This window comes from Phyllostomus hastatus, unplaced genomic scaffold (genome assembly GCF_019186645.2).
Source record: "Phyllostomus hastatus isolate PE091 unplaced genomic scaffold, TTU_PhHast_1.1 phas_contig_86, whole genome shotgun sequence".
In the NCBI taxonomy this organism is placed as follows: Eukaryota; Metazoa; Chordata; class Mammalia; order Chiroptera; family Phyllostomidae; genus Phyllostomus; species Phyllostomus hastatus.
Window position 1 is genome coordinate 80,602,028 of NW_025333977.1, and position 55,720 is coordinate 80,657,747.

At 36.0% G+C, this 55,720-nt stretch overlaps 2 protein-coding genes across 2 annotated transcripts; one reads left to right on the top strand and one right to left on the bottom strand.

The window, feature by feature from the left end:
* Nucleotides 1–446: 446 nt before the first annotated feature.
* ATG3 (autophagy related 3) lies at nucleotides 447–30,536 on the bottom strand. The gene is made up of 12 exons (XM_045850916.1): nucleotides 30,100–30,536; nucleotides 27,412–27,453; nucleotides 22,664–22,713; nucleotides 19,911–19,981; nucleotides 18,093–18,200; nucleotides 13,706–13,755; nucleotides 11,123–11,204; nucleotides 6,159–6,193; nucleotides 5,757–5,912; nucleotides 4,845–4,972; nucleotides 2,340–2,408; nucleotides 447–713 (listed from the first exon to the last, which is right to left on the bottom strand). Exons 1-12 carry the CDS (start codon nucleotides 30,169–30,171, stop codon nucleotides 632–634), a joined length of 945 nt encoding a protein of 314 aa, XP_045706872.1. The 5' UTR covers nucleotides 30,172–30,536; the 3' UTR covers nucleotides 447–631.
* Nucleotides 30,537–30,652: 116 nt separating this feature from the next.
* On the top strand, nucleotides 30,653–49,734 carry SLC35A5 (solute carrier family 35 member A5). Its single transcript, XM_045850915.1, has 7 exons — nucleotides 30,653–30,900; nucleotides 31,658–31,806; nucleotides 35,590–35,688; nucleotides 37,048–37,178; nucleotides 39,697–39,764; nucleotides 45,754–46,534; nucleotides 47,857–49,734. The coding sequence occupies exons 2-7, from the start codon at nucleotides 31,677–31,679 to the stop codon at nucleotides 47,923–47,925; spliced, it is 1,278 nt and encodes a 425-aa protein (XP_045706871.1). The 5' UTR covers nucleotides 30,653–30,900; nucleotides 31,658–31,676; the 3' UTR covers nucleotides 47,926–49,734.
* The last annotated feature ends 5,986 nt before the right edge of the window (nucleotides 49,735–55,720 follow it).

The window sequence follows — 55,720 nt, forward strand, 5'->3', positions numbered from 1 at the left end:
TAAGGGGTGCCATCAAGGACCATGTATGAAGGACACATGGACAAAGCCAAAGGGAGTGGGTTTGAGGGTGGGAGGCGGGGATGAGTCAGGCGGGGGGGGACATGATAGGGTGAAAATGGAGACAGCTGTACTTGAACAACAATAAAAAAAGAAAATAAATAGAACATATCATCAACTGAAAAAATAAATACTAACTACTAGCAGATAGGAGTCTTGGGGAGAGCGTAAGACAGGAGGAACAAAGAGGAAGAGAAAGAAGGGACGATAAGGCTAGCATGCAGTATTTTCTAGGCCTTGTTCCTGCATTATCACACATTTAAATACCTTCTTCATAAATGTGAACCAAAAATATTTTTATCATCCTTCTGTATGAGATTTCTTCACTTAAAGAGTTGATAGTTAAGAGAAATACTGTATCACTTTTTGTTAAGAAGCCAGAAAAATGATTTCTTTATACTCATTTTTATTAAACAAATAAGGCTGGTAGTGGAACTTTTTTTATTTAATGCATAAACATATAAGTCCTTTTATTAGAGAAATTGTACATATTGGTGAATATGGTCAATGGTCACATCTATGGATTAATTCTTTACGAATCAGAACCAGTAATTAGGATAGATTGCTCTCCTCGTTACATCGTGAAGTGTCTTGTGTAGTCATATTCTATTGTTGGAATGACAGCTTGTACAAATTTCAAGAAAATTAGAAGATACCTAAAGGGCTTTGGCTAAGGAAAATAGGTTGGTAAATAGCTCTATGGTTTAAGCTAACATTGTAATTATTTATTTTATTAAGCAATAATTTATCAGAAGAAACACTTAAGGTAAAATCTTAAATCAAGTATGTTTTAAAATTTCACTCATGCAAGTTTGTGTCTATTCCACATGAGGTTCTCTCTGATTTCCCATTCCCATTTAATACTTGAATGTAAAAATTCCTGACAAGTAAGAGTTCACACAAGCCCAATTATTTTGATATAAAAATAAAGACAAGGTGTCCATGTTTAAATGACTAGATAATGGCTCTTTTACTGCCTATAAATTTGCTTGAGTATGTAAGAAAATGAGACAGGGTAAAGAATATAAAAGCACTGACGCAGAAAAGAAAAAAACAATTAAGTGGAAACTCTCCCTAAGAACTGATTCTAGATTAGTGTATTTGTACTTACATAGAATCTGCTAAATGAGACTATGTTTAATAAAATCCTGAAATTTTTCCTATGTTCCATTATTACTTGGAAACATTTAGAGCTTAATTTTTACTGGGGGAACTCATGGCTCAAGTTTAAATTATATAGAGAGTCTTCAAAGTTGCTACCTAGCCTCTAACATAGAGATGAATGCTCACATTACGCACACTAATATTTCAGAAATAAATCTGGTTGGGACAAAAAACTCTTGGTTTGTTTCAATATCAAATCAGTTCAATGTACCTGAGGGACGCACTGTATTTGCAATGTTTAGGTAATCTGTAATTCCAAGACAGGAAGGAACACTTAGTCGACATCTAACGCTGAGGGGCATGAACCAGCACATCTAATATCAATCTAGCACCAAACTAATTCAAGCTATTTTGCATCAAGATCATTGACTTTGGCTAATTTTGATGAATCCAGGCTATGGATACACACATTTCAGGACTCAGCAGTTTAAATGATTCATCTTGATAACTCCAGAGAACTGAGTTAACCCCAAAAGACAAACATAATAAGATACAGGAAGGTTGCTCTTCCTATAGAAAAATGAAAATGGGGGGAAATGAAAATACTGTATTTTAAGAATATCTAAAATATGTTAAGAATATCTAGTATCAAACAAATATGTGCTTTACTTTTTAACCTATTTAAGTTGAATTCTTTGCTTCAGGGAGACCTCAGATTGCCACAACTCTTTTACCTGAAGGGAAAGCACATTTTTGGTAATATGTTAAATTGGAAATATACTTAGAGAAAAAGACACTTTGTTATTCTCTAAATTAAGATTACTCATCTTTCATCAATAAATTAAGTCCACTGGATTTCTTTTTCATCAAGAGCAATGGTTTTACATTCACATACGCTTGGCCATTGTCTCTTTAATGAACAAAAGCATTTGGCAAACTTGTTTCAGTTCCTGTAACAAGGCAGAGCTCACTAATACACACAGGGACTGTGCTAATCAACTGAACAAAGCAGAACGAACACAACGTATTCCAAATAATTAAAGAGTCCTATTAAAACTTCCTGATATGAGAGGCTATAACAAATTATAGGTACTGTGCCATTAAGGTTACACTAACCGCCCCTCCACCCCCCAAAGTAGCAGCCAATTTGCTGCTAATCACATAACAGGTAAGGATACATATGAACACCAAGTTCTCCCCCTCCTTCTGCAACAGTCTCAATGATTTTCTTCATCACCTCAGCATGCCTAAAAGCGAAAGTATAAATCTTATTAATACAGATTAATCAGAACACCAAATAAGAGACATTTTTATAAAGAAATCTACCTTATTGTCAGTGAATTAGTTTTAATATATAATAGTTGCGTTGTAAGATATTTTCTCTACCTCCAAACAAGTCAGACTATTGAGTCATGCAGACAGATTTCTTGGAGGAGGGGATAATTTTAAAAGGCTCTGGTGGTTACAAACACACACAATGGCACCAATTAGCTTTACTCTAATGGAAGTGGAAAAGTTGGGGGTGGAAAGTGGGGCCTTGGGGAGGGCAGGGGTAAGAAACCCAGAGAAAGGGAAATGATGCCAGGGCAGAATTGCAAAACAAGGGGCTGTCTGCTGAAAAACAAAAAAGAATCAGACCAAGCAAATTCAAAAAAGCTATATGGTAACAGTTAAGAAAAAAAAGAAAAGGAAGATATTTATAATGCTGTCGTTTTGACTACTTAAATATTTAGGTGAGAATAAGCCAGCCAAACTGAATTAATGAAAAGCTGATTGATCAGTCAAGAAGTTTAATTTTTTATTTGTCTTCATTTGCACTATAAAATTTATCTGACTCTATTACAAATATTTCTGGATTTATATAGAGAATGGTATTTATCTAACATTTTTGTCCTATCCACAAATTTTTTCATAGTCAACTGGTGTTTCTTCTGTGCAATACAAAAGAATGATATCAAAATAATTGTCTGGGCACATAAACTGAGAAAAGGGCAATGCACAAAAGTAATGAATGATCTTTTATATACACCCTGGCATAAAAAAATGCTGCTTCAATTTTTATGATTATAACCTTCATGACAGAGGCACTCAACTTAGAAGACAAGAGTATAAATGTATTTATTAACCCTGGGGCTATGAAGGCATAATCTGAGGTGACCAATAGCAAGGCCTAAACTGTTCATAAAGCCTCATTTTACAGGCCCCCAGCTTTTTTTGTTTTTGCCACACTTGCATTATAATCCATAATATAGTCATTTATTAAAATGTTTAACATTAATTTCCAGTTTAATTGCTTACTTCTTTTACCAACTGAGTAAAATTTACACCTCAGAAAAATACACATCTCAGTTTAATAAGCACCATCCTAAAGCCTCAAACCAAAAGAGGAATCAACTAAATAAAACTCAAAAATGAAAACCTTTTAGATAATTCAAAATTAAAACACTTCTTGACATCCATTAGAAAAATGAACTAGACTTTCTATGGGATAAAGTTTGAGAATAAAGAGTTTGTAAAAAATAAGAAGAAAATATTAAACAATTTTTGAAATCTAGAATGTTGCATCAAATTAGTCGATGGAATGAATACCAGAGTTTTCATCTGAAAAAATATTGTTACAAGAATTTCTCAATGATTTTGTGAAAGTTACCAATTTGAAACAACTAACAAAGAAAATTAGCATGTAACACTTTTTTTCTTTTTAAAGAAACTTTTGAACCAATCACATGCATAGGTTCAGCTTCACTTATTTGGCCCTGTAAAAACACACTCATACAAATTATAAAATGTACTTAATTTGGTAGGGCTGAAAACTTCTTAACTGAAGAACAGTGTGGTGACTGTGGGTGTGGGTGGGGGACAGGGGTGGGTGAAGGTGGAAGAGTATGGGGGAAGGATAAATGGTAATGGAAAACATACAATAAAAAAAGAAAAAAATTAATTTTAAAAAAGAGTAAAGAAGAATAGAAACTCTACATATACAGTTTCCTTCTACCTATACAGGAAGTAAATAGGTCACCTAAAAAAAGCACAAGTTTAACTGTTTACTCCATATTAACAGAAAGATACACCACAGTTCAGCAAACCATGTCTAAATGAGTATTTTTTAATATAAAAACGATCATCCAACTATTCTTGGCACTAAAAACAGGAGTAAAATCACAAAGATCTAAACCATAACTAAACATATATGAAGAACAAAGAAAAAAATTTTTTTGATCCTCACCTGAGGACATTTTTTCTTTGCTTTTAGAGAGACGGGAAGGGGGAGAGAAAAACATTGATGTAAAGGAAAGGCATCGATGGGTTGCCTCCCATATGTGCCCCAACTGGGGATGGAACCTACAACCTAGGTCTGTGCCCTGATCGGGAATTGAACCCAAAACCTTTCTGTGTATGGGATGACACTCCAACCAACTGAGCCACACTGGCCAGGGCCAAAAAATATTCTTAATGAATTAAATTTAAAATAAATTTGTGAAGTTTTTCCTTTTTTCTTATATATTAAACTAAGCATAAGAACATTTCTAAGGAAAACTAAAGAAATTTATTTGCTTCTTTAGTAAAATTTTTGTTAGGGTACTACATTTATAAACTCCCCAAGTAATAAATCCATGAAGTACACACACAAACATACACACATATATATATGGATATATATATGGATATATATATACACAGACCTGCATGGGTGAACTGAACACATAGGAGGTGGTGGGAGATGAGGGTGATTTTCAATGGTCACTGTTTTCTTCACATGATCTTGACTGATATCTTCATACATGTGCTCAACTGTTAAAGGCTGCCGTTGCTGAAACCATAAAAAATGCTTTGAAATTACTGTTTAAAAACTTCTAGGCCTAAACTTCAATGTTTATATTTGTCCCTACCTCACACATCACATGCAATTCAGAATTCTAGACTATTGAGAATTACCAGATTATCTGGGGGAAAGCTTATACCAAGGAAGGAGGGGGAATATGTCTGTCCATCAGGCTATGTGACATCAACCACCACCCAATGTAGTAAAGATCCTACATAAAGGCAGTTCATAGTCATCCAAATATTTTATGACTATAACTCATCTTTTAGGCCTATTTTGATTTTCTTGTTTCCCATTTATAGTCATTGTAATGACAGATTAAACAAGTTAATTTTATTTTAGTTATCTTTCAATTCAATTAAGTGGATGGCCTTCTCAAAAAAACTTTTCTGTCTTAAGAAAAAAAACACACACACACACATGTGACATGATCATTCTGTAAAAGCCTGGCTGTCCAATATGTGTAATCCCAAACAAATTTAATCAACAAACCAGGTTCAATATCCCTGACATTTTGAAGAATAAGCTCAGAGACCAAGCAATAAATATGTAACAGATTATTTAGGTTTAATTCTTAGTAGTGATGTTGTCGTATTTAATAATTCATAGTTTCTTCAAAATAAGAATCAAATGCAATATGAACCATAAAATTGCAAAATGAAAGATTTCCAAAATTTAAGAGGCCACAATATATATCTATAGACCTAATATAGAAACTAAACTTCACAATTTAAAATGTGTACATTAAAATAAGTTTTTCTTTATTTTTTACCTCATCATAGCCAAACAACCATAGCCGTGGAGTCTGGTAGTATTTATCATAAGTGATGTAAAGGTCGTAAGTTCTGGTTTGCAAAATAACATCTTCACCTCCAGCATCAGTTTTAGTTTTACAGGCTTCCACTATTTTCCTTGTGTCTAAGGTAGCCTTGCAATAAGGGAGAAAAATTTACAATCATTAGAATCAGTATGAATGTGACATTTTAGAAAATTTACTTTTCCTACCCTATGTATTTCTTTCTCAAAAGCAGATATAACTTAAAACTCAAAATGTTATATGCTATAACCAATGTATACATATAAAAACCTATTTGATAGATCAAGATATTAACGAAAACATTAATCCTCAAGTTTATTCACTAAAAATTAACTAAAGAAAACACAATTTACAAACCTCATCTGTTTCCAACAATCCACTCTCTTCATATTCTGTTATAAAAAGCAACAAAAGGTTAATCAAATTCAAAATAATTTCCTAAACTAAATTATATATTACTTCAGAGCAGCAATGAAAAACTGGGTTTTTGTTTTTGTTTCTAACCAAAGATAATGAATAAATATAAGTGAGCTAATTCTATACACATTTCTAAAGCAGCAGATATTTTACATGACAGAGAGCCAGATCAGAGAAAGTTAGCATATATAGGCTTGGTCAGTGCTACAGTCTATTATTAATACCACTGGCATAATAAAACAATGAAGTCCTCCAAGACTCCATAGCACAGCAAGGTGATTTATATATTTGTATAAAACATGCTCATTAAAGTCATCAGTCACTTCTACTCTGATGAATCTAGTGCTAAAGTCCCAGTTTTCCTCCTAATTGACCTCCCTCAGCTTTTAAGATCCTAATTGTTTAATTCATGGCTCCAGTTGTTTAATTCATGGCTCCAATGACTGACTAAGGGCATCACAAATATCTTATGTCCAAAACCAAGCTCCCAACTTCCCTCCACAGCTACTCAGGACCTAAAAGTTTCCTTATTTTAGTGAATGACATTGTTCCAGGTAGGTCAAAACCCTTGAGTCACACTTGATTATTCTCTCTCTCACACCACATCCATTCCAGCAGCAAATTCTTTTGTCGCTACCCTCAAATATGTCCAAAATTCTGTTTCTCATCATTTCCAATGTTACCACTTGAGTCCAAGCTACCATCATGTTTTGCCTAGTTATCAAAACAGCCTCCTAACTAACTGCTACCCTATTCCTCTTCAGTCTCTTCTTAACACTGCAGTCACTGTGGTTCTGTTAAAATGTTAAATCTCATGCTAAGTCACTCCTCTGCTTAGAAAAGCCCTCCAATGGCTTCTCATCTTACTTATGACTTAAAGCCATGAGTAGGGCCCTACATGATCTGCCCCAAGGTTACCTCTCTGACTGTATGGCTTACTACTCTCCCCTCACTCCTCTCTGAACACAGGATTCTCCTCACAGTATTTTATAAGCCACACACGCTCCTGCTTCAGAGCCTCTGCACTCCTCAGATATCCAAATAGCTTGTCTACTCACTTCCTACCAGGCTTTACTGAAATGGCATTTCCTCAATGAGGTTTTTCTTGACAAATCTATTTAAAAACTACAACACTCATCCCACCCGAAAGCTCCCTTTATCCTTCCTTTTCTCCCTAAAATTTATGACCATGTAGTACAGTGTTTTGTCTGTATTTTTTGTTTACCACTGCTCCTAAGGATCTGATACAGAGATACAGCACTGCTCAATAAATATTTGTTGAATAACGAATGAAATTAACATATGAGATACCATCAGCACTTTTAAGCAAAATTCCATACATGGAAATTATTTCTTTACCTTTACTTCATGGTAAGTGTAACAAACATACTAAAAGGCTGTAAGATATTTGAGGCAGTCCCACAGCTTACACTCTAAAAACAGTGCTTTACTCATAGGGTCCTTCCTACACCCCACCACAGCTTGGACAACTGCATGCCAATCAGAGACAGATGGAATCCTGAAGAATATTTGTGCAAGAAGGTGGTTCTGACAATCATGAGTCATCCAGGTGGAAATGGAACTAAATAAGAGGATACAAAGTTCAGGAGATCTGGGCTAGAGGTTCAGATATGAAAGTCATGATCACAGAGATGGTATCTGAGGTTGCTGCGAGCAATTCTGGTTACAAGTAATTCATTTATATTTCTTCAAAGAATGGGAGTTAACCATGGAAACAAGAACAAGACTGACTAGAATTTAGGAAAAGATTATGGCTAGGTTTCATGTGACCCAAAGTAATTTAGAAAATAACACTGAAAGGCTGCTCTGTGGCTTAGGCTATGCTGTCACCTCATCATCAAACACCACTTGCCATGCCTGTGCTTCAACTCTACTTGGCACCATCTTCGACTTCTGCATGCTCCAAAACATCTCTTCCTCACAATAAATTCTATGTATTTTTGGATCCAGCCACCTTACAGTCTCCAAGATGCCTACCCTCTGTATTTTTTCACATTCTCTTCCTTTCTCTAACTGCTAACTCTCTCTATATATATACATAGATTAACATTTAAACTCTCACAGAAAATCTAATGTCATTTATATACCACTTTCCCTGTTGCACAAATTTCCATGCCAGACCTTGTTATGCTATTACAAAAGCCTAAAAAGTAGATAAAAATTGATCTGTGAGTGTAGGAAAAAGAAAAAAAAAAGAAACCCCATGAAAAAATAACATTTAATAGCTAGGTAGAAGTCAAAGAACCCCAGAACACCTAGAAGAAATAGTCAACAGTCAAAGAAGGAGGAGGAAAACCTAGTATCATAAAAAACAAGGAGGACTTCCAGACAAGATGGAGATGTAGGCAGAGATATACACTGTGTTTCCTCCCACAATCAAAAGAAGGACAATAAATTTTAAAAACAAAAAACAACCACAACTGACAGAAAGTCAAACTATACATAACTCCAACCAAAGAGTTAAACAATAAACATTCATTCATATGAGTAGGAGGGGCAGAGATGGGCAGCAGGGGCGGAGAGGACTCGAGGCAAGGTGGCAGCTGGAGGTTCAGGGTGGGTGGCAGCTGGCAGAGCAGGTGTCCCACATTTCTGAGCAGAAAAACAGGGAGGAACAACTGGGAAGCGAGACAGACCACGCAACCAAGGGTTCCCATGCAGGGAAACAAAGCCTCAAAGACTCTGACTGAAAAAAACCTGTGGGGGTTGAGGTGGCAGTGGTAGAAACTGCCACAAACCCACTAACCTGAGAATCAGCACCAGAAGGGCCCAATTTGCTTGTGGGTAGTGGGAGAAGTGACTGAAAGCTGGCTGAGAGCTAAGCAAGCAGCACTGTTCCCTCTCTGACTCCTCCCCTACACACAAGGCCACATGTTGCCCCACCCTGGCAATACCTAAGGCTCTGCCCATTACTACATGTAAAAGGTACACTGAGACAAAAAATGGCCCAAATGAAAGAACAGATCAAAGCTCCAGAAAAAAATACAACTAAGCGATAAAGAGATAGCCAATCTATCAGATGCAGAGTTCAAAGCACTGGTAATCAGGATGCTCACAGAGATGGTTCACTATGGTTGCAAAATAGAGGAAAAAGTGAAATAAAGGAAAATGCACAGGGAACCAAAAGTGACCAGAAGGAAACCGGATACAAGTCAACAGTTTCGACCAGAAGGAAGAAAGAAACATTTAACCAGAGCACAATGAAGAAACAAGAATTCAAAACAATGAGAGGATTAGGAACCTCTGAGACAACTTTAATTGTTCCAACGTCCAAATCATAGGGGTGACAGAAGGAGAAGAGGAAGACCAAGAAACTGAAGACTTATTTGAACAAATAATGAAGAACTTCCCCAATCTGCCAAAGGAAACAGACTTCCAGGAAGCCCTGAGAATCTCAAATAAATTGGACCCAAAGAAACACACACCAAGGCATATCATAATTAAATTAGTGAAAATTAAAGAGAAGGAGAGAATCTTAAAAGCAGCAAGAGAAAAGGAAACTGTTACCTACAAAGGAGTTCCCATAAGAATATCAGCTGATTTCTCAAAAGAAACCTTGCAGACAAGAAGGGGCTGGAAAGAAGTATTTGAAGTCAAGAAAGGCAAGGACCTGCATCCAAGATTACTCTATCCAGCAAAGCTTTCATTTAGAATGGAAGGGCAGATAAAGTGCTTCCCAGATAAGGTCAAGTTAAAGGAGTTCATCATCACCAAACCCTTATATGAAATGTTAAAGAGAGTTAAAAAAGATGATCAAAATATGAACAGTGAAATGACCACAAACTCACAATTATCCAAACCTAAAAAAAAACAAAAAAAAAAAAACACTAAGCAAACTAGAACAGAAACAGAATCACAGAAATGGAGATCATGTGGAGGATTATCAGTGGGGAGGGGGAGTGGGAGGGGAAAGAATGGGGGAAAAGGTACAGGAAATAAGAAGCATAAATGGTGGGTACAAAATAGACAGGGGGGTTAAGAATAGTATAAGAAATGTGGAAGTCAAAGAACTTATGTAGGACCCATGGACATGAACTAAGGTGAGGGAATGCTGGTGGGGGTGGTGCAGGGTGGAGGGGAAAAGTGGCAAAAAATAGGACAACTGTAATAGTATAATCAATAAAATATATTTACAAGAAAAAAATAAAAACCATTTTCCTATGGAAAAAAAACAAGGGAGAAAATGGCTAAATAAAATAAAATAATACAGGGGAAAATGTATAACAAAGACAGATTGAATTTAACAGAGAGGTTGCTCTGGTGACAGCAATTTTTCATCTATTTTTAAATATCTGAGGTTTCACATGTATTAAAGATTATCATGCTAACGGAATATGAAACTTAGAATAGCTATGTATTTTTAGACCTCTATTACTCTATTCTATTAGTACAGAGGGTTTTGATCTCTTGTAACGATGATTAATGAATGCAGTGATTCTCAATTGGAAACCCTTGGAAGGCATTTCAGAATATCAGGGAATATTGAGGGAATTCGGTGTAGTTCAAAAGGCCCCCTTAAAAGTCACTATTGTAAGGTTTTCACAGTACAATGTTATCAAAAAAGAAGAAGAAAATACAAAGGCATAACCAAATGTTGTTTGGCTCTGAAAGAGTTTTAAAAGTTAGCTTTAAGAATCTGTACCTTACAGCAATACCCAGTATTAAAGACTTATGACTAATATTTATCCCAGTAGAAATAATGCTGTCAAGGCTATGCTCCACGTAAAGTAGAAGAGTCCAAGATCAAAGTAAGTTCTGCACTGATTAAAGTTAAACTAAACAAAATCTTCTCTGGGCTATTAAATGTTAAAATTTAACATGAATTACAAATATTCCCAAATCAATATTCTAGTGTGATTAAAGCAAATCTGGAACACAGATACCTTCCATATCTGCAGCTTCTCCTTCCTCTTCCTCTTCCGCCTCCTCACCTAATGCTGAACGATCTTGGAGTTTTATACTGTCCTTTGAAATCAATATTTAAAGTAACTTAAATATGTTCGTTATTTCAAATACTGAACATCCACATGCCAGCAAAGTTCTAACTAGTTAAAAAAAGAGTGCTAAGACAACCCTTATGCTCAAGAAACCCCTACTCCAGTGAAATGACAAACCCCAGAAACAATCATTAAAAATGCTGTGACTGAAAAATATAAAAAGTTGCCCTGGTGAGGTAGCTCAGTTGGTTAGAGCATGGCCCAAAAATGTCAAGGTTGCAGGTTCAATCCCATCGGGCACATATAATAAGCAATCAATGAATGCATAAATAAGTGGGACAACAAATCAAATCCATGTTGTTCTTTTTCTTTCTCTCTCTCTCCTCCCCCTTCCCTTTCCTCCCTCCCTCTCCACCTCCTTCCCTCCCTCACCCTTCTTGCCTCTCTAAAATTAATCAATAAAAAAAAGAAAAATATAAAAAGCAGTATAGAAACACCAATAGTCATCTAAGCTAACCATTTAAAAATAGTAACCAATAAAACAATATTTTTAGTTAACCAATTCATTGGTATTAAATTAGTTAAAAGTTATATTAACTTGAACACATAATTTAAGACAAAAAGGCATGTATTTATAAATCACAATATACTTACATGTTAAATGTATCATTATAAACCAAACAACATATACAAATTTATGAAAATACTGGCTGAATTAAGGAATTACAATTCTTACAACACATGAGATTTCAGTTCAATTTCTTAACTATATTAGCACTAGAATGAAAGAATAATGCTAACCAAAGATAAGCCTAATATATTAATATATTTATCATTTTCACAAAATATTCTAAAAATTTGAGGTCAATGTAATAAGTCAAAAATTGGATACCTAGTTTCATCTAATTTGCAACTGACAATTTTAATTAGGGATAATTTTACTTATCACTAGAAACTTAAATCATATGTGCCACTATTACACCCAAAATATAAAGCAATAGAAAAAAGTATCTGGGTAATTGTTCAATGAGCCAATATCTGACAAACTAATCATTAAGGGAAATTCTAATCACACTGGATATTCATACTTGATATAATAAGATACAGTGGAAATCAACAACAAAGATTAATACTTGAGGTCTGGATGACAAGTATTCTAAGTACTAAGTGATAAAAAATAATGTAAATTTTATATTAACTAGGAAATGACAGGAAAGATACATTCCAGTTGCAAATTATTCTAAGTATTCATCCTTTGGCAGAACATAACGATGTTAAGTGGGAGACCAAGCACCATATTAACCACTATTGCATTTATTAAAAATTCTTGAAAGAATTCCCCTAAACCTATCAAAATAATGTTATCTAAACTACTCTACCATTTATCATCCCCAAAACCTGAAGCATATATACTAAAGGCTAGAGTAAACAAATCTTTTGAAGCAGCAAGGCCATTTAATTTCTTCTTAGTCATTCAAATTCTCCAAAAAGTATAATTTCAAAAGGATAGTCAGACTGATGAACTGCATTTAGGCAAACATAAAGTAAATTTCTAACAAGCATAAAATTGTACACTGGAAAAATAAACTTGTTTTAATTTCTAACATTGTCTGTTAAGCCCAGTTACAAATCCCAAAAGATCCAAAAAACAAAAACAAAGAATATCTTAAACTAGTAATTGTTGTGGCTGAATGTTTCATAAGGAAAAAAGAAACACAATTATTCTGTCTAAATACTCTGTTCCCTAAGAGACTTGACTGTTAACAAAATAATTAAGAAAAAATGTGTAAAGATATTTTATATTATTTTTTCACATAATTTCAAAAAAATATGTAAAAATATAAAGACAAGTACAATCATTCTCTTTAGAAATGAAAAGCTGATATAGTCTGAATTAACTGAAAACTTTCAAGTAGGAAAATTCCACCCAATTATATATTTTACCTTCCCCCCAAATCATACAATACAACCTAACTTATTTAGCTTTCACTCATGATTCAAAATGTCATGATTCTGAATGATGCTGAAATTTACCTTAAGTTTTCAAAAAAAAACACAAAAAAACAAAACTTCATAATAGCAGTAAATTAAGAAATAAGGCATAATGAGTAAATTGCTTAAGAAAATGTTTAAACTACAAAATTTTAACTATATCATTACCATCTACTACTCAGCAAGTAGGCAGAACTACTTCAAAAGTCTCCACTTACAGAACATTTGGTACTTAAAAATAAAAAGCTATTTCTGTTACGTCAGACTAGAAGCCCTCTCAATTAGTAAAAATTAGAAGATTTTATCAGTTACAATCTCAAAAAATGTTTTTCTTAACCTATGACAGATGAAGGAAAAGAAGAGAAGCAGTGGGAAACAGAAGTGTTTTGATATGTTGATATACAAAAATGAGAGGGGAAAAAAGCTAGAATATAAAAATGCTTGATAACAGATAATCAGTTTGAGTAAAAATAATGAGTAATCTTAAAATATATATATATGGAAATAACTTTGGAAACATATCCAATAAACCAGTACCTTGCTTTCCAGTGTGATCTCCTTAGCTGCTTCGGTTATTCCTGTAACACCTGTTTAAAATTGTGCAAAACAGAGTAACCTGAAGTTGTAAACATTCTTCTGATTCAAGCAATATAAAAACACTTAAATTTATCTAAATTCTCACAACTGCTCAGAAATGAGGAGGCAATGCTAGCAGCATTTTCACAAATGAACTCTAATAGGATAAATAATCCCAAAGGTATTGCTCAAATTAAAAAAATACCAATTCAATATTTTACCATGAATTATACTATTCTATCATTCATCATTTACTTTCCTTGTAAAAGCCTCTATCAAAATACATATTTATTCTCATAAATAAACAAATTAAGAGACTATAGGAGTCATATTTACATTCTATTTAAATTTTCATCAAAATATTCTCAACAAGGTATTAGTTATATTAATATGCCACTTGCTTCAGAAATCTAGGACACCCAGAGGTACTAATATCATATCAATTTATGTGGAGCTACTTTACTGTTTCCACATCTTATTTAATCCTTACAAACAGTATCTGTGAGGTGGTTAGGTAATAATTTCTCCCTACAGAAAAAGAAAATCTCCTGAGAAGTAAAATAACTTGAGAGTCACAGCCAGTCTAGTGAGATACTGGGATTCAAATCCACATGTTCTGACTATTGTTGGTTCAATGTTCTAACCACTACCTAAGCAACTACCTGAGGACTTACTTTCCTCGATGAAGGTGACATTATGCATACAGCAGCACAACAAATCAGCTAGACAGTATTTCTCATCCAAAATATATGTCAGTGATGGGATGAAAATACCACAGAAAACAACCCTACACACAAAATATGCTTTGCTCCCTTGTTAATCTTCTAAAATCTTGATAGATTTTAAAATGAAAATGCCACAATTCACAACTCTAGCATAAAGCTTTTACTTCACAGTAATTTTTCTAAAAATTACTCTGTGATAGGTATGATTACTTCATAACACTAAAGGCCAAATCTTAACATACTGTATTGGTATTATAAAACAATTATCTGAATCCACTATATAGAAACAAAGAAAATAAACCTCTTCGATTTGTCTAAATATGCATTAAACCAGACTCTTCTAAAAGCAGTACACACTGGCAAAAAAGGAAAGAAGGAGGGAGGGAGGGAGGGAGGGAGGGAGGGAGGGAGGGAGGGAGGGGGGGAGGGGAGGGGAGAAGTTTAAATGACTCTAATGAGGATAATACTTTCAAGGGCTATGATGGTTCATTTTACATCAACTTGGGTAGGTTACTGTTTCCAGATATTTGGTCAAACACTAGTCTAGATGTAGCTGTGCAGGTATTTTTTAGATGTTATTAATATTTACATCAGTATACTTTGAATAAAACAGACTACTGTCCATCATGTGGGTGGGTCTCACCCAATGAAGTGTTGGGGACCGCTCTGCCTGGTCTCAGGAAGCTGTAAACCCCCGTGATTTAGGCTGAGTGAGAGACCTCTGGACCAGGAGCCACTAAGGAGACAAAACTTATTTCCCTGGCACAAATGCTGTCTGTTCTGTGCCTGGCCTCCTAAGCTTGATCAGTTAGCCAATGACGGGTAAGATTTCCCATGGAGGGAATCGCCTAAGACACGCATGATCATGAGGATGCCTCAGGAAAGAGACTCGGGGCTGTGGAAATGAAGGGGAGATGGACATCAACCCCTGCCCCCTCAGCTTTGTCAAAGCCTGAGTCCTTGTTCTTAGAGGTGAGAAATCCAAGTCTCCTGGCTGCCTTTGTCTCCTCTGTTGACTCAGGCCTGCGGAAATAACAGGGGCGGTGCAGCCCAGACCAGAGACAGCAGATCCCAGGGGTAATCAGGCCAGGGACATAGAATATGCAAGATCCTGTGAGATCTGTTTGCTAGAAGATGTTATTAATTTAGAATTTGAAGGCAGAGACAGGAAACCAAAACTATCCCTTTGAGCCCTGTTAGTCCTTTCAAATGTTAAAACTCCAATCCCTGCCCAGAATCACAGCGGGGGTTCTGTCTACATCTTTGAAAGTCACCTACTTCTTTTGATCTTTTCTGCCAGACTGTGAATCCACAAACTAAGTCTGTATTCTTAATAAAAACCTGCTTGGGAATGGAAACGGGGCACTCTCCACTAGAGAGAGTGGCCGTTCCGTCCCTACTTCCCCACAGGACCTGGTTGTCTCTGTGTGTTTTTCTCGTGTTTCAACGAGCCATCATCGAATGAGCGCGTTCCACTCTCACTGCAGGTGGGTGAGCACGCGTCAATGAAGGCCTTAAGAGAAAAAGACTTGAGGTCCTCAGAAAGAAGGAATTCTGCCTTTAGAAGACAGCTGCAGCAATCAACCCTTACCTGGGTCTTCAGCCTGCTGGCAAGCCGGCCCTATAAACCAGACTTCCCAAGATCCCGCAATCACACAAGCCAATTCCTCAAAATAAATCTATACCTGTATCTATATCTGCAATCTATTATCACTATATCCTCATTCTGTTAATTATATTTCTCTGGAGAACCATGACTAATATAAGGGCTAAAAGAAATCAAAGGAATCTGAAAGGAGTAAAGCAGAGACGAAGCAAAAAACCCCCAAAAACCTGAGGTGACAAGGAACCAGGTATGTGACCTTGTGAGTCAGTAGAAGCATTGTTTTAATCAAATCAGGATATAATTTAAACCTGAAATTCTAAGGTTATCTCACATAAACATTAGTTATAATTTATTATGTGTATCAAATTAACTGCAGTAGAATACTAAGTTGTTTTCCACATATGAAAATGTTACTTGTCCCCATTAGCAGGGCAACCATTTGTTTTAGTTGTCAATGTTCTGTAATAGACCTTTGTCAATACTATCATACTGACACCTACTTATCTGTGTAATGAATGCTTTTATAAATATGCACCTGAATTCTGGGATAGTACGTAATTATAGAATAAAATACAACTAGACAACAGAGTAACTCATTAACTTTACATCAGAAACCTAGCATAATCAATGGCTCTAGTCATTCAATAATTTCCTACAGATGTGGTGGCCAAACTTCTAGTCATGGGAAAACTAAAGCAGAATAGTTAAATACTTTTAGAAATGATGGAAAATAAAAAAAGTCAGGGAAAAGAGGATGATTTTTTAAATTAGTTTAAAAAGTTATTCAATCTGCTATATTCTTTAGGCCTTGACATAACATTGACCTCATTAAGAATAACAAGTGAGTTTCCCATCAAGGAGACCAAGCTCTAAACCTGCACCTTTTATCACTATAAACAAACAGATGGCAGCCAGTGTCCCTTACCCAGAGTAGAAGGGAAACTGACATAACAAGGTACTTCTTCCTGAGCCAATTACTTAACCTGTGTGTATTGTAGTAGGTCTCAATTAAGGGCAGAGATTTTTGCCCCTCTTGGAATATTTGGCAATGCCTGAAGGTATTTTTGGTTGTCACAACTGGCAGAATGTACTGACATCCAGTGGGTAGAGTTCAGAGACACTGCTAAATATTCTGTATTGTACAGAAAATACTGTAACAAAGAACTAACCAGCCCAAAATGTTAATAGTGCTAAAGTTGAGAAACCTGTTTCTACCACTACTTTTGATATACCTCCTACTTTCTAGGGCTTAGAGGGAGAAAACTTATTTTCAGTATCTTACATTTAAACTCAAACATACTTATTCATTAAAATTAAGTCATAAATTATAGTTAACTATAGCAGCACATAGTAATATGCATTTACATAGTTAATATAAAAGATAGTAGGAAAATAGGTTTTCAGAACTTGGAATTTTAAAAAATCATTTTCAGAGATCCAACTAACTTATGTAAATATACCCTTATGAATGGCTTAAGTTTAGGTAAATCCTTTAACAAAAATTTGTTTAACAACTTCTGTATCAGATACTATATAGATACTGAGGATTCAACAATGAACCTATACTTTTATAATCCTTACAAACCTCTTAGTAGTCATTCAAGAAATAGTTATTACGTAATTTTAAATGCCACGTCTTTGAGTAAAGAGAATGAAAGTAGAGTATGGTTTCTGTCCTAAAGCTCATCATCCAACAATTGAATGTCGTAAGAATATGGGATTCAAAGCAAAGTAGTATGCACGTTCAGTTATTTCTAATTGACTTTCTTCCTTTCCTTAGACATAAAGAAAACGACATGCATATTTTCAAACTGCTACTGAAGTAGCAGTACTGTAGAAATATGGTATACTCCAAGAGTGTTTCTTTCCAATTTGTCCTCCTGCTTCTTTTCTGGTAAGTCCACTGTGCCTTATGTACGCTCTTTTTGTTTTGTTTTAAATCAAAGCTATTATAAAAGATTATAAAATAGTTTAAAACAATTTAAACCAAATATATGCCATTCTATTCTCCTCTTACCAGTGTTATGATAAGTATCTACCCATCCTCCATCGCCATCATCTTCTTCAATGATAGCTTCCAACTCATCTGAATATTCCATCTGCTTGCACCGCTTGTAGCACGGAACTATAAAAAATAGCAAATACAGTTAACAACAAATAATCTGCTTCCTATAAATCCATTTTTAAGAACAGAAAGTTTATATCATAAAATATATTTTACCACCAAAATATTAGTGATTATTACAGTTCACTTCTAATAAAAGTGATTAAAGAGCTACATGCAGCCCACAGACACAATTATTTGACCACATTTATCTTTCCCTAAATAGCTTATTTTTATTTATTTATTTAAATTGTATTTTTAATAAGATTTTATTTATTTATTTTAGACAGAGGAGAAGGGAGAAAGAGAGGGAGAGAAACATCAGTGTGTGGTCGCTTTAAGTGCGTCCCCTACTGGGGACCTGACCTGGCCTGCTACCCAGGCATGTGCCCTGACTGGGAATAGAACTAGCAACCCTTTGGTTTGCAGGCCAGAGCTCAATCCACTAAGCCACACCAGCCAGGGGTAAATAGTTTATTTTTAGAAGATAAGCAGAAAGGCTCTATTGGGAGTGTTCTATAAATTCTTTACCCTGATGGTCTGTGAAAACTGCAAGCTGAAGCAAGAGATGACATTGTTCAACTTCAGGCTAATGAATAATACCTTATTCTACCAGCATTACTCTCAGAACATGGAGGCACCACCTGTTATTCTCAGAGGTGGTAGAGGTGACCTCAAGCTATTCATAATGGACAAACCAGTGTAAATTCCACTGCTAAATTTTATTCTATTACATGATATTGGTATTGGGTTTTTCATATAGCAGATGTGTCAATTAACAGGTATTATTATTCACATGAGCCTAAAATTGAACAATTATAGTGAAAAAACATTATGATATATGGTCAACAAATTGCTAAGAATACCCTAATTTTTTAAAACAAGCAAGATATTAATGATTTATATTAACAAAAAAACACACATGTTATTTTGTATATATGTTCCTTTCCCTATAATAGGTAAATTAGAACAGAAATCAGCATACTGTTACATGATTAGATAGGGACTATAACTTTTTTGTGTTTTCAAATTAACTTCATAAATAAAATGTTTCAGAAACATTTTTTAAACCTATAGACAATTTTTCAATGACATATAGATAATAAAATCTTTAGCTTTGAGCTTTTAGACGTCAAAGTGTCAATTTCATTTGCCATGAAAAATTTAAATCTCAAGGAGATGAAAATCAAATAGCTAAAAAGATTATTAAGTCAACTTAAAAATAATCCTATTAGAAGTCCAACTCTGCTTAGGGGCCCTTTTCCAAAATATCTTAAAACTAGACATTTCTGGCAAAAAGAAATAACAAAAAGAAAGGAGGTGAATATCAAGTAAGAAAATAAAACACCTTTAGCAATAGAAAACCCAGAGCTTTATTAAATTTTCAAATTTGTCTGAAAGCAGCTATTAGCACAGCTTTAAGCACTAATTAAGATCAGTAAGTGCAGCCCTGGCTGGCATAGCTCAGTGGATTGAGCCCGGGCTGCAAACCAAAGTGTCACAGGTTCAATTCCCAGTCAGGGTACATGCCTGGGTTGCAGGCCATGACCCCCAGCAACCGCACACTGATGTTTCTCTCTCTCTCTCTCTATCTCCCTCCCTTCCCTCTCTAAAAATAAATAAATAAAATCTTTAAAAAAAAAATATCAGCAAGTGCTAAGGTTTTTTTTTTTTAAGAAAATATGTAATTCTTCGTGCAAAACTGAATAATATATGCAACATAATTCTTACCATTTTTGGTGACCAAAAACTGTTTGCCTGTTGGAAGGTATGCCTTCACTTTCAATTCTTCCCCTGTAGCCCTTTAAAAGAGTGAAAAGCACAAAAATACAAAAAAATTTTTTTGTTTAAGGCAAAGACAAAACACATTTAAATCTCAAAACTGCACAATCTACAACCCTGAGTAAACTGTTTTGGGACTGGTTTGGGAAGGATACCATTAAGTGATGTATTTCAGGGAATCAAAAAACAAAGCAAAGCAATATTGTAAGTGAGATGTACTAAGAGATGCAGACAGACCTAAGAGAATTTGGGTTAATATTAGACAAAAAATATAGAATAATAAAGAGTGATTACTATATTTGGCTCTAAACAAAAAGGGCATGCTGTTCTCTAGTGAGTATAATCTCATTTAGATTTTTAATCCTATCCCTTCATCTTGAGACCAAGAGGAGGCTGAAAAATAGCCACATGACATTACATAACAAAGTAGGTGTTAGCAAGATCTCTGTTCCTACCACTCTTAAATTGGAACTAAAATATAAAAAAAGATGCTTTGAAACACAAGATGGTAATGTTGAGAATAAATGAAAGCAAACAAAAAAATAGTGCTTTTTAAGTATAGGATTTAGATCTCTAACATGTATTATTTTTATTTAATCTTCAGAACCCTAAGAGGTGGATTACATTAATATCCCCCTTTTTATAGGTAAATAAATGAGATTAAAGAAGATTGCCCACAGTCAGAAAGCCAGAAGGTGGAAGACCCAGAATTATGCCAAGTGAGTCCAGGGCTCCTGCTTTTAAACACAACTCTCTCTGATTTTTCAGTGCTACTCTGGAACAACTTATTAATAATTTGTTTGAAGAATCTTCTGTGGGTCACCTACTGGAACTGGCCAGAGCTGGTGTAGAATATGATGTCTGTCTCAAACACATGAACATTTGGAATCCTATGGCCTTTTCAAGGTTCAGTATAAAGTTCAAATCCTCTATTTGAGCACAAAATAAAGCCAGGTAGCCTTCTAGATGTCCTTGGACCTTTCCCAAATGTCAAATTCAACAATGTTATGGCAATGCCTGAAGTTCTGAGGGGAGAAGATATAATAAGGTCCTGGTGGCATATACAGATATGAAAGCATAGCATGGAAATATTCTGTGTCAAGCATTGATTTAAAATGAATTGTTCCTTCGGTCTCAGGGATTCAGCCAGAAGTGTGGACACTGGAGTGAGGTATAATTGAGTTCTCAGTTACAATGAAATTATTTCAACCATCACAATTCATAAAGTAGAACCATAAACTACCACCTGCTAAAAGATCCAGTCCATATGTATAATCCCTATAACAATACTATATATTGTATACATAAATTAGACAATTAAAGATTATGAAAAATAAATCTGAAAGAGAATATGTATCATATTGAAGAAAAACCTAAATTAGTTGTTTTCAAAATATTATGTTAAATTTTATATACATATTTGACTTAAAATATGTGTGAAATATAGAGCAGACCTACCTAAATACAGTTTTAACTTAATGCAGGATGGAAAAAAAAAGTCAACCACTCTTACTAAATCAGATAGTTTCTATAACATTAACTAAGTTTTAAAATATGGAACAAAAACACATGTAGGAAAGACAAGGACATAAAAATAAATCTGACATTTTGGCCTTGATACATAAGAAATAATGCTCTGAAAGATAAAGAACAATCGATAAATAGCAGTAACAACTGTTTTAGATATTTGTTAAATGTAAATATTAAGGAGAAAAGGCCACAGATGAAAGAGAGTTCCAACTCTGGTTTAAAATATTTTGATTCTTTAAGCTCTTTAGATATTAAGGAAAACATCAATTAGAGCCTGGGTTAATTCTAGAAACCCTCCTCCCAAATCAAAATCGTGCCTTTCAACTATAATTAAAAAACTGTTCTTGAGGGACACAAGGGACATAATAAGTTGAACTTATATCCAAACAAGATGATAATTCCAAAATATTCTAGAACAATTAAAATAGTTCTGCCAGTATTGAGATCACTTTTTCAGCATATGTCTGGTGGTTTTACCATAAGTACTTAGAAGTAATGAAACTGCACTTTTTCATAACATTCTATTATTATTCAGAATATTTAAAATATATAATGAGATCAGCTAAGTTGCTTAAATTACTTTTATAATTAAAAGAAAAATAAAGAAAATAAAACATTCTTTTAAATCTATTACTGGCAGATTTCCCACGAAGACCTTAAGAGAAAAAAGTTATCATGAAACTTTTCAACTTTAAACTTTTGAGTATATTCCTAAAAAGAGAGCACACTTTTGAATTTTAATAAAAGGTTTTACAAAGAACATAAGACTCTACAAAATCTCCACATTAATTAACATTATAAAAATATTCACTAAATACTTGTTAATTTGAAAGAATGAACTGATCAAATTTATAATTTCTTGAATGCTATTTTTAAAAGACAATATAAAGAAAAAGAATACTAGTAAAGAAAGTGAAGGCATTTATCTCAAATATGCCCATCTTTTGTATCAACAGAGCAAAAAACAAAACAGGTGTAATACCCAATTTTTCTTCCTTTATTTTTATACTTTGAATATCACTGGGGAGCTGCTTAATAGAAATATCCCTGGGGAACTGAAGAGGATTAGATTGATCATTCTCATTTATATGCCCTAACCTATTTTTCAAACTACCATAATTATGAAGTCATACCTTTTATTAATTTTCTATTCTTCACCCAAGATTACTTACCATTGCCATGTTGGACAGTGGTGAACTAAGTGATCTCCAGCTGCCACAAACTATTAAGGATGTAGAAGGAATATGAAAAGGTAGAAAGAAAAATTGAACATTACTGAATGTAAGGTGGCAAAATACCAAAAGTGATCATCTTGTGTACCGATATTCAACAACCAGTTTAAACGCAAATGGCACCAAATCTTCTCTATCAGCCTGAAGATTGTTGATTACTAATAAAACTACAAAATCTTTAACATCCATAGAAGTTTAAATTAATTTTAGAAGAAAAAACATTAAGTACTATTTTTAATTCAATTTTTATCATTGGATTAAATGTCAAAAGCATACATACACATCATGAAATGTATAAAGTTGACATTACAGGATTTAAGATGTCAAAAATCATTTTATAGATAAATGTAGAGCGATTCTTGCTAGTGGCTGAAAACTCAAGAACTTCGGAAAAAATTACTAAATAGATACATGGCTGATGTAAGAATAGTTCATCACATTACATTTCTTCCTTTTTAAAAAAAAATTTTTAAAAATTGGTAACAGCCAATTTGAAAGTTTTTTCACACTCTTAAAGAAATATTAACAAGAGTGAGAAATGTAGGGCCAAACAATGGAAAAAAGGTTAGAAGTTTTGGGATTGACTTGGATGACAGCAGGACAAAAAAGAAACTGAATGCTCCAACCCCCTCGCTGGGTGGCTGAGGGGGTTGGAGCATCTTCATGCACGCCAAAAGGCTGTGGGTTTGATTCCCAGTCAGGGCATCTATTAGAGGCAACCAATCAATATTTCTCTCTCTCCCGCCCCCACCCCCCCTCTCCCTTCCTCTCTCTCTAGTATCAATTAACATATTCTCCAATGAGGTTTTTTTTTTTTAAAAACTGCACCTTCTAACAAACCTTGAACTTTGTAAACAGATTGAACATTATATAAATTTTTGTTTATTGGGATTTTTCCCCCAAAATAAATAACAGACTCAGGAAGAAATAGTCTAACTTTTTGAGAATTTCCATTATACATGAACATGAACTGATTTAACTGCAAGACAGAAATCCTGCTTATTCTTGAGAGCAGAAAAATGAAAGTCTGTTAGGCATAACTGCACTGTCCCAACTCAAGCAATATGCACACATACTTTCCCAATTACTATTCCACAACAGCTCTAACTTAAAATCATGTGTTGTTCATGGGTTTATTACACAGCAAAAAGTTACAATATGTTTCATTTTCTAATGTCTTTCTGTGAAAAGCCCACCTACATGTAAGATCCTATTTTACTTTGAGAGAGTAATGCTATATAAGATTCTGAGAGTAACTTTCCAAAAAAACATTAAACAAGATTTAGCATTGTATTCCCAACAGCAAGTGTTTCTGTTCTCTTATTTCAAGAATCTTTTTTTACTATTCAAAGTGGTCACGTAAAGACAAAAATCCAAATTAAAACAATATTCTCACCCCTAGGTCTTAAGCATTTTGGCTCATTGTGACCAGATGCTGCCATTAACTGTGGTTACCAGGAGCTAATTTATCACCACCAAAGAGTATTCATTTAACAAAATGAAAGCAAAACAATTAAAAATTTAAGAAACTATTTTAACGATAGTGCCTTGATGTCACAAGACACTAATATTTTAGTCCATGGTACCTCTTGTGGCATCTATTAAAAAAAAAAAACACTAGAAGGTAAAGAAAACTATAAAAGAACATAAAATTGTACTGATAGTTAATACATATGTACATTTGCTCTCACTAGCAATGGCCATTATAACATGCTTCATAATGTCCAAGTAAAATAAAATGTAAAACAAAAACTTAAAATTCTAAATTTTTAGTTTTTGCAGTAGCTTCCTCTTAGCAATTAAATATTATATAATAATGAATAACTTCAATAAGATAGACTCAATATTAACATTTTGGTAAGCAACTTTATTTCTGAAGCTACCTTCTATTTCCAGTATTCAATCAAGCCATACACATATTGTACATTTAGTCAGCAATCTCAGTCAGGTAATACCATATTGGATAATGCCTGACACCCTTTTTAAACCCAAGACTTTCACACCACTCAATGAACACAAAAAAGATATCTGAAGGCTGATAGCCAGAAGCCTAGAAACAGTAAAACAAAAAAATTCAGTACAGCATTTATCTAAAGCAAATTATGTCTTCTCATTTTCCTCCTCTAGACTGATTCTAATCTAACGTAATCCTGCCACTGCACTCTATACCGGCTGTACCCAAACTTTTTGGTGCCAGGGACTGATTTTGTGAAAGACAAACTTTCCATGGATGAGGGGTGGGGGAGTGAGTGAGTCTTTATAGACTGCTAACAGATGCAGCTTAATTATCACTTGTCACTCATTGATAGGGTTTTGATAAAAATCTGTAAGCAATTGACTTATTATGGTTTCTGTGCAGTCACACCTCTCTGCTAATGATAATCTGTAGTTGCAGCCACTCCCCAGCACTAGCATCACTGCCTCAGCTCCACCTCAGATCATCAGGCACTAGATTCTCATAAGGCACACATGGCAAACACAAGGCCCTTGGGCTGAATCCAGCCCTACACCTTGTTTTATCTGGCCCGACACCTTGTTTCTACCCAGGAGCAGTACCCGAGCTCTTGATTAACTGTTAAGGATAGTTATATTTACAAAGTCCTAAAATTACATTTGGCCCTTGACAGGCAACCACGAAGCTGATGTGGCCCCCAGAGAAAATGAGTTTGACACCCATCATAAGGAGCGTGCAACCTCGATCCCTCGCGTGCACAGTTCTTGGTAGAGCTCGTGCTCCTATGAGAGTCTAATGCCACAACTGATGACAGGAGGCAGAGCTCAGGTGGTAATGGGAGTGATGGGAAGCACCTGAAAATACAGATGAAACTTTCCCTGCTCTCTGGTTGCTCAGCTCCTGCTGTCCTGCCTGGTTCCTAACCCCTTCTCTCTACCAGTCCAGCATTATGTGGTTGGTATCCAGCTAGGCTAGTTATGTCTTGCATTTTTTTAAGGGGGGAAAGTTTATTACCTACTTCATGATGCAATTAACAATATTCAATTTAGAATCAGTTACTTTTAACACAGCTTAGTTCTATCCAATGACTACAGACATGGATCTTTAACTCCATCTATTTACTAGTCATCTTCAAGCAGAGGAGATAAAAACCAAAGAGCCCAAAGAGAACAGCATACTTTCATCTCTGCTCTCGACTTCAGATACTTAAGTTTCAAGAGCCATGTCTACATTATACCTTGTTCAACAAGAACATTAAGATTCTCAAGATCAAAACTTAGTTTTATTTGGCATTCAAGGTATTAAACTACAATGCCTAAGGTAGAATGGGTCCTTCAGAGAATGTCCAGTCAACACTCCTCATTTTACAAATGAGGAAGCATGACGCCTGTGCCTAGTTAGCTTAATTAATTTGCCTGAGTCAGAATAGGAGAAATTAGAGAAATGGGTCTAGCAGGCAGATTTCCTACATTCTTTCCATATAACAATGTGTCTTTGCTAAAAATAAAGACAATTTTATTTTTTTAAAGCTTTATTTATGTATTTTTAGAAAAGGGGGAAGGGAGGTAGAAAAAGAGGAAGAGAAACATTAATGTATAAAATAAACATCGATTGGCTGCCTCTCACATGCACCCCGACCAGGGACCGAACCCGCAACCCAGGCATGTGCCCTGCCTGGGAATAGAAATGGTGACTTTTCACATTGCAGGATGATGCCCAACCAACAGAACCACACTAGTCAGGGCATAAAAACAATTTTACATAAAAGATCAGTTCAGCACATCATTATTAGAATTCACAAGGATTTAGCATTGAAGTGATTCCATCACAATTGAAAACTGAAAGGTCAGTTAATTCTCTGGCATGAGGTCTTGGAATTTACAGCAATAGCCGGATCATACAAGGTTCATTTCAAAAAGTTTCTGTCAAAACCATGAGTAAAGTTCTATTGCCAATGGGTGGCACTTCTAAAAAAGATTTAAAAGTAAGGCTTAAATTCTTTGCCATTTATTAATACTAAAAAGTAAGTCTGATGCAACCATAACTGTTCATAAAACTGGAGTCTAAAGTAACTTTTAGACCAGTATTCATGACAAAATAACTACCTAAAGGAAAGAGAATGCTTTTATTATATAGATTTAGTGGGCAAGTAAAATGACTCCTTAAAACATTATTCTACATGAAAAGTTCAATAAAACTCAACAGGCCTATAAACAGCCATTAGTTTCAGGATTAAGCACATGCAACACTGCTTTGTTGGGAGGAAAAAATGAAAAACTCATGAGAAAAAAATCCATGTTAAATATGTAGAAATAAAATATTTAAGCTAAATACTTAGAAAAATCTTAATATCCAAGCAGTGAACCAAAGTTTCCAAATGGAAAGCCAAGAAAACTTATGTTTGGTAAGACAACAAAGACCGCAGAGTCCACTGCTCAATATAACACAAATATGATTGAAGGATAAGTGACCATAGGAATCTTTTCCGTTCCTTCTCCCACCCTCTCTTCTACATAAAGAGGAACTACAGAAAAATATGAGAAGTGGCAAATCAAGAGGGAAGTTACATGCTCTATTCTATGGGAAGTAGAAATCCCTATAAAGTTGTTAATATGGTTAACAGAATCTACTTTTACCCAGCTCTACAGTTAAAATTTTTTTTACATAGCAAAAAAGCCACCCAGTTTAATACAATTGTAAAATATAATAGCTTCACAATATCTTCAACACTCACCTCTTCTGGGGTGATAACACCTGTTTCCTTAAATTTTGATTCCTAAAGAGATAAAAAATAACATTATTATACTACTTTCACTTTCAATTTAAAAATTTTTCTAGGCAACTATTTGCTTGACACCCTCCTAGGCATTGGAAACCATACCAAAAAAAAAAAGAATATATCACTAGTATCTAACCAAGAGACATACATATCTAATGGAGAAAATTGACATGAAAATAATTACAATACAATGATTTTGTAAAATGACAAATATCTTTATTTTACAGAACAGTAAAAACATCTTAAAGATTTGTAGACATCTCACAATTCAGACAACTCCTTTAAATGGAATAATATTTGAAACCAAATCTAGAAGTCCTAAGTCATTTATTACTCTCCCACTATTCTCATCTTGACCAAGATACTAACGCAATATTCTCTTCTCTAAAGCAATAATGTTATTTACCAAATTTTTCTAAGTTTTTCAGTTACATGTAAGATTTTGTGGTACAGTCTGAAGAAATGCAAAGATTCATTTATCAACATTATTCATTCAACAAATATTGACCACATAACTGTGTGCCAGGCACTATTTGAGTTAATGGGGATAAAGGAGTAAACAAAATAGAGTGAACTCATCTTTGTCCTCATAAGAACTTTAAACTCTAGTGAAGGGAGAAAAGCCAAATGGTAATGAATACCATGAAGAAAAATGAGACAAAGAGGAAACTGGTCTGGTTAGGGGAAGAGGGAGAGAGATGGCTACATAAAATAGGATCATGAGCAAACAAAGACTTCACTGACAGACGACTACTAAGCAGAGCTTAGGAAAGGAACCAGCCCCAAGTCTGTCTGGGCGAAGAGCATTTCAGGCAGGGGAATGGGCAAATGCAAGAACCAGAGGCAAGAGAGTGGTTGATGCTGTAACAAACAGGTCAGGCTGGCTTAAGCAAAAGTGAGCAAGGGATAGAGTAGTATATGATAGTAGATGGGGGCCTCCACCAATAGACTAGAGACTCCAAGATCACTGTAAAGACATTGGCTTTTACTGTACCTACATCTCCCAAACCATGATTTTTCTTAATTTGTGCCTGCTGGGAGAAGTCATTCTTTCTTTCCCAGGGATTAAGTTTTTTCTTCCTTGCCTTTCCATGTCTGGAAAGAAACTATAAGTGTTCTCTCTGTAAACCAACAGTTTGCACAGGGAGGGGCAAGGAGATGACCATTAATTCTGCTTTCCTTATTACTAAAAATACATACTGACAAGTACATACTTACAAGCTAACACTTCGTCAGTTAGTGAACAAGTAAAATGGTTTCCTAAAACATAATTTTATGTTATAAGTTCAATAAAGTACAACTGGCCAAAATAGCAGTTTTATATTTGGGAGGTCTTTTTCTCTAGCTCCTCTTCCCTGAAACTAAAAAGTTGTAACAATCACGTATTATTTTTATGCCAAATACCTATGTAGACAGTTTTCTGAAAAGATAACATAATATGCAAAAGAATCATTTGATTCAACTGTCAAAATGATTTTCAATTTCAAGTTGAATGAATAATCTTAATTAATTTAGGTTTCACAGTAAACAAACAGAAGCATAGCAAGAGTTGAAATTCTCATTTATAAACTTTCCTGACTTTTTTTAAAAACGTGGTCTAAAAAGGTATCATTTTAAAATCAGTCTCATATAAAATCAGTACAGAATGAACACTTCCCTTTGCCATGGAAAAGTAAAATTGTCCACTATTCTTCTTAACATACCAGGATAGCTTCTTGAACGAAGAGAACCAACCATTTCCAAGGATATTCATCCTCACACTAAGATTTCTAAAATTGTAGTTGAAAGCTTAAAGCAAACACTAAAAAAGAACTAGTTATTCATTTACCATCATTGCTTGCTCTTCAGAAAGGAAAAATAAAGTTGCAACAACAAAAAAACCTTACTCTAAAAGAATTACTTAAAAACTTAAATATGCTTCTAGAAATTTATCTTTGAAACTAAGAAAACCATCAGTCACTCCTGTAATAACTAATGTACCACAATTTTTACTTTAAAAATGCTGTATTGCCAAATGTGTAAAAAGTTACATATCTAAGAGGGTTAAGGCACACTAACAACTAATTTCAGCTATTTTAAAAAGGGGAAAGGGAGATTTTGCCTGTTAGCTGGGTTCATTGGTACTGATAATGTTGTAAATTTCAACTGAAATCTAACAAGTTAGGAACTCAATTAAACTTACTGTTTCAAACTCCTAACTATAAAAGGCTTACGAAATTTTAAAGAAAAAAATGGCATGTCATTTTAGTATCAAACATTGATTTCATTTTTTTAAAGATAAGCAAAATCTTTGTTTGAAAAGTTCAAAAGACTACTGATGTTAGGATTTAACGTTCTCATATCTACTTAGCTGGGGACCACCTTCCAACCCGAGGTACCCAGACACGCTGAGTTCTGACGGATGAAGGGGGATGAAGGGCGACAGGAGAACGCAAAGAGCATCGCTCCAAGTTTACCCGAAGAACACGGAAAGACCCTGAAAACAGCTGGGCAAGATCACGTCTGGGGGCTTCACCTTTTACTGTTTCCCACCTTCCTATACCTTTCCAGGCCGGAGAACACGGTGACTCCCCCAGAGCCCGGTCGGTCCCTGCAGAGTTGAGCGTGCGTCTGACAGCCCTTGGCAAGCCCAGGCCGGCTTACCTTGAGGATCGGGGTCAGGTACTCAGCCACTTCCAGTGCTTTTCCCTTCACTGTGTTTATCACATTCTGCATCCTGGGGCCGGAACAGCGGCCGGCCCCGCGACGGGGTGGGAAGGACAGCTGGGACACGCGACCAGGAGTCAGAAAATGTCTCCGCTACCGCCGACGTGCATCGGCACCCAGGCGACGGCACCCGACGGGACGGACGGGACGAGGGGGAGGGGCGGCCAGCGCCGCGCGCGAGGATAGGGCGCGCGCTCCTCGAGCCCCTGGCAGCGAGCGGAGGACCGGGCCCAGCTGTCAACTGGCCGCGAGGGAGAGTGGCAGGGACAAGGGATAAGTTGGGGGCGGGGGGGAGCGGGCGCACGCGCACCCCTGGCCTTCGGGAACTGTATTCACCCCTTCGCTTCACTCGTGCCCCTTCCGGCTTCCCCTTCCTTCTCTCACTCTCTCGCCGTAGCTCCACCGCCACTCGGGCTTCACGTGACTTAAGACTCTGGACACGTGACCCAAGAAAGGCCGCTTTGGGGCGGGATCGGGCCGCTTCTCCCCGCCCTCCGGAAGCGCAACACCGAGCGCGCCTGCGCAATGGGTGCCGTGTCTACTCTGCTACTGGGACCTTAGTGTGCTATTTGTTTCGGAACAGGAGGCTCGGTAGCAGAGGATTTCTCGCCTTTCCTTCCCTCCCATAGCTTCCCTACGTATGGATGCTAAAAGCTGCTGCTGCTACTGAGCTAGTCAGATACTGCTTCAGCTTTAAGATGTGAATTCTTCCACTAGACGCTCTTCAGAGGAACGGAGGTAACCGCGCCCCTCGGCCCAAGGAATGCGCTTGCGTGTGAGGGGTGGGCGCGCCGGACAAGAGCCGGATTGCGCAAGTGTGGCAAGATGGCTTTCCCTGGCGTTGGAGGGAAATCTCTCTTACAGGAGAAGTGCCTCTTTGGCCTCTACGTTGCGCCCAGTAGAGTTGTCGCTGTTGGCATTTCAAACACATCTGTTCACCAATCCCCCAGGCCCTGTGCACATCCTCACACTGGGAGGCTTTGTGCAAATACCTTACACTGCCTAGAAATTAGTGTTCTCAGCATATCAGAAGAGGGCCTTAGAGTCACTGATTTCAAAGTTCTTTTCTACTCAACACTAGTTCACTATTAGTTAACAACAGTGCAATAGAGTTTTTCCAAACAAGCTTTTTCCTCTTCCTAGGGAAGAGGAGCAACAGAGGAGAGAAATAACACATGTGAAATTCTCGTCTGTTAAAGCAAAGTTGTTAATAAGAGTGAAACTAAAGAATTGCTTTTGTGAAGAATTCTGCAGTCCCAAAATGTTAGTTATCCACTTGCTACCTCTGGCAGCACGTCTAATCTGGTTCTTGCCTATTCTGTCTCTAGAGTTCCTCCACCTATCAAATATTGACACTGCTCATTTACTTCTCCAGTTTTCTCTTACGCTTCTCAATTTTCTTCTCAGTTTTAATAGCCATAGCACAAATCAATGGCATTTGCATTACCCTTAATCTGCCAACAGGGTTGCTTATGAACTTATTCTTCTCTTTAAGGCAATTAGAAAGCAGTGGAATGGAAAGCAAGTGCTGCGGTCATCCCATGTTATGCTCCTTGTCAACAATGTATACATTCTTGCTAGGGGCCATATTCATTGCTTTAAGCTCAAGTCGCATCCTGTTGGTAAAATATTCAGCCAACGAAGGTAAGTTAGGACTTGGAATATGTATGGAGCACTTCTTTCTAATCACACATTCTTTCTCCTGACTTGGGTTTTCTTGTGTATAAAATGGAGATAATACCTTTTCAAGTACTCTGCATCATGTGAATGATGAAGAATGTATAAATTTGATTTTTTAACCTTTCATTCCTCAGCAAGAGAAATTTTTGATGTTTTGTGAAATTTGGATCAGTCAAGAACAGGATCCAACCCTTATAGGACAGATCATAACATCTGATTATTGCTTGAATCAACCGGTCTTTCTGAGCCTGTAGCAATATGTATAATTATAACTAATTTTAAGATAGACAAGAGGATATATTTTTGGTCACTTGGCATTTTTGATGTACTATCTTAATTACTGTATCAGTGGGACAATGCAGATTATTAGCTTTGGTAAACACATCTCTAGGAATCTTTTATGTAAGAATTTGTATTTAAACAGTTTAATTCCATAAAACTGTATTGAGAACCTTTTATGAGTTATTGAGGACACATAAAATTATGACACTGTAACATTTAATGGTCTGCTTGGAAAGTCAGATGTGTATATTTCTCTACTTCAATTTATCTGCCAGGCCCTAGGATAAGTATAAGCAGGTTCAAAGTGCATATGACATAGACCTAGTTCTCAAGAACTCTGTTTATTAGGCAAGACATCATGTAAATATAGTGTGAATATTTAACATAATAAATGCAGTTCTATATCAAAGATGAAATAGTTTAGAGTAGAAAGTGATACATTCTGTCTGGGAGAGGATGATGTGGAGTGCAGAGGGATAAGGGAACACTTCCTTGATAAGGTGACAGTTGATCTACAAGAATACAAAGTGATCAGGGGCATTCAAAACAGGCAACAGACTATAAAAATGAACAGATGCATAAAAGCAGGATGGATTGTGAGAATGTGTAGTTTAGAATTACGGAGCAAAAAGTTTAAGAATTCAGATGAGAGGGGAAAGGCAGGCTCAGCCAGAGAGAGAAGTGATGATCAGATAGTTAAGGACTTCATTTACTATGCTAAGGTCCTGGGACTTTGTTCTCTAGACTTTACAGCCTGGGAAGTAAGGAGTACCTGAAGGATTGTAAACAGAAGGGAAAAATGAAAAAGACTATAATGGCAGGTGGATTCAGGATGGACAAAAGGGAAGGGACTAGAAGTGAGTAGCCAGTTAGGGGATTGTTGCAAATTCAAGCCTCAAATGATGGAGACTAACCAAGGCTTTGGAAGTAGGAACAGAAAAGAGAAGATAGGGTAAAGAAATATTCTAAACATAGAAAAGACAGAGCCTGGAGAATATATTGAACATGGAGGTTAAAGGAGATAGAATACTGGATAGTTCAGAGTTTTGTTGGGAGTGGTAAGTGGGTCATTGTTGTTCTCAGCTGAGATGAAGACTATTAAGAGAAAGAAGAGATTGGACAGAGTTCAGAGAGAATACAGAGTTTTAGCTCTACCTTTCATGAGGCCAGTAGCTGTGTACTTGTTCGTTGCAATAATGAATAAATACAAGGTAGTTATTCATATGCATGTGTTAGTAAGCATTAAATGTTCCAGAATACGGATTTGGAGACATTAATGTTAAACTGACATTTAAAATTCTAGAGGCAGAGGGCTCATTCAGAGTAAGCATGCAAAACGGGAAAACAGCCAAAGACAGAACTCCGAAGAATGCCAACATTTAACAGGCATGCTGACACTCAGAAGGATGTTAAGAAGGAATTGTTAGCGAGAACTAAATGCACATGACTCAGAAGGAAAAGAAAAAGTTTGAAGACAGAGGGAATTGCAACATCATAAGATAAGGATTAAAACATGCCCTTTGGAATTAGTGATTAGAAGATACTCAGTAATCTCAGGAGAAGGTAGGTTGAATATAGTGGTGGGATGAGAAACAAGATTGCTTGGGGACAAGACCTAAATGGAAAGTGGGCAAAATGGAGATAATGAATGTTGACAGTGTTTTAGGGAGAGAAGGAGAAAGTACAGTAGTTGGAGGAGTAGGATATTATATAGTGTTTTGTTTTTGGATGAGTGGATTTTAAGCATATTTATAGGCCAAGGGGAGTAAATCAATTAATAGAAAGGTAAAGGGGATACTGAAGCCAGAGGAATTACTTATTGGAGCACAGTCCCTGATAGGGAAGATTTTAAAGGGGAGAATGGATGCATAGTGGGACCGTGGCCCCTTTTGGAGGGACTAAAGGGAAACCAGTAAGGATGGATGTAATGTAGATAAGGTGTGTGAGTGTGGCAGAAGGTAAGTGGAGGGAGTTGCCACATGATGCTGAGACATAGTTTGGAATTAACCATGCAAGAAATACAAGGGGGAAAAAAATAAAAACAAGAGTAAGTTAAAGAGCAGTGACAAGATTTTGAGTTGTATTCTGAAGCCTCCACCCCCACCCTATTCTTGTGTGTGCATGTTTGCTCATGTGTATCATAATAGAGATCCATGAAAATATTACTGGAGGAAAATAGAGTGTGATTTCAGTCTAGCTTTGAGCTCAGAAGAGGAAGGAGGAGGTCTTTTAACTAAGCTTTGAATGATGTGAAAAAAATTTGAACAGGCAAATAACTAAATTCAAGTTAACATTTATTAAGTGCCTACTAAGTGCAAAGCAACATTAACTCCCAGGTATGTGAAGATGGCTAACGTAGTCCCTTTCTGATAAGGGGCTTGCATTCTAAAGGTAAGACACACACATAAAAAAAATAATAACTATAATACAATGTGATGACAGAGGCTTGTAGGAGGAGCTACAAGATCAGAGATGAATAAAGAATTGTGCTTAGGTTGTGAAGGTCAAGGGAAACCTCAGAAAAGAGGAAGAAAGCATGTTCTGGGAAGAAAGAGTGTTGAATTGGTGTTTTTCTTCTATACTTGGCCAGTTTAGGTTTTTAATATGATGACCAAGGGAAACAAGCAAATGTTTTCAAAAAGGGGAAAAGTGCATTTTTAAAAATAGTACCTAATAATGCTTGTGTTTGTTTTTGGCAAAATTATACAGTAAGTTGTTTGTAAGCATTTGGAAATGACAGAGTTAACAGCGAAGACCAAAGCATATTAACCAAACCTCATTTCCTAATTAGATTGACTTGTACATTAGGATGGCTTCCCATCATGGGCTTTTGGGGGTGTCAGAGTATTTTCTCTCAGCCCTAGAGTAGCCAGAGTTCTGGACCAGTTGCCTCTTGCCAGATAGCTTCCTTTTCTCCCAATGTATCATTTCTCCCAGAATGCCAAACAAATGTTATCTATGTGTGCCATGATATGAAACAGAGAGGAAAGCTCTTAGTTGAGGGAATATCACAGAGTGTACCTTGAGCTGGGTACAAGGCTCACAGAGTCACGCAACAGCTGCCATGAGTTGAGCAGTAATTCAGCCAGGTCAGTTCCTAGCTGCTAGAAGAGTCAGGCCCTGAGTTTGTATTAATGGTGAATTTAGAAGGTAGTCTCTAATGCCATGCCATAAAGCTGTTAGTGCCTGTAGCCCTGTCCTCCTCAACATATTTAGCCACAACTTAGGTGAAAACATGAGAGGCATATTTATCAAATTCAAGGATAATAAAATGCTGAATGGGGTAGAGATAGATCAAATATTAGGTGAATTAATTTAAAAATCCAAAAGAGCGAAGCCAACTGGATGAATGTTAATATAACTAGTATTAAAATCCAGCTTTTAAGTTTAAAAACAACTCTATTAAGTGTATATAAACGTTGTATGGAACAAAATTTATAGTTAAACATTTTTGTTACATTTCAGAGAACAAATATGATTATCTTCCAACTACTGTGAATGTGTGCTCAGAACTAGTGAAGCTGGTTTTCTGTGTGCTTGTGTCAATCTGGGTTATAAAGAAAGGTGAGTCTTTAAACAATACTTACGTACATGTTAAAAATCAAAATACAGAATCGAAAAGTCTTAGAAGTTACAGGAACATTTTATGTCATTTAGCCCATTAATTTTACACATGAGGACATTAAAACACAAACATAAGTATGATTATCCATATTTTGCAAGTGGAGAAATGGGCTCAAAGAGAAAGCCTTCTGCAGTTCTAGGTATCAGGGGGCAAAGTCTGAACACCAAGCCACGTTTTCTAGTGTCCTGCCCATTGCTGTAGTTTGTAGCTTGTTTCTGTAATGGGTCACACCGTGAGTGAGTTCATGTTCAAATTCAGGATTTTTTAAGTTACTGCTGTCTGGCTTACTAGGAAGCACATAACAAAGCAGCCTCATTTCCTGCAAGAGAGGCAGCATAGTGCATTGGGGTCAGGGAGACTGTATTTTGGGGCAGATTATTTTAACTTTTCTGAGCTCTAGTTTCATCAACTATCAAGGATATTAATCCTTTCTCATATGTAAAGTATCTGGTCTTTTGTGGCACTTAAAACATATTAATTCTTCATGCATGTTTCCCAATTATTATTGAGCCTTTGCTCTCTTTACTATGATCTGTCTTCCATATGAGGTAAACAGAATTTATTAAAGGGCTTGTCCAAGGAAGATGTCTTGTCATACCCAAGAGTTTCAATCTATGCAAGGTTTCCAGTTAGTGAAATACATTTCTTGATCTCATGAAATGCATGCACTATTTTCAGGGATTAAATTTAAATTTTCTGTCTTTTCATTTTATTTTACATTCTCTCTTATAGTACCTTCCTGAGTTTTTGAAAATCTGGAAATGGTAAAATAACTCAATACTAGGATTAGTAAAATGTAATTTTCTCTACTTCTCCAGATAGAAATTTTCACTTAGCATCTCCCTTTCCTGATCCCCCACCCCTTTCCCCACCCACACGCACCACAGAGAGGGGGATGTGGAATACCAGCAGGAACTCTTTGAGTTTTTTTCTACTTATTTTAATTCGTTGATTTTTTTCTTGATCTTATACCCTCGGAACACTAAGAGAAACCAGTGTATCTGGAGTTGCCTTAAGTGATACTTCTATCTCAGGTTAACAGGAATAATGAGAATCAGTAATCCTGAAGTGTTACAGATTGTCAGTGATGATACACAGTGGTAGGGTGCAGAAGGATAATAATGTAATAAGGAAATTCTCTATTGTCTGATTTCTTAAGGCTAATAGTCACTTATGGAAGCAAGTTCATAAAGTCTCTTTTAAGGAATTATGCCAAAAATCAAATACAATTTATTGCCTATAAAAATATGGGCATTCTCATCAAGATCATTTATTTATTTCTGTGTTTCTTTCTTTAGATCATAAAAGTAGAAACTTGAGATGTGCTTCCTGGAGGGAATTCTTCAATTTCATGAAGTGGTCCATTCCAGCCTTTCTTTATTTCCTGGATAATTTGATTGTCTTCTATGTCCTTTCCTATCTTCAACCTGTAAGTAAATATGACAGAATAACTGGGAAAACACAGATAAATGAATTTCAGGGCTAATCCTTTTTTTTTTTTTAATAATTTTTCTGGGCATTGTTAGTTTCCTTCCCTGGCCTTTCTGAGGTTTGACCAGAATCATCTGAGTACTGATTTACCAATATGCTTGCCAGATTCTCTCACTGGTAAAGTTTGCTGTATAAAACTTTCTGTTTTGTGGGAGTTGCTCCCTGGCCAGTGAATCCGGACCCGTGTCTCTTTGTGTAACCCTAATCAATCTGCCTATTTCTGAGCCATCCTATCTATGATTACCAGCCTCTAATACTAATCTCAATATTTAGGTGCTCCAAGGAGACTTAACTCAGAAAATTATACACTCAATGCACTGCTCTTTCTTACACCTGCTTGATATAGTTTATATGTATTCTTTTTGTACAATTTTCTTTTTGTTAATCCTGTCATTTAACTAACAAGTACTCCAAGGGTAGAGATTGTATCCTTCCAACTGTAAATGCTTTTTATATAACTGATACTACTGGAATATTTTAGTCTCTTTTTGTATTATTCATGCTGATTTAGAGAACCATTAGTAATCAGAATTAAAATCGGTCTTCTGTTCTTACCTCTTACTCAGTATGGGTCTTGTGTTTATTTTTTCTTAATGTTTTAAAAAATGAGCATTCTTGTTCCCATTGTTGCCAAAATGTGTTACAAGTTCCTTTTAAGCATAAATTCAGGCATCTATTACAAATAAGATTTTTATTCATTCTAGTCCTCCATGTGAAACCTCTTAAATATAGCCAAATTATTTTGTGAGTGGGATGAAAAGGAGGGATTCATAGAGAACTATAGTTGAAAACAGGAGTTTGATTCTTTTGCACAATTTAGAAGCCATGTAACTAGGCAAGCCCCAAGTGCTCTAAGAGTCAGTTGCCTGTTTGTAAAAGGAAATAATGTTACCATACCAGCTCAAAGGCAGGGACCTGGGCCAGGTGATCACCTGACATTCCTTTCAGCTCTGTGATCCATGTTATTGTTAATAAGTGTCCATTCACCTAAAATGTGTCCTCTCCTAAATTCTTGCTTCTGCTGTATTTTTCAGATCTGAGAATTCCTGTACCTGGTGACACAATTATTCATATTCACTAAGTATATATTTGTTATATTTTATTTATATCCAGCAGATTACCGATAGCTCTGCATTTATATGTCTTTCCTACATTGCCCAATACCAAAGCAAGATTACAGTTTCCTGTTTTTCTTTCAACCTGTTGCTTTGTGCTTCCTTCCTGATTGTATATAACCACAAATATTACAAAATAAATCACATGGCTATGTACTGCTGGAAGGAATTAATAGACATACATGGAAGTTTTAGGGCAAAGAGCTCTAGTGTTTTGTTTATTCTGTACTATTGCATGGAAAGAGTTTTCAGAAGTCACCAGGCCAGCCAGGATGCTTCGTGAGTACACTTGCACTGCCATGGTTGTGACAATCAGGGCCACCACTTCCCCACTTTCTTATATCTTCTTCACTCTTCTAACTAGCAGCTCACAGACATTCATGTACAGGGACGGACACTGAGGAAATCTTAAAATAGCGGTACCCATAAAAATTCAATAGAAAAACAACAATGTTGTAGTCTTGGAATTTTTGTTCATTGTTATTGGATTTACTGTTGCTTCTTTAATTCAGCTGCATATTGGCCATATGTGCTGGTTATATAAGATTGTTGATACTCTTTGGAGTTTGGTCATCTTAAAGTGACAGCAAGGAGGAAGGCAGGGTAAACTAAATCCAGTTTATTTTTTAAAAGTATTTATATTGTTAGATCCAATTATGAGGAACAATGATAAAGTTTTATACTTTCTAGGCCAAAAGGTATGTGTGTGTTTTCACATTAATAGTCTCATATGTAAAATATGACTGAATTTACAAAAGACCTTTATAAAATTTGACTAACGCATTTCTGAGTTTTTAGAACAATGTGAATAAATCCCAAGGACTGTCAAATATGAGTTTGTTAGTGAATCACTGATAGTTCAGCCAGGAAAATTGATTCAGTTCCTACAATAGTAAGGATGCTTAAAAACCTGTATCTCTATTACCTTAATGTATAAATGGGCCTAACAGAACCTACCTTCTCTCTAGCCATAGAAACAGTATTAAAAGACTGTAAAGTACTTTGAGAGCTCAGAACAGTATTCTTTGGAAGCATGGTAACTGTTACTTCAGACATAAACCTTTAACGTTTGTATTTCCAGATCTGCACATACAGATTATTTACCCAGGCATTTGCTGAATTTCAACACATTTTGAAAGCCTGTACAATAATTTGATCATATCTACATAAATTTAACAAGCAATAAAAATGGAATTTAATCTTCTAGTGAAATAGCTGCCCTAATAACCCCTCTGGTTTTTGACCAAAAAAGCTTTTCTTGTCAGGTGAACCACGAAGCTGGGAGATTTCTGAGGTCAGTACTTTATTTGGTTTGTAACTCTATCTTCTCTTTCTTTCTAGGCCATGGCTGTTATCTTCTCAAATTTTAGCATTATAACAACAGCTCTTCTATTCAGGATAGTGCTGAAGTAAGTAACTTGTTGGGAAAGCACATATGGTACTTTGAAACGGTGCAGCCTTTTTCAGATGATATACCCAGAGCACTGAACCCTCCGAATCCCAAGGCCAGGATTTTATTCCTAATTGGCTTTGTGTGTTGGCAAGGTGCTTAACGAATCTGGAAAGCAGCTCCATGGCTAGCCTGCCTAAATCCTCTGGGATTCCATGTTCCAAATGTTTTTTCTTAGCATCTCCCTCTGCCCCCCCCAGAAAAGATAGTTGACTGTGTTATGAGTTTAATTTTCAGTGTCAGATTTTTAACAAAGAATTCACGAAGTGGGTTGCTTTTTTTCCAGAATCTCTATTACAGTAGTAGGGAACCAAGAAGTTCCTATGATTAATACACATTTGTTATTTGGAGTTTAGAGATGATAAAGAGTGGCAAATTCTTTGTAAAACTACTTGAGATGAGTACGTGATTTAAGTTCTAACTGGCTGAGGATTTGCATGAGGAATCAAGTCACATTAATATTAATAAAAATGGTAGATTTTTAAATGTCAAAATTCTATCACCAGTCTTTCCTATCTCCAGGAAGACCTTTGAATAAAATACATATTTTCAACTAAACAGACTTTGCTGCAAAAGCAAAGGCCAGAATGTTCTAAGGTAGAGCGGGATCTGGACACTCAACTCCAGTTTGATCTGTTATTTAGTGATGATGATGATAAAAATAAAGTTAACTTCTTGTTATATTTGTTGTGATTGTTTTTCTTTAATTTCACATTCACTTTCCGTTTTTAATTTCTTGTTTCTCAATGTGCTGTGTCACAACATGCTTTCATTTATGTGTACAGAACAATGCATGGCTCAGTACATAGACACTCAGAAATAAGTGTTGAAGCCATAATACCTTCAATACATAAATTATATGGAATTCTTAAAAGATTTTTTTTTTATCCTGAGGAAACATCCTATTTAATAATTGATGTAAGAGATAGAAAAAGAGCATTTTACGTCTTCCAGTTTAATGTTGCAGTACACTGAAGTTTCTTTTGCATCTTATTTTTTATGAAGTTTTTTCATTATTAATTGTGACAAGAGTTCAACTAGCATATTAAGGAATGCTATTCCCGAAATGTTTTGAAGTCTTTAAAATCAACATGAAAATCACTGTGTAGGATTAAAAGTTGGCTTCTGAGAAAATATATGTAAGCAATAATATTTTTATTTTGGTTCCTATAATAAAATTAGAGATGCACTTCCATAAAGGAAGTAAAGTTGACTCTGACACTTAATAAAAGGTTCACTATTTAGTGAGGAAGTAAAGGTCTCAAAAACATGTTTTTTTTTTAAGTGAAATTTTTTTTCCTCTGAATGATAGTTAATTAGCGCATATGGTATTATATTTATTGTATAATAAATATATAATGTGTTATTTCACTGTCTTATGTCAAAATTACATCAATTTAAAACTAAACTTACCAACGAAAAGAAACAAAGTGTATATTGCCTGAGTTAAAATTGGCCAGTGGTTTGACTCCAGGGCATGAGCCTTGGCTCTGAAGCCAAGGTGAGGGGCCACTTAGAAAGACCCTGCCTACCCAGAGCAGATTCAACTGCTCTATAGGCAGTGTGGCCAGGGAGCTTCTTGGCTAGACAGTGATGAGAAAACAAGGACTCGGGGCCAAGCACTGCACTGAAGGTCTTTCTACCCTATTTTGCATCTTACCTTGATCCCATGGGGCAGGTACTGTTACCATCCCCAATCATCAGTAGATTTCATCTCAAGCTGAGTCTGTTCTTAGAGCTCAGAGTCACTGAGCATTTTGCTGTGTTGCGTGGCTTCCTTTGACTTAGAGGAGAGTGGGTGGACGAAGCTGGGGAAAAAGGGACCAACTTGAAATAAGCTGCTTGCCTTCTGGCAGAGAATGTCACTACCATGGGCAAAGATGGGCATGTTAAATTTTGAAGCATTTAACAATTCATATTAACAAGGTTAATTCTTACTGTAACCAAATCCAAATCTATTTATACTATAAACTTTAAATGTTTGCTCTTAATACTATTAATTATATTGTATTGCTAGTTTTAATAAAATTAACTTTGTTATAACTCAAATTTAAAATTTTTTTTCACATATTTTACCTCTTGCTATCCAGAGCAGTAATTCTCATTCTTAGACATGCATTTGCTTTGTGGTTAATATCTCTCTTGATTTCTTGGAAGTTATTTATATTAAAGAAACAATAAAATTACTCCATTTTTTTATTTCCACAAGCACTGAGTTCCCAGAGTGGTTCATAGTTTCTGATTTGTGAGTCATCACTGAAGTTACTCTGAATAGTACAACTAATATATAATAGTAATCTAATACTCTTATGAGAATGCGTTTTAAATATTTTCTATTACATTTTAATATCAACTCATTTTTGTTGTATTTTGATTATTTTGTTGGTGGTAGTTTATGTTGTTTGTCTATTTTTCCCTATTTATTCTGTGAATCATTTGATGGTCTTCTGCCCTTGGCAATAAAATTTTGACCTAAGAGTAACAGCTTGAGTTCTATTACATATTCTAAAATTGTTTGCCATAAATAACTCATTTCACTTAGAATACTATAGTTCTCTCATACTTCACTCTAGTAGAGCCATCAAATACCCCACACATAAATAAAGAATATAAGGCTACACTGGCAGGAAAAAATAAGTCCAGTGACTAATGCAAGAGTTAATTGAAAGAATTCAAACTGGGAAAAGAGAAAATGTTACTGTTGAAGTATTTTATTGTCTTTTCTAGAAAACCCTATGGGAATATATACTCATTTCTTTGAAGTGTAGACATTGCTTCGAAGTGGAAACTGGTGACAGGCCTCAAAGTCTCAGTGGTTCGCTCCCCAGGCTTAGCAAAATTGTATAATCTTGTTTGCTTAGGCTTTAGTAAATAATTTCAATATGAGCTTTGAGATTTGGGGGCAAAAGATAACTAAGACCAGCACTTATTTTTACCTAAAAAGTACATATGTTTCTCTGATTTCTTCAAAGAGAAGCTATGGGAAAAATTATTAAACACATTTTGAAACATGATGTGTATCTTAGAAGTTATGGTCAAGTTTGGTTACTCTCTGAACCAGCAGAAAAATAAAAGTGGAGCTCAGTAGTCAGCACATCTCCAAAATCATTCATTCACTTAGTAAATCTTTTTACAATTTCTCATAAATCTGTTCTTGGTCACTCTCTTTGTGCTACTAAAAATATGTTCAGTTTCTTATAAAAACAGTTATAAGTGAATGAATGATTTCCACTTAATTATTTTCATGCTCTGCCTTGGTTCACTGCCACCAAATAGGGTAGAGATGCCCCATCTGACATAATTTGGACCTAATTGTTGAGTTTTGGACCTCAGTTGATTAAGGGGCACCGCAAAGTGAGGAATTATTTTTTTTAAATACATACTTGAAACAGTTTAACTTAAGATAGCTAAAATGCATCCAGTGTATTACCCATTCTTTTAATGAAAAACTAAGATCTTTGAGTAGGTGTAGGGTTTGGTAATTGGAGTTCTTTGGCTTTTTTCTTGAACCTACATTTATTACACATCATTCATGATTTCTGGTATTTTCTTTAAAGTAGAGCAAGTTCTTAAAAGTACTTTTAAAGTAGTTTCTTCTACATTTTTATTTTCCATTTATTCATTTCATTAATCATAAGATCAACTATACCTAAATCAAGGCAGTTTTTTTTATTGTGAGTGATTTCCCTTTAATTTTCCTAAAGCATTTTTAGTTTTCATTAAAACAGCAATTCTCTTCTATCATTTATAATTTATCATTTATGTAACCATCAAAATACATCATTTTAATAATGAGGCCACCTGGCAAAAGCACGTTTAGTAACAGACTGTGAGCAGAGTCCCTCAGGTAGAGGAGCCTTCTGGCTGCAAGTGTTCCCCTCTGAGCCCCAGTCTGGATGTTGTCCCGGGCAGTGGGGAGGTCAGTTGGGTCTCTGCTGTTGCCTCCACTAACCTGAGGAACAAACTTCCCTGCACAGTCATCATTTATAAGAGCGCAGATGGCTACTTACTAAGCTTTATTTCCTTTGCTGAAAATCTATTTTTAGCCTGATTGTTCATCATTTTTATCTTCCCAAGAACAACTTTGAATGAGTACTTGCAGTTAAGTACTGTTTAGCCTGTTTAAGGGTCTGTTTCCTTAGATTCAATGTCAGTAGTAGTGGAAAATCTATGGCTGTCAGAATTGAAAACTTCTAAAGGAACTGTAGATCATTGCCTCATTTGTCTTGATATACAGTAATTGGTTATAATGATTTTTATAAACTGGGCCCTCATTTTCCAACCTGTATTTTCTGTTTCCATGTGATTTGCTTTCTACCACTTAATGCATACCAGCTACACCTTCAGAAATGTATGTGGCTAGTTCACAGTTTCTGCACTAGCCCGTCACTAAGTACTAGATCTGGTTATTTGAGAATATATGTACGAAAAGACATGTTTGTGCACACAGCTGTGCTGCTGTTTAGGCTGGTCTGTGCATTTAACAATTGTATGGCATAAAGCTCTGTGGAAGCATCATTGAAACCACACAGTTGTTCCTATTTACGTATGCATCTTGAGAACTCAGAATTACTGTACTTAAGAGGCGTGTTAGTCCAGAAGGAAGACATGCGAAACCAAGGCTTAGACCCTTCCTTTTCATAAATACATTACTTTAAGGAAGTCAGTTACCCTCAGAACGTTGTTTCCTCTAGAGCAGGAATTGCTCGAACCACAGTTGGTGTTCAAGTGCTCCATAATTCTTGTAACTTCTAGTTCTTATCTGTTATTTTACACTTCTGCCTTTGCTATGTTATTCTCTTTTTCCCCACTCTGGTGTCATCTACTAATCCATCTTTAAACTAGAAGATACTGTTCCCCTAGAGGCCTCCCTGTCTACCCCAACCTGAGGCAGCTACTCCTCTTAGTCAACACTGTATGTTCTTGTTGGCTTTGCTTAGTCTCTTCCTTCTGCCTCAATACATCACCAGTTCCCTTTTCACACAGCAAACTCCAGTGTATTGTTCACTTTCCTGCTCAAATGCCCTTTCTTTGAAGCAAGCAATACCTGGCTCCATTACAGACTCACGTGTTCCTTCCTCAGTGTACTCCAGTTGGTCCGTGTATCACTTGTCACACATCATAGTGCCGTCACTTAGTGTCATGGCTCTTTCCCTATTAAAGTGTAAACTCCTCAAGGATGGACATCAAGCCCTTGTCTTCCCAGGATGCCTGGCACATAGAAGCTGCTTATTAAATGTCTGTTGAACTGAATGAATCCACAAAACAGGAGCATAATCATGCATGTCTTCTATATCTCACAAGTTTGTTGCTAAGCAAAATAAGTAAAGCACTGTTAGGACTTTGTATAACTCAATACTAAAAACATTTTTCCTTGCCTTATCAAATAGTAGTTTGCTATAAAAATGCTTGATGATTAGGTCACAGATCTGGGAGACAGCTTTCTTAAATCTTTTTTGGGTTGTGAATACCTTTGAAATTTAACAGGGCTTTGAAGGGTCTCCTGGAGTTGGGGAGCGGGTTGAGAATTCACCTACATAGATGATTTGGCACACACTGCAAGGATTCATAAATTCATCACATTCTGGTTTGTGAAAACCAGGTTGAATGTCTCTGCTCTAATTTACTTTATAGTAGGATAAAAAATTTTTGTTCCAAAGGTTCAAGATCAGCTCTGAAGATAGAAAGGAGGCTTAGTTAAACTTGCAAGCTCAAAGGAAACTTACAATGAGGTGAAATGACTAAATGGTCTTAAGGGACATTTATTATAAAAGTGAATGAAAATATCAAGTTTAAGAAGCAGAGACACACACTTAAATTGTGGGAAATCCTAGCAAAAACTGGCTATAGTTTGTTCAACCAAGTCCTCAACTGAGTTTTTGGGATAAACAGTTGATACGGAGGGGAGGAAAACCCGTAGTGAAATCCTGTTTTTCACTTTTGAACAGGAGGCACCTAAACTGGATACAGTGGGCTTCCCTCCTGATTCTGTTTCTGTCTATTGTGGCCCTAACTGCTGGGACTGACACTTCACAGCACAACCTAGCAGGACATGGATTTCATCACGATGCCTTCTTCAGCCCATCCAATTCCTGCCGCCTTTTCACAAGTGAGTGTCCCAGAAAAGACAATTGCACAGCAGAGGAGTGGACTTTTTCTGACTCTAAGTGGAACACCACATTCCGATTTTTCAGTCACATCCGTCTTGGCTTGGGACACATTCTGATCATAGTCCAGTGTTTTACTTCTTCAATGGCCAATATCTATAATGAAAAGATATTGAAGGAGGGGAACCAGCTCACTGAAAATATCTTCGTACAGAACAGCAAACTCTATTTCTTTGGCATTCTTTTCAATGGGCTGACCCTGGGCCTTCAGAGCAGTAACCGTGATCAGATTAAGAGCTGCGGGTTTTTTTATGGCCACAATGCATTTTCAGTAGCCCTCATTTTTGTAACTGCATTCCAGGGCCTCTCGGTGGCTTTTATTCTGAAGTTTTTGGATAACATGTTCCATGTCTTAATGGCCCAGGTGACCACTGTCATCATCACAACAGTGTCTGTCCTGGTCTTTGACTTCAGGCCCTCCCTGGAGTTTTTCTTAGAAGCCCCATCAGTTCTTCTCGCCATATTTATTTATAACGCCAGCAAGTCCCAAGCTCTGGAATATGGACCTAGGCAAGAAAGGATCCGAGATCTAAGTGGCCGTCTTTGGGAGCGCTCCAGTGGGGTAAGTTTGTGAGGATACTGCTTTTTGCCTGTTCTTCCCCAGTTCAAAGCATGGTTACACAAGAAAAGAAATAGGTTAGTACTGATTATCAAAGGGTGTATTAGATCTCTGTGATTTTAAAAATTATTCAGCAGACATTTGTTGGGCTCATGTTACTGCTTTCAGGGTTCTAGAAAAAATACAAATCACAGTCTGAAGAACCTTAAGCATTGGTTGTAAACGAACATTACAGAGTAGGAACTGGAAAGTGCCTCACAGCTTTATCTTGTCCAGTAACCCCAGTTTACAAGAGAAGAAACAGACTCAGAGAGGCTACATGTGACAGTAAGTGAAAGAACTGGCACTAAACCCGTGAAGTCTGACTCGTACTTCATTACTCTTCCCACTCCATCATTGTTGGAGAAACAAGCCTCATTAATAAAAAAGTTGACCTAGCTGATAAACTTCCGTTGTAGTTGTTCATAAACCACAGTGCCAGGTAGGCAGGCGTTGCTTATCTCACCCACTGAGGTGGTGGTTCTCAATAGGATCTTACAAGAGAAAAACGTTTTCTAAAAAAAATACTTACGCAGTTTTTCTGAATAACATTATTCTCCCAGTTGCTTATTGTTTTAGAAGGGTCTGCAGTCATGTTATTAGTAAATTAATAATGATCTTTTGGAGATTCAAGTAAGGAGTTAAAATATTTGTTATAAATAAAAGATTTAAATTTACAATTTCCATGAACACTAAATATGAAATATTTTATGCAGTAAACATTTCATTTTTTGGGAAAAAGTAATCTATTTTTACTCAAGTTCATGGCAGAGCTTCGCTGAACAATGCCTCTGAAATGGTTACACAACAGATTCTTCAGATGGAAAAATTAGAGTCTTGGGTACCACATGCCATGACCTCAGCCAGAGTATAGATTCAGAAGTCCTGTGTTCTTTCCCAGTGGTCTGATTACACTGCTTGCTCTACTTTTTGTATAAGAATATCAATTTAGGTATAAGAATATCAATTTAGGTAACAAGACCTACTTTGTATCTTTCTCCAATCTTTAGTCATTTCCCCTTAAGACCAGCAGAGGGTGCTCCTTACTTTGCTCATGTTAACTTCAAAATTCAAGTACTAGACTCCTGTATTTCAGTTTTTCGTAATCTCATACATAATGAAATTAACTTCCAGGAACTTCAGTATATGTTCAGTTTCATTTGACCAGATTACATCTATAATATAATGGAATACCATTAATTGTGAGTTTCCACCTTGGTAATCATTAAAAACACTACATTTCTAGTTTGGTTTTAATTAATTACTGATTTCATGTTTCCTTTTAGGATGGAGAGGAACTGGAAAGACTCACCCAACCCAAGAATGCCACTGAGTCAGATGAAGATACTTTCTAATTGGTAGCCAAATAATTGGCTGATCTTACAACCTTGTTTTCATAATTTTCAGCCTGTGTTAATATTCATCTTTTCACTTTGATAAACCAAGAACATGTCCAAAGAAGAATGCTCTTTGCATATGTAACTACTTCTAAACAGTTCTATCCAAGACTTAGAGTACATAGAGGCTAAAAAGGGCTAAGGAGCTGACATAAAAGTAATAGTACAGAGACTGCATTAGTGACCAGTGCTGGAGAAAATAAGATATATTCACAGATTATTTTTCTTGTCATCCAAGGTTCCAAAACCCTTTTAATAACCAGGTTAGCTGTGCCCCATAAATACACAAATACAGATCAGTTTGCCAGATACTGATAATTATGTAGTTCTACTCTGTGCCAAAGTCTTCACTTTTTTATCATTACAAACACCACCTGGGTTGTCTCTTGAATTTTGAGGCCCTGGAGATACACATTTGGCAGTTAAAATGCTACGTGACTCTAGAGAACTTGAAGGCCACTTGGCTGCAACATCGACTTGAGGTTAACGTAGTCCATGCTAAATGTTTTGCTGAGCAAGCAGTTTTTCAGAATCAAAATCTCAGAATTTTAATCTGTAGGATTTCAAAGGGAACTTAATTTTTACTGATTATCTTTGGGTGGTTTTCTGTACACATAGGCTTCAAGTTAGGTGGAAATTGCTTCCCAGTCACCAGTTATCACTTGTATTTTAAATCACTTAAGCCATGGTGAGTCTTTTCCTCCTCAGGTTGACCTTACTATTCTTGGGTTATTATATTTTGGAGAACTAAGAAGGAGCCATTTCATTGTCTCAGATATTAATTAGAACTTATGATAATTACATATCATATCTGGTTCCTAAGATTTGAGACACTGGCTTCAGGATCATACCAGATTGTCAGTAAGACTAATGCCTTTGAGTTCCTTTTAAAAGGGTCACTTTGCAAACAATGACTTTCAGTGAAGTATGAATATTCTAAAAAACAGGAAGGCCAATAATAAAGCACTTTGTAGTAATAATATTTTACACTCCAAGTGCATGGTATTTTTCAACATGTGTTTTGCATGCAGCTAGCTGACTCCGAGGTAGAGAAGTCAAGTGATGGATAATTTTGAAGTGGGAACACAAGTAACTTGCCACAGTCATGCCACTGGGTGGTGGCAGGACAAGAGTTGTTAGCTGTAGCCAATAGGCCTGTGTGGTTGCAAACAGCAGTACGCTGTGAATGTGAGCCTTAAAGTGTCGTTTTCATGCAGTCCTTTTCCCTAATTTTCATTTCCCTAATTTTCATACAGATTGAACATTAAAAGTATTATTAAATAATCATCTATGACATGCAGAATAATATAACTGGCAAGAGTTGGTGGAAATTTATAAATAAAATAATTACTAAACCTATGTCTTGTGCTGCCACTCTGTCTTGTGAGGTGGAATGTGAAGTACTTTTAATTTCAAAAATTTGAGTGAGGCAGAAACCCAAATAGCTTTTAAAACTTCTCTTTCAGTAGATCTTGACTTCAGGGAATAGCAAAACTGTTCACCTTTTCATAGGCATTCCCATGTGAAATGAGAAGATTACATCATTGTAACAACTTAAAATGCAAGGGAAATCATATATAAGAAGACCTCACTTTTAGGAAATTATGCATCCAAAACATTTATCTGGCACTACAGATAAAATTAGAATACTATTTTTGCAAAGGTACTACCTACAGAATATATTAAATGACAGATTCCACTAGTTCATGGAGCTTGATTTTCTTACTTTTTTTCACTCTCCTTTTCATAAAGCATTTGTTGCCCGAAGTAATGTTTACTTGTATTAACTTACCAATTAATCAGAGACAGAGAAAGAACTGGAGCTAAAATACGAAGTTCTGATGTGGGTGCACTGGAGTACTTGTGGTCACTATTGTTTTAAAAAGAGAATAACTGAAAGGTGATTGGTTTAGAAACCCTATCCTGCCCTCTCAGTTGCTTGTGGGGTCAAGGGTATAATATAGAGAGGAGAAAAATTGTCACATGGAAAAAGTAGGTTTCTTCCCTATTCTAAAGGCTGAAACTACAGTGGAAGTTACAAGGTGATGGCTATTCTTTCCTAGATTGAATCTGAGCCCAGGCCATAAGGCCATAGTAATCAAAACAGCATGATACTGGCATTAAAACGGACACATTGATCAATGGAACACAATAGAGAGCCCAGAAATAAACCCACCCCTTTGTAGTCAATTAGTATTCAACAGAGGAAGCAAGCACATACAGTGGGCTAAAGATAGTCTATTCAATAAATGGTGTTTGGGAAATTGGACAGACACATGCAGAAAAAATGAAATTAGACCACCTTCTTATACCACACACAAGAATAAGTTCAAAATGGATTAAAGACTTAAATACTAGACCTCAAACCATAAAAATCCTAGAAGAAAACATGCAGCAAAATCTTGGGCATTGCTTGTAACAATATTGTATTGGATATATTTCCCCTTGCAAGGGAAACAAGAAAAACAAATGGGGCTACATCAAACTAAACTGTTTGCACAGCAAAGGAAATCATCTGCAAAATAAAAAGACAACCCACAGAATGAGAGAACATTCACCGACACATCTGATAAGTGGTTAATACCCAAAATGTATAAAGAACTTACAAAACTCAACACCAAAAAAAAAAAAGGAAGACACAATTAAAAATGGGCAAAGGACTTGAATAGACACTTCTCCAAAGAAGACGTACAGATGGCCAGGAGACATATGGAAAGATGTTCAACATAAGTAATCATGAGAGAAATGCAAATTAAAACCACAATGAGATATCACCTCACACCTGTCAGAATGGCCATCATCAATAAATCAACAAACAACAAGTGCTGGCAAGGATGTGGAGAAGGGAACACTTGTGGTAAGAATGCAGATTGGTGCAGCCACTGTGGAAAGCAATATGGGGATCTCAAAAAATTAAAAACTGATCTGACTTTTTGCCCAGTGATCCTGCTCCTGGGAATATATCCAAAGAAACCCAAAACATTAATTTACAAGAACATAAGCACCCTTATGTTCACTGCAGTGTTATTTACAATCACCAAGATATGGAAGCAGCCCAAGTGTCCATCAGTAGATGAGTGGATAAAACAACTATTGGAACATTTACATAATGTAATACCACTCGTCTGTAAAAAAGAAGAAAATTTTACCCTTTGCAACAACATAGATGGCTCTGGAAAACATTATGCTAAGTGAAGTAAGCCAGTCACAAAAAGACAAATAATGTATGATTTCACTAATATGTGGAATCAAATGAACAAACTAAACAGGCAAAATAGAGACAGACTCCTAGAGAGCAGGATGACAGCTGGCGCAAGGAGTGGGGCTTAAGGGATTGAAGGGATTGAGCAAAAAGGGAAAAGTACTCATGGACAACAGTTTGGTGACTGCAGGGGGAGATGGGTATAAGGGGACTAATGGAAATGGAAAAAATACAATAAAAATAATAATTTTAAAAGACCTACAACTAATGTACTAAATCTATTCCCTTCATAGTTTCTGAATAGCCTTTGACTGGACCACAAATATGGCCTGCAGTAACCTGGTTCCAGTTCTGTCATTGGTCCTGGCACCACACCTTTATCCAGCATGGTGCCTATTCCTGAGGAAAAAGAGGATGTGGCCACTGCTTACAGAGGGAAAGATGACTCAGACCCAGAATCCCAAATCCTTGGTCAGCTGCCTCTTGCCAAGGACTTGTTTGTTTGTTTGTTTGTTTGTTTTTTAAGCTTCACCCAAGGACATGCTTACTGATTTTAGAAGGAGGAGGAGGGAGGGAGAAAGAAAGGGAGATTAACACTGATTCAAGAGAGAAACATCCATTGGTCGCCTCCCATAGGCACCCAGACCTGGGTATTGAATCTGCAACCTAGGTATGTGCCCGCACCAGGAAGTGAACCTGCTACCTTTCAGTTACAGGACAACAATCCCGCTGACTGAGCTCCACCAGCCAGGGCTACTGCCATAGGTTTTCAAGCTCCATGTGCAGAGGAGACACATGGCAGAATTACTTTGTTTACAACTCAGGTTTTTTTGCCTCTGAATCCCCATGTGGAAGCCTTGTTTCTTGTGAGCTGGACTAGACTATGTGGAGCTTCAGGGACTCCTTTGGCTCTTGCACAGGCCCAACAGGCTTGACAAAGCCACCCAGGTCCCCCTTAGCAGCTCTGCCATTTACTTATGCCCTGGTTTCCCCCCTAAACTTACCATTCTAAGTATGGAGAAGAAGAGGCAGAGAAAGTCAAACTCTAAAGAAAGAGTTGTTTTTTCTCAGAAACCTAAACAGACTTTCTGAAATTGAATTATATATTCCCTTCTTTGAAAGGAAAAGAAATATTCTCACAGATCTCAGTGTTGACCTTTATCTACTCTACAGAGATTGGAATACATACAAACATAGTATGAAATACAAACTTTTTGCTTATCGCTTTTATATGAGAACCAACACTAATTTACAAGTAAAATACAAGCAAAGCCATAAAACTAACAACTTTTCAATTCATATATGAATTTAGTGAAGTGATATTTTCCTCAGACAGAATCACAGTAAACCCCCAAACAGACCTGCAGAACTTCTGTCCTATTTCACGGGCTTCAAGCACTATCCTCTCTGTGCCAAGATAATGGAAACCTGCTGCCCTTGTTAGTCCTTCACTTAATCCTGCTGGGATTTATCAACCCAACTCCCTGACAATCCCTCACGGGTGTGGTACAGGTCAAGCTGCCAACTCCCATTGGCCTCGGTTCCCTGAAAGATTTTTAAAATGTCAGCTTTATGTGTTCCCTGAAGTTTTGAAAGAACTCACCAATAAAATTTCCTTGGCTTGGCAGTTTCTTAACGAGTACTCCTGCTCCACCCCATCCTCTTCTTGGTTCCCTTTGGGTTATTTATATTTTGCTAACAAATTAACCATCCAAATTTTCAAGTTTATTTGCATAGAAACTTGTGAATCATATTCATAATTCTTTTTATTCACTCTTTTAACATAGTACTATTTTCTTTCTCATTTTGAATTGTATGTATGAATAGTTTCTCTACTTGGTTTTTAAAAATAGGTTAATGAGCAGTTTCTAATTATTAAAGTTTGTTTTGTTCTTTTTCATCTTACCTATTTCATTTGTTAATGAACATGCTTATAACTAGTAAAATAATTCCTTGCAGTAGGTACATCTTAGGCCAATCCCCCAAAACTTTAAAATATAGAATTATTATTTTCCAACTATTCTGTTTTGAGTAAAGGGTAGTGTGATTGAGATTTTTATTTATACTTTTGTTAATTTCTAGTTTTTAAACACTTGGTTGGAAAAGAGGTCTGTACTTTTTCTATTATTATTTGCATATGTTCACTAAATTATTAGGTATAATTTGGATCATTGTTTAGTATGCAGTAACTTTTATGAAAAAATTGATATTGTTTTGATATTTTGATGCTGTCTGAAAGTTCCTTGTTATATTTAGGATTTATTTCTCTTGCATTTCCAATTTGTTTCATACTAGTTGTTACTTTTACATTTTTAAAAGTAAATTTAAGACCTTATTTACAAAAGTATCAACCTCAAAAATTAAAATTTAGTCATTGACTCCTTTCACTGAAAGATGAGGAACTTAGGATATTATGGGTCCTTCCAACCCTCAGTTTTTCTTAATAAGCTCTGAGAATTTTATCCAGGTCTGCTCTCACACTCACCTGTTTTTACATTACCATCTGTGAAATTGGTATGTTTTAAGCAATGGCGTGATAAAATAGCTGCTCCCTCATGGCAATAATGATGACCTTGTCTTTCTTTGCACACACCGGCATCAGTTTGAGTGGATAAGAACGACTTCTTAATATTTCACTCAACAAACCACTTCAGGACCATTTGAGGAGGGGATAAGAGTCTTGGTTGTTGTCTGAAAATCTTTCACTGATACGTCCTGGTAAAGATGGAGAACATGCCAGCATCAAATTTTACAGAGTGTCAATTGCTTAGGAAAAAAGGCCCTGTAGAACACAGAGAAATCCATTTAAGAAATGCCACATCATCATCAGTTCTCTCAATGGTGCACGGAACTATTCTTTGCAAAAAACCTCAGACATCTACCACTCTGGATCAAAAAGTGACTCAAGAAGCCCTGGCTGGATACTCAGTTGTTAGAGCATCATCCCGATATGCTAAGATTGTGGGTTCAGTCTTTAGTCTAGGCACATATAAGAGTCAACCAATGAATGGAACAACAGATGGATGTTTCTCTCTCTGTCTTTCTCTTCCTTTCTCTTTCTCTAAAATCCATAATAATAAAAGAAGTGATTCAAAAGATTCTGAAAGTGGAGGGCGTTTTTGAAATAACTTAATTAATCTATTTAACTTATAGGTAACCCTTTTATGTAATCAGAGAATGCTATGATACATAAAAGTCTTTAAAAGAACATAAAAATAAAATTCTAAGTAATAAAAACCAACAAGATTGTTTTCTTTTAGTGGGACATAAAATAGTGGTATCTCTTCAATTCAATGCTGTCATAGACATAGATATAGTAAAATTTGGAAGTTCATTTTTAAAAATTTGTATATTATGCACTGTTTCTTTTAAAAATTTATAGCTTGCCCTTTTAGTTTGTGATCCCAGTGATCACAGCTACTTAAACTTAATTTGTTCATGGCATAAATTCCTCATTCATAGTTTTTAATGCTAATTTACCTCTCAGCTGGGAGCTGTCTTAAAATAGATTTTTTTCTTTTAAAAAGGTTTTTGGCTGATACACTTTCTGAGGTTTTGCATATTTTTTTAATGTCTAACAACTATTTACTAACTGCCAATTTTTGCTAGTCACATTGCTCAAAGAGGTTTTGTACTTTTTTATTGCTTACAACAGCCATTTAATGTAAATGACAGCTTGTCTGGAAAATTCTCATCACACCCTTCTTTTTCCTAGCTGAAATCTCTGTTTTATCATTTAGTGTTGCCAAGAAATTAGATGTTTTCCTGCTATATTATATGTGTACGTATGTGTGCACGTGTATGAATATACGTGCATGTCTACATATAGGTACAGATTTTCCCCCTTTGCAGGTGAGCTGTTTTTTAAGCCTAGGTGTGTGATTGCCTTTTGTATAGGTCCTTTCTTTTAAGATTTCTCTGTACTTATTTTTAAACAAATTAAATATTCCAGTTAGGCCCAATGTTTGCCACAGAATGGTGTAAATAGAATCCCCCTTACCTAATCACTCTCTACCTGGAGCCCGAGTGCCATCTTTGAAGTTCTGCTAAACAGCTGGAAGCCGCTTCAAGGGGGTGGAAGGGAAGCAGGAACCATAAAACATCATAAGGAGGAAACTTTCTAAATGTGTCCTTTTCCTCTATATTGGTTTAAACTCCTGCTTTGAGGGCCAGATCCATAAAAATAGGGGTAATACTGTCTCCTCTGTGTGAGGCAAGAGTTATCGCTTCTCTGTTTCAGATTGAGCCCCCTGCTTTGGTAAGAAGTCAGGTCAGGTGAAGTGCCTTGAAAGCAGCATGCAAGTTTTCTCTACAGCTGTGAAATTTGCTACTGGAATTTTTATATTGCATACTATCTGTACTTACATGATATTTATATATCCTTGTGTTAATGTTATACACATTTAATCTATTACATAAAGTATTTTAATTTTTCTTATTTTATAAACCTTGTATGTAAAATTTACTCACACCACCCTACAAAGATTTCCCAAGTTCATATGTTCAAAAAGGCTCACCAGATTCCACAGAGCACCTCACAGAAGACTTTTA

Bases quoted from the DNA above. Each gene is read 5' to 3' on its own strand.
- SLC35A5 (XM_045850915.1), top strand. From the start codon at position 31,677: ATGGAAAGCAAGTGCTGCGGTCATCCCATGTTATGCTCCTTGTCAACA. The intron at 31,807-35,589 runs GTAAGTTAGGAC...GTTACATTTCAG, and splicing joins AAAATATTCAGCCAACGAAG to AGAACAAATATGATTATCTT. The intron at 39,765-45,753 runs GTAAGTAACTTG...ACTTTTGAACAG, and splicing joins CTATTCAGGATAGTGCTGAA to GAGGCACCTAAACTGGATAC.
- ATG3 (XM_045850916.1), bottom strand. From the start codon at position 30,171: ATGCAGAATGTGATAAACACAGTGAAGGGAAAAGCACTGGAAGTGGCT. The intron at 27,454-30,099 runs GTAAGCCGGCCT...TTATCTCTTTAG, and splicing joins ACCTGACCCCGATCCTCAAG to GAATCAAAATTTAAGGAAAC. The intron at 6,194-11,122 runs GTATCTGTGTTC...TTTTTATAACAG, and splicing joins AGAAGCTGCAGATATGGAAG to AATATGAAGAGAGTGGATTG.